The sequence below is a fragment of the Corythoichthys intestinalis genome, chromosome 5 (genome assembly GCF_030265065.1).
Source record: "Corythoichthys intestinalis isolate RoL2023-P3 chromosome 5, ASM3026506v1, whole genome shotgun sequence".
Lineage (NCBI taxonomy): Eukaryota > Metazoa > Chordata > Actinopteri > Syngnathiformes > Syngnathidae > Corythoichthys > Corythoichthys intestinalis.
Genome location: NC_080399.1, coordinates 37,539,629 through 37,600,576, shown reverse-complemented (window position 1 = coordinate 37,600,576; position 60,948 = coordinate 37,539,629). Strand labels below are relative to the sequence as shown.

Genomic DNA, 60,948 nt, shown 5'->3' with positions numbered 1-60,948 from the left:
GATTTTTATGACACTGTCAGTCAAAATGACAGACAGGGAAAAAGTCTAGCGCAACCTCTGTATGAAAGCTAAGACCCTCCCAAATGATGTTGATTGTTTATGTTGCCTTCCACCTTGCAGATCTCTCGCACACCCCCATACTGGATGTAACCCCAGACCATGATTTTGGTAATGATGTAACCACCAAACTTCACTGTTTTCTGAGTGAATCTCGGATCCATGCGGCCTCCAGTAGGTCTGCAATATTTGTGGCGACTGTGGTGTAATTCAATGGAAGATTCACCTGAAAAATCCACCGTTTGCCACTTTTCCAGCATCCATCCTTTTGACAGGCTGTGGGCCTTGGCAAATGCCACACGGTTTTTTAATTGTCTGCACCCTGAGAGATAGTCTGAAATATCAACAAATCTTAGCTGCCTCTTACATTCCTAACCATAAAAAGGGACACATTCTGCAGCAGGATAGTGCTCCATCCATCACATACTTCTATCTCTACCTCAACGTTCCTCAAGGCAAAGAAGATCAAGATCCTCCGGGACTGACCAGCCCAGTCACCAGACATGAACATCATTGAGCATGTCTGGGGTAGGACGAAAGAGGAAGCATGGAAGACGAACCCAAAGAATATTGATGAACTCTGGGAGGCATGCAAGACTGCTTTCTTTGATGTTCCTGATGACTTCAATAAAATGTATGAATCCTTGCCGAAGCCCATGAAGTCATACAAAATATTCCATTTGGATCTCACAGCACCACTACTTAATTCGCTTATGTTATGTAAGATATTTTTGTATTTGAAGTACATTTTTAGTTCAATTTTCACACTACTTTCTGTAGGCGACAAAACTTTTGTCTTGCCAAAATTTGACCTTTGTCTTCATTAAATGATAAATCTTTTTTCAGTGAAACAAATATGTTTTTACATTCAACATCATTTGGGAGGGTCTTAGCTTTCATATGAGCCATTTCTAAAACCAATTGAATGATTAAAAGTCAGGTTATTAGCAATTGTTTCTACAAAATCGATAAGCTACATGTCTTTTGTCAGGGACTGTAGATCGTCTTCCCATATGTTGTCAGAATAGAATGGACCCTGCTATTATTAAGTGAATTATTTTAATTATGTTCAAACTTACCCATTTTTACTTGAATGCGCCTGTCTATTTTTCAGCAGGGCTGACAACAAAAAGTGGTATTACCCATTTTTACTTGAATGAGCCTGTCTATTTTTCAGCAGGGCTGACAACAAAAAGTGGTATTTGGCATGTGGCAAAATTGATTTTGCCACGTGGTATTTTATGTTAGTATGTGGCAAAATGGATTTTGGCATGTGGCAAAATGTATTTTGTCATGTGGCATTTTATTTCGTGTGTGGCAAAATGGAGTTTGGTATATGGCATTTTTGCAGGCCATGCACGTCCATGCCATTGACGGGTATGTGCGGCCAAATTTTCCATTTATATTAAATGGCAGGAAAACACATCTGGCTGTGATTTTTGACCATACACTTACCATTACAGTGCATTGACATGCAACTGGCACCCAAGTCAGGCTATGCCATTGATGGCTACGAACGTCCAAATTTTCCATTCATTTTCAATAGAAGAAAAACGTGTGGTTCTGATTTTCGACCAAACACCATTACAGTGCATTGACATGCAACTGGCATCCAAGTCAGGCTGCCCTTGGTCAGTGATTCTGTTCATAATGTTTATGGACTGAATGTCTAGGCGCAGCCGAAGCGTTGAATCTCTGCTTTTTGCAGATAACGTGGTGCTGTTGGGTTCATCAAGCCATGACCTCCAACTTTCACTGGAGCAGTTCGCAGCTGAGTGTGAAGCGGTCAGGATGAAGATCAGCACCTCCAAATCAGAGACCATGGTCCTCAGTCGGTAAAGGGTGGCGTGCCCTCTCCGGGTCAGGGATGAGATCCAGCCCCCAAGTGGAGTTCAAGTATCTTGGTGTCTTGTTCACGAGTGAGGGTAGGAGGTAGCGGGAGATCGACAGGCGGATCGGTGCAGCGTCTGCAGTGACGCGGACTCTGCACCGGTCCATAGTGGTGAAGGAGCAGAGCCGAAAGGCGAAGCTCTCGATTTGCCAGCCAATCTAATCCTTCACCTATGGTCACAAGCTGTGTCGTGATCGAACGGACAAGATCCCAATAACAAGCGGCCAAAATTAGTTTCCTCCGCAGGGTGTCCAGGCTCTCCCTCAGAGATAGGGTGAGAAGCTCGGTTATCCGGGAGGGACCCAGTGTCGAGCCACTACTTATACGCGTTGAGAGGACCCAGTTGAGGTGGCTTGGGCAGCTGGTTTGGATGCCTTCTTGACGCCTCCTTGGAGAGGTGTTCCCGGCTTGTCCCACCGGCAAGAGGCCCCGGGGACAACCCAGGACATGCTGGAGAGACTCTCTTGGCTGGCCTGGGAATGCCTTGGGATCCTGCCGAAGGAGCTGGTTGAAGTGGCTGGGGAGAGGGAAGTCTGGGATTCCCTGCTAAAGCTGCTGCCTCCGTGACCTGACCCTGGACTAAGCGGTAGATGACGGATATAAGAAGATGGCCGCCACTGTCTGCTTTTTGTATCTAGTTCTTTATATGATACCTATGGAAGAAAGTGTCCACTCTACTAAATACGGCAATGATTTGAATTTGGCTGCTTATGTGGAAGCCTGCTCTCTCAGTATTAATCTAGTTTTTTGTATATTTTTTAGCTATATTTTTTTGTGAAAAAATTGTAATAACAATTGAATAACACTGTCGATTCAAAAAAGGGAAATTTAAACGCATTTTGAAAGAATGGAACACCTTATATGAAAAAGATAAATTTATTTAATGACATGTTAAAACAGAAAAAGTCTAAAGTGGGTCCATTTGAGGAAAAGCAGCAAGATGACGGCGACTCCACATAGAGAGACACATAAAAATTAACAAAAAAAAAAAAAAAAAAAAAACCAATGAGACTTACCACAAGAGGACAGACAGAGAGGAAGGGAGAAAACAATCCAATTGGGAAGAGAATATAACTTGCTGTCACCTACAAAACACTGTTTAGCAACAACTTTGACAACCGCCATTTGTTTTTGCAAATTCAACAAACAATAATAAACATCATCTCCGCATCAGAATGATGGCATCCTGCTCAATGAGGAGAAACAAGTCCTGCGTGGATGCTCGGAGGAAAGAGATGGAAGAGGTAAGCAGGTCAGTTTGTTCACCTTTCATTCTCCAACACACGCACTGACAGAAGAATCCCCCCCCCCCCCAAAAGAACATTTAACTCAACTGAAATTCAGCAATCCACACCCCTTTTTTTCTCAAAATGACCGAAGACCTTTTTGTCGGTTATGCGACGCCTTTTTTTTTTGGTGGAACTCCATGAGAGGCGATTGTGGCGTAACGGTGAGAATGATCCACAATCACATCGTGTGGTTAAACGCGTGTCCGGCGTGCAGTCAGACATTCACCATCTGGAGGACACCCAGGGTTCCGGGTTCCCAGTCGGAAGAGGGTGCTACGTAACCTCCGGAGAGAACGAGTCCATCTGCCTGCTTAGAGTGTCTTGGGCGGTGGGCAAAACGTGAACAACCGGGGGCCACAAAAAGGAGAAGGAGACGGGGACAGATAACGAACGCCCTACATCTAATGATGCGAAACTGCAAGAGTGGATCTCATAAGTCCAATGTTTTGTGTTTATAAGGCTACTACCGTCTCCGCACAGTTGTAATCTGGAGTCCATCCACCCTCTGGCTCGCGGCTGCTTGACAAGACAGTCCGCTTTCACATCCGTAGTGTCTTTAAGAGGTTCAGCAGCAACCACGAGCAGAAGCATCCCCTAATCGCCCCCCCCTCTCATTTATCTTGTAAAAGTTCTTAGCACATGGAGATAGTCACGTTAATGCCGAGGTTGCCGTTCTCGGCAAAAAGTTGCGCGATGGATGTATCGAAGACCAGACAGTCGCTGTTCATGATGGCGGTGGCGATGCCCTCGTGGATGGAGCGCGGTGTGGCCTCCCAGGTTAGGCGGCGCCGGTGGCCGTTGAGCTCCAGCCGGTACGCAAAGTTCTCCGCTTGCTTGCGGGTCCCGATGAGCTGCACGATGGCAAAGAACTGCTGGTGGCCATCGAACTTCTCCTGCTTCTCAAGCACCAGCATGAAGTGGAAGCCAAAGCATGACTGCATCATGACCCAGTCAACGGCGCCGGGCAGGTTGATGTCCGTCGCCAAAAACACAATGTCCTCCCCCTGGAAAAGACGCCTTCGTAAGCATCACAATATCACTCACATTAAGGGCACTGAAATGGCACTCATTAATGGCAAAAGAGCCATTATAACTGGGCCAGTTGGCATTGAATAATCATGTTTGAATGCTGAAATTCAAGGCTTCCCATCCCAGTTCAAATGGCTTTCATGTCTATTACTGTCAATGGCAAAAAAAATTAAATCCATATGATAAATATTGTGAAGCTGCCACTATTTTTATCAGGCTGGAAGTGTGACATTAAAACATTGACAAATGCGCCACCATGTGGCCACATTTCACATTGACTGACCTGCAGTGTAGTGATGGACTTGTGCTGGTGCATCAAGTGAGGCATGACGGCGTCCAGCGAGCCCTGCCACTTGCAAGAGGCGCCGGGGCAAGGGCAGGAATACGGCCGGAATTCACAGAGCTCCTCGTGCTCAGTCTTGTCCGTGTGCGGCAGCGTGACTTCACAGCCTGACGAGGCGTATTTGCATGGGAAGAGCACAGAGTTGGCCACCTTCTCCATGGCTAGATTCCTGATGGAGCCCAGCGGCCCTCGACAGGTGGGGCAGCAGGTGAGTTTGGGCCGGCAGTTGGAGCATACCTGAGGAAGACACACGTAGACAGAGACTCAAACTTAATTGGAGTAGGAACATTTTTAAAAAAAGTTTTAACACTCAGGCCAGCCATATTTGACAGCTGGCCGGGATTGAATCTCCGGGAGGTACCGTGTTTTTCGGACTTTTAGTGGCAGTTTTTTTTCCCTCCATAGTTTGGCTGGGGGTGCGACATATACTCTGGAGCGACTTATGTGTCAAATTATTAACACATTATTACTAGTATATCATTTCACATGTTATTACGGTGTTTTGGAGTGACACTGATGGTTTGGTAAACTTGTTAGCATGTTCTTTATGCTATACTAGTAGTTATCTGAATAACTTAATAGCTATGTTACGTTACCATACCGGCCACGTTTGCATTTCGTTGTTCATGCATCATGTAACATTACCATACTGTACACTTATTCAGCATTAGGGGTGTGACAAAATATCGAAATTGTGATATATCGTGATACTTTGTATCCCAAAAGGTTATCGATATGCTCCTGCCAAGAATCGAGATATCGTTTTAAAAAGGTGTCAATGTCTAAAAAAATAAAAAGGTTAACTCAGTTAACTCTAAGGCTGCATTGACGGTGCCCGACGCCCAATCCATTTAGACTGGGAACGTTCATTCATTCAAAACCAGCGCATTGACAGCCATTCTGTCTGATTTTTAGGGCATTTACAGGTCATTTGCTGTTCATTTTCGGGGCATTTACAGGTCATTTTCTGTTGAGTTTGAGTCACTGCCTATTCATTTCGTGATTCCCAGGTCATTTCCTGTTCTGTAACTCAAAATAAACAGGAAGAGACCCATAAAATACCTCAAAATCAACAGGAAGTAACTCAAAATGAACAGGTAAATGACCTTAAATGGCCCAAAATTACCTCATTGCCTGGTATTGGCTGCCACTACCAGCCATAGACGTTCAATCCGTTTGAAGTGGGGGGGGGGGGGTGGCACCGAATGAACATTCGTTCATTCGCTGCCACCCTCCCACTTCAAACGGATTGGACGTCTACTAATAATAAACTCATTCCAATTCACAGCAGAAGCTTGTTTTTCTATTTATTAGTTGTAGAATATCCTAGAATGACTTCCTGACCAATGTATTGATAATCGTTGTATCGTCAGATCATCGTTATTGTGAGCTTTGTATCGCAAATCTTATCGTATTGTGAGGTACCAAGAGGTTCCCACTCCTATTCAGCATGTTGTTTTCTATTATATTTTTATTTTAAATTGCCCTTCAAGATGACATATCTGTTTTATGTGTTGGATTTTATCAAGTAAATTTCCCCCCAAAATGCGACTTTGGGGCAGTTTACATGCCGACTCTGCGACAATAAGACGCAACGACTGAGTAGCGGAATGGCCTCGCGTGCATATGGTGTTGGCGAAGACGGAAGGCAAAGACGCAAATTTCCGAATCCTGCCTCCAAAGTGGAGCGATTCGATTCGGGGGGGTCGCAGCGCATTCATATGAATGGAAACCCCCTTCGCTTCGATGACGTAAGCACTCGCACACGTCACATGGGCGTGCGCAGCAGTGCTATTAAACATTAAAAACAGCAAATGGCTGAACGTTGGCTATAATTTACTGTTTTAATAATATTTTTAAATTTAAATATGTTGAATGTTTCCATTTTTTGTGCCTTTTGAAGCAAAAAAAAAAAAAAAAAGCCATTGCTTAGAGTGGGCGGGTATGTTTTTTTCCGGGCTAAGGAGCTTGGTGGGGTCAAAGTGCATCGTTCGCTGTTGCCTTGTAAATCTCCACTGCCCCCTTGGGCCTGACATGAATACTACATCCTTTTCATGCGGGATTGTGACATTGTTCGAATGGAGACGAAACCACATAAATGCAAAGTTGAATTTTATCGTATTCTCTGAGAGTCACCACGCAAACGGCCCCTTATACTCTGGTGCGACTTATATACAGTATGTTTTTTTTTTCCTCTTAGTTGGACATTTTATGGCTGGTGCGACTTATAGTCCGAAATATACGTTAACATTTGTGGGTCCAGTATTAAATAATGACTGACATTGGCCATCAGATGGTCCTTTGCGCTACTCCGTCTTGTTTCCTGGGTCATGAAGAGAAAGCCCAGCCAACAAAAAGTTCATTTAACAAAGCAGTCACAATAAAATATGTGTCTGCTTCACAGACCAAATGGAAACATTCTTGGAATTTCTAATTGTTCACTTATTTTTCCCCAAAACATTTCGAAGAATCTTCATGGAGTGTTGATTGGTGAATAATTGGACTTTGTTTTATTGCTCTTCTCACAAATAGAATTCCAGGCACTCCAGATGTTGTTTACCACAAGACTTTTCACCATTTAGCTGAATGACAAAGTCGCAAAACTTTTAACCAAGGTTGTACACGTTTTTTTTTGTTTGTTTGTTTGTTTTAATGAAAAGGCTTTTTTTCCCCATTTACGACAATTTTCTTTGTCAGTCAGGCCGCTTCTTTAATTAACAACATTCCCTTCAAGGTCACAGTTCACTGACCCTGGAGACGTTTTTTTTTTTTTTTTTTAATTCTATACACAACTGAGAACTGCTGGAAAAAATTCCCTCTGCTCTGTACAGTGATAATAGAAATCATTTACTGTAAATACTGTTAACTGTAGATGGTGTGACAACCACCTCCATACAAATTGTCACAACCAACCCTAACTCATGTTTATGGCTAAAGGCTAAACTAACAGCTGACAAGTAACTGTTTAGCTAGTGAATGTGAATCAAAACTGTAGCTTTGTCCTCATACCCGTTAATGGTACCACTTTCATAACTAAAAACCTACCGTCTGAAAGCTCATAAAAATAGTGAAGGCCTTAAAATTAATGGCCTCTTACCTCAAAGTCATTGACACGCTATAATAAAGACTATGTTGATGTACTATTGCGCGATTTTGGTCAACTGAATACAGATATTGTACAACATCGCCCTCTGGAGTTCGAGTTATAAAAAGTGTGAAAACCAACCCATGTGACATTAAACCTCTTTACCTCTAAAATGTTTTACATCCGGGGCAGTTTAACAAAAAAATCCAGAGGTCACGTACCAGGTGTCCCGACTGGCACTGAAGGATAGGTGGCAGGACATAGTCGAAGCACACTGGGCACTCGAACAGACTGGCCAGGTCACTGTTTGAGGCAGTGGTTCCTGAAAGGGTGGGCACGCGCTGAGAGGCAGGGCACTTGGAGGTTCCTGTGGGCAGCGCGGTGGCAGTCTGGCGACTCATTTCTGGTCAAGAAAAATGTGCCCACACATAGAGGGGAGGAGAATCAGGAATAAAAAACAACGCTGCCTTGATTATGAATACACCACCTAACTCCTAGCTCTGGAGAGGAAAAGTGGTATTATTTGAAAATGACTACTTTAGCAAAGAAAGCAGAGGAGCAAAGATTTGCAAGGGAGGGATACAGTTAAAGCTGTAATGTGAAGTAAGGTTGGCCAACCATGTTTTTGAATAATATCAATGGCTAAACATTTATAAGCATCTTTTCGTTATTTTTTTTTAACGCAACCCTTCCAGATTCTTTGTTTAACCCATAGCAACGCCCTTGACAACGAAAATGCTTTTCTTTGGCAATCTTCGGAAATTACGTCACACCGGGAAGTGCGAGGGAAGTCCGCCATAGAACAGTATTGTTTGTTGCATTGCTTCTCGGTAAGATGCCACGGCGGTGTGTAGCGATGTTTTGTTCTCACTCAAACGAAAAGTTGTATTAGTGGCCAAAGGATAGCAGAGCACGTAAATGGACATCTTTCATTCGCACGAAGCGAATGAATTTCACGCCATCATCGAGTAGTGTTCTCTGCTGCAAACACTTCGAAGACGCCTGCTTCCTTAACCGGTCTGCTTATGATCAAGGATTTGCCAAAAAGTAAGTGTGATAGATGACTGATGACTTTGTCAAAGCAGAGCTGCCAACTGTTGTGGAATGTATAGTAGAAGCTCGTGGCAATAGTCGTGGCATAGTTGTTGTTGTTGTGTTCGCTAGTGTTACGTCCCAAGGACGGCTCGCGAAGGGCGTAACATAAAACGAGCCACACAATTTCACAAGTGGCACAAAATTACACAACAATTAAACTTGCAATGAATATGTACAAAATGTAGATGAAGCGCGGCTTCAGGGTAAGCCCAGGCCAAAACAAACAAAAGGAATATACACTTGAACCCCACCCGCTAACTAAACCCTGATCATGAAAAAGAACGAAGAAAAGACAGCCACTAACCTAGCTTCTTACGCTAAAAAAACAGGAGAAAACGGGTTAAACAGAAATGGCGACTTACCCCTTCTTGCTTCAGTGCTCTTATTTACAATGGTGAACAAAAACGATCCAATAATGAATAAACACAAAAGACCTCACCGAAAAAGCGGGAGTGTATCAGATTAGCGATCAAATGCAAATGGCGAGCAAACAGCTGGCGAGGACCGCTGCAGAATGCTGTCAAATGTGAGCGTTGACAGCTCTAGTCCTGCAGTGAATCATGGGAAATGTAGTCTCGGGACAACACTGAAGTGGTGCTTTGTAATCTGTTCGCTTGTGTGAAAAAACTACATTTCCTCACGCCATTAGACGCCACTTCCTGCCGATAGCCCCAGCTAGGAAGTAGTACTAGCTGGTAGTAGGAGGCGAGGCAGAGATGAGTGAGAAGCAAAACTTCGTGGTCGAATGTGGTGGCAGTCCGCTATTATTTTGTTTTCGCATTGTTGCCACAATAAAGTGGAGAAAGCCATCAACGACTCATCTCCTTCTTTCCCCCCAACGTTTTTATATTAATATTTTATATGCACGAGAGCTGCAGGATCTGCCAAAATGAGCATGCAGTCTGATTTTTATTTTTTTTTTTAAACAATATCATCAGATAGACAAAAACAAAATTATGTGCAAATGCCTGCATCTTCAAATCATGAAAATAATAACAGGCTATATCTTACCAATCTTGTAATCTGGATGGGTCTTGTCTCCATTCCATGTCAGGGCACATTATTTGCATCCTGATTAGCGTCTGGCTAATACATGTTAGGTCCAACATAAAATTCCAAGCTCCTCTTCTTCCTCCAACTCTTCAAAAACTTGGATCTCCTCCCTTGCGCTCGATCTATTGCTTATATCGCTGTTTGAATCATTGTTTGAAGGGCTTTGTATGGCGGCCATATGTATGGAGCTGCCATCGCTGTTCCCGGTGTGACGTATCACTTCCGGGTTCGTCCCCTTTCAGGCTCAAACTTCGGAAACGCGATTATTTTGTCAAAAATACAACATATAAATTCTTTATTTCATGCTTTATTTGTTGGACAATGTTTAATTGTGACCCTATTTGGCATGTTATGAAATTACTTCACATTACTGCTTTAACGATGATTGATAGAAGTCTTCTGTTTGAATTTGCCAGATTCCTGGATGCCTCAGGATCAAAGCGTGGCACGCCTCAATCATCGTTTAACTTGTTAAGCAATTGCTGTGGCATCTTCAAATCATGAAAATAATAACAGCCTATATCTTACCAATCTTGTAATCTCGATGGGTCTTGTATCCATTCCATGTTAGATAGTCTAGGCACATTGTTTGCATCCTGATTAGTGTCTGGCTAATACATGTTAGGTCCAACATAAAATTCCAACCTCCTCCTCTTCCTCCAACTCTTCAAAAACTTGGCTCTCCTCCCTTGCGCTCGATCTATCGCTTATATAGCTGTTTGAATCATTGTTTGAAGGGCTTTGTATGGTGGCCGTATGGAGCGCTGCCATCGCTGTTCTCGGTGTGACGTATCACTTCCGGGTTCGTCCGCTTTCAGGCTCGAACTTCGGAAACGCGATTATTTTGTCAAATATACAACATATAAATCATTTTTTCATGCTTTATTTGTTGGACAATGTTTAATTACTTTAATTGTGACCCTATTTGGCAGGTTATGAAATTACTTCACATTACTGCTTTAAATAAATTGTCTAATCTACTGTGTTTATGGGTACATAACGGAATGGAAAAACGTCCATTTAAGAGATTTTTAGGAAGAGTGACACTACTGCGACCCTGCATAAGTCATCCTTTTATACCCCTGCCTACTTGCCTGGCACGGCCAGACTGTTCTCCCTGTATTTTTCAAACACTGAGAGAAAAGTCTGGGAACCAGCCCAGTAACGGCCTCTCGAGCAGGTACAAAATCAATCGACAAATCCGATTCGTTTATTTGCGTGACGTGTTCTTAACGAACAACGTCACTCTGGCGCGTCGGAAGTCGTCTCCACAACAACACAGATGGTGAACAGGAGAGCCGAGAATATGTTCCAATCCACGGTAAAATCAGTTTTAAATTACCAAAAACACATCGACACAAGTAATTGACAACAGTCTGTCTCGCACTAGCCATGTTGAATAAACTCCGCTCTCCTCGTATGTTTACCATGTTTACTTCCGCGCACAAGTCCCTCGTCCTGCCTTCATCGTTTTACTAACGTCACGTCTGCCCATCGCTGATTGGTCCACTCCGCTGTCTGTTTGCTGTGGCTTGCTCCGCCCTGGAAATTGTATCCGCTGAATGGTGGCCAGACTCAATTGCTGGAACAGCGGTGAGTCTGGTGTACCAGGCAACCTGCCTACACTTTGACAATCGCATATTTTGTTCACCCAAGTCAGTCACCTGATTTTGAGAATCTGCCGATACAGAGTCCCGATCCAATACCGATAAAAATGTTTAAAAAATTTTTTAAACATGTTACTGTACCACTCAATTATTTTTACACAAGAATATTTTTAAAAAGTGTTTGTCTTTATTAAATGCTTCATTGAGTGAGTTCACTCAAATCAACCCGCGCTGCTGAGAAAGCCTCACAGCACACTACCGCTAGTGTTTAACAAACCCAAAGAGCTCTTAATTCGGCGCCTTACCAGTTAGTGCTCCCAAGGTTCTCTTGCAAGATCAAAGCTTTCAAAGCTGTCGCTCATAGTTAACTTTTAACAAGCAGCTGCTTGGTGAGCAAGAAAAGCAGCAGGAGGGAGAGTTAGAGGGTGTGCGAACATGATGCAGAGAAACAAATGTTTTTTTTTTTTTTTTTTTCAATTAAAAACCCAAATCCGATCCTCTGAATAATGGCACAATCGGCCCGATTTCCGATCACGTCATTAGATCGGGACATCTCCATTTGACAACATAAGACAACCCAGAGCAGAGAGGATCAAATGTGGAAATTAGAAGAGGATAACATGTGGGAAGTGAGGAAAGAATTAAAGGATGGGATAATGGTAAAGCAACATGTAGATTTATGTACCATGAGTAGAGCAATGGATCTGTATTGAACTCACAGTACAAATGTTCTGCTGGTTAGCAGCATTTTAATGCATTAGATATGATTCTTTGAGAGCAAGTCAGACAAAGAAAATAGTGATGGTGCATTGGGAATTTCTGAAAAGTACCATTTGTAAATTTCAATTTTTGTAAAGTGCAAAACCTGCCATTTGAACAAGGGTGTGTACACTGCAGCTTTTGTTTTACATCCAAGATGGTGGTGGTTAACTCCTTGAGGGTGATTGTTTATACATAGTGCTTGTCAATTTGTACGAACATCTGCTGAAATGGGATAATGACTACTAATAGCGCGTTTTAGTTGGCAAGCATATACCGACAGAAGCCATAGCAGTGGGACTAAATTAGCGCAGGACATTGAGCCAAATCAAGGCCAGGGTCACAGCCACCTAACATAGCACAGCATGGCAGGTCCTCGCAAGCAGTGACTCAGTAAGCTAATCCATTTTAAGGATAACGACCGCTATGACCTCAAGAAGAATGACAATGACACTGAGGCATTTCCAAGAGTGCAGAACTGGAAAAGATTTGGTAGATTGCTACAGAAAAAAACTTTTTTTTTTGCATTAATTTCCCCACTTGAACATTTAACATTTGGTAAATTCCTGATAAATGAAAGACATTAGAAACTAATACACCAATAGACATGGTCCACTTTAAAGACGCTCAAACAAGCCAAAAATCTAAGCCAATGCATTTGAAAACAAATATTCACAGTTAAATTTAAAGATCAAGATAAGACCTTGATCAAGCGCAAGAGCAGAAAGAAAAACACAATCTCATTTTTTCGATGTGTAAAACGTAAATAGCCAATATTTCCCAGAAATAGCTGTTGTTAGACATTTTTAAAATGCGTGTACTATTTTGTCAATCAAATGTATCTCAGATTATTCTGCCTATTCCTCAAGCATTGGCTACCCACTGTAGTATGCGCGGTTATTGGCGAAACGAGCTTTAATGGACAGAGAAATTGAAGCAGGCTTCTCCCGTCTTAGACTGAGAAAGGAGAAAGATCGCATAGGTACAGAATCTATAAAAACTGTGTGCCTATTTTCTTAGCTACTTTTTACCCGTTTCAAGGTGCTCAGCGTTTATTTGTTGGCATGACTAACATCACATTTGTCACACAGTGAGTGTACTTGCAAATGGTGTCTGTGTTTGAACATTATTTTCTCCATTATAATTGTTCTATGAAATATGTGACTTGCAAATTTAGATTCTTACAGCAACTATCTTTCACATGAAAGTCACTCACCTTCGTCCATAAGATTTCCAAATAAGGCTTTCGTCTTCTCTTGAAATGTGGAGACCTCTGCAACGACAGACATATAAAAGAAAGAAGATACGACTACTACTCTAATGGCAATTTAGGAAAAACACTTTGTAAGAATTTGTTGTTTTTCCTGATATTCTTTATGATAAATAATAGATCCAAAACAAAAAAATAATAATTTAAAAAGAAAATATTTGATATTTTTGACAAAAATAATAAATACATTTTAATTTTAAAAATTACCGGAAATATATCGCGAGCCAGAAAAAAAAAAGACTTATGGTGCAGTCGAACGCTTGTGAGAATAAAAAAGTGGCTTCAACCACTTTGAGGCATTCGGGGAGGTAGTGCTGAGAACTAAAAGATTTTCCTGCAGAGAGGACAAACGAGATCGCCGTGTCAAGGCTGCCAGATTCTATCAGGTAGTGCTGCAACGATTAATCGATTAACTCGAGTAATTCAATTAGAAAAATATTCAAATTACATTTTGCTGCTTCGGGTATTCATTTAATTAAAGTGGTGTTATAATGGTTTGTTTAAAAGTGTTTCCATTTAGTTTAATTGATTTGGGTGGATACACTGCCCTCTAGTGGCAATAGTGAATATGGCATAACTCATTTCACATGGCTGAATCCACCTGCTCCCTATTAAGACCAACATAAGCTAAGTTTTTGTTCGAGGCATTTAAAAAAAAAATGCATTTGTAATTTAGTTTATAGGGATTTTTAGCATTTTTTTTTTTTTTTTTTTTAATATGTGTTCGAAACATTTGTTAAGACCATTGTAAAAAAGTTAGCATTTTATAGCATTTAAGCTAGCGGACTTTTGCTATGTAAGTTAATAGAGGTGGGAATCTTTGGGCACCTAACGATTCGATTACGATTCAGAGGCTCCGATTCGATTAAAAATCGATTACTGATGCACCCCCCACCTCCGCTTTTAATGTTTTGTACATTAGTTCCAAAATTGATCAGAAATTCTCACAGGCTAAACCAAACTACTATTTTAGTATCAAGTACTATGAGTTGTTCAAATCCAATACGAGCTTTTTTTTTTCTTCAAGTTAGCCCTTATTCTTTATTTTTACTGCAAATTTATTTTTGAAATACTTTTCAAAAACACCAAGTGGAATGAACACAAAAGTATGTATCATCTTTTATTAAAACAATTCTTGGTTGCGAAAAAAGGTCAACTTGAAACTGAATTTTTCAGGTCCAGACAACAGCCTGAGTAAGCAGATGATGCTGCTGACAAACCAGAAGCCAAAGGTATCCCCAAGGGTGATTTTGTAAAGCTCATCTGCACAATCCTCAAGCTGAAGACATACTATGCCATGCTAAGCTTTTGTATTTTATACTTTAATTTTTTTTTTTTTTCTTTTTTAAAAATCCTAAATTAACAGTGACATATATCTTACGTATATTACTACTAATAATAATACGTTATTTATATAGCGCTTTTACCGGTGCTCAACAAAGGCGCTTTACAGTTGAGGAAAAAAATAAATAAATAAAAAGCTCACACAACGTGGGCAGTACGAAACAATAGAGAAAAGAATTACAAATTAAAAGCCAGTGTAAAAAGGTGAGTTTTTAACAATTTTTTAAATGTGGGAAGATCAGAAAAGGTGCGGATGGTTTTAGGGAGTGCGTTACAAAGTGAGGGGGCAGCAACAGAGACTCTGTCCCCCCCAAGTATGGTGTGTTAGTTGTGGGGGCAGTGCGAGAATGTTTCCATTAGATGAGCGGAGGTGACGGGAGGGGATGTGGGGACAGAGAAGGTCCGTGAGGTAAGGAGGAGCCAAGTTATTGAGTGGTTTGTATGTGAGAAGGATGATTTTGAAATGTATCCTGTGTGAGATGGGAAGCCAGTGCAGTTTGTGCAGGACGAGGGTAATGTGATTGCTATACAGGGTACGGATGACAAGGCGTGCAGCGGAGTTCTGGATATATTGTAGTTTATTGAGGAGTTTGGCTGGAGTTCCGAAAAGAATGCTGTTACAATAATCGAGTCCGGAGGTGACGAATGCATGTATGAGGGCTTCTGCAGCAGAGTAGGTGAAGGAGGGGCGAAGGCGAGCTATGTTCTTGAGGTGGAAGAAGGCAGTTCTGGTGATGCGGTTGATGTGCTGGTCGAATCTTAGTTTATTGCCGAAAATGATACCTAGGTTGCGGGAGTATGTTGAGAGACGGAGGGTGCAGTTGTCGATGGTAACGGTGAATTGACCGTTTTTGATGTGAGCTGTATGGTCGATGATGATTATGCCCGATTTGTTGCTGTTGAGTTGAAGATAGTTAAGTTGCATCCAGGAATTAATTTTGCTGAGGCAGTTGTGAAGTGTAAATTTGGTGCTGTGTGAGATGGTTTTTTTGGAGATGTATATCCTATACACTAAGGGTGTAACGGCACATGTATTTGTATTGAACCGTTTCGGTACGTGGTGCTCGGTTCAGAACGGAGGCGTACCGAACGAGTTTCTGACGTAATGTAACCCTTACTTTTCGAGGCTGTGAGTTCATCGGGTTAGTTTCTTTGTGTAGATTATATTTACTCTGTCTTCTCAACTATAATGAGGACCAACACAGTAGGACAGTATAACCCAGAAACATCAGCGGCGCGACAACATGGCCGCCGCAAGAACGCAGTGAAACGCGGGCGTTAAAGTCAATCAGCCAATGCACACCAGTCGCAGTGCGGTCGCGTGTTAGACGCATCCCAGAAGCGGCTCAACAAGACGCACGCGAAAAGAACAGCAGAGTTTATTATTTTACGCGAGACGCGACCCTCCTGCGTCAATACTACTACCGGTAGCTAGGATGGGGCAGACAGGAAGTCACTCGTGTAAAAATACGGTGGATCCGGTCGATTTTCAAACTAATATGTAATCGTAACCCACTTTTTGAGTCCATCAGATCTCTTGAGTGGTAGATCGGGGCACAGTTGACTTGTCTTTGTTGATTTACTGCTGTCTTCTCTGCTATAATAATAACCAACACGGCCCCGTGTTCAAAACAAAACCCTCCTACCACAACAAAACAAGTAGGAACTAATATTCACATAGGAACTAAAGTTATACAACATAAAATATACAATATAAATGAATACTACATCAACATTTGTAAAATATAAACACATAATTAAATAAATAAAAGATAGTCCATTTAAATAAAATGAAATGAGCTAAAACACATGTAAATAAATAATACATAGATCCTGCTTACACAATGAAATGTATTAATTTCTGTGTGGCGCTTTAACTTGAGAAAATCCACCAATAAAGCTTTTGAAAACAGTTCATAAGAAAAAGAAAAAAAAAAGATTCATTGAGGCATTTCATTTGTAAAATACATGTTAAAATCTATGTCACTGGGATTGCTTTTCTCTTTAGCACAGGACGTTTTTTTCTTCTTTCAGAAAGAGAGATGACCACTACGCGGGGTCTGAAAGGCAAATTTTTGTTAGGTTGTCTTTAAGTACCCGCTACTTTTTGAGCAGAATTCTAGCTTTGTATAGGCTAATGTTCCTATTGTTGAAAGGTAATAAACTTCTAGCACATTTATATTTTGCATTTTGTTTTCTTACTGTACCGAAAATGAACCGAACCGTGACCTCAAATCCGAGGTACTGTACGTACCGAACTGAGATTTTTGTGTACCGTTACACCCCTACTATAGACCCTACCCACGTGACGTCACAACTCCGCCCTCCTGACTGGTGCCGCCCAATTGTCCGTCAACGTGTCATCGTCATCGTGTTTACCTGTTACGGCTACGTACATTCCTCCTATTTACGGCGTGTTTTTCTGCTCGTTAACATTAATAATCAAAATGGTGAAGGCGTGTGTGGCGGTCGGTTGCAATAACAGAGAAGATAGACAGAGAGACTTGAAGTTCTACCGGATTCCGAGAGACCCGGACGGAGAGCGAGATGGGCTGCTGCAATTCGACGAGAAAACTGGGCTCCAAACGATTACCACAGATTATGTAGTAGTCATTTTATATCTGGTAAGATGCATTTAATATATATTTAGAGGGTTTTGGGCTGACAACCACAGTTAAGATCATTGCTAGGCTAATCGCCGACAACATACACGTATGTATGTAGTGAGAGTGCTATCGCTAAATCATATAAACATTAAAACCCCTAGCTCTATTGACAAATGACATGAAATACATTAGACTTGACAGTGGATGTTAGCAAGAACAAAAGATTTTGAATTGAAAATTTTGTAACTCACCCTTCCAAGCACAAGATAGATTCCTGCCGAATTTTCGTGGATGAGGACCTGTCTCACCCAACAAGCAACGAAGTCTTTATAAGCCTCCAAGCTCTTAAAGTTTTTCAAACTTTCGTGAGAATAGGCTGATTTTGTGTGGACAAGATAGTTGTAAATATCAGGGTAGCTAGCAGATGTCAGGCAAAGACGGCGAAGACATTGGGTCGAAAAACATTGATTTAGGCATCAAATATGGAGCTGGCGAATGGATAAACTGAAGCTTTTCCACATAACGCCTTTTATGCAACGCATCCAGTGAGTTTACGGCATCCAAAAGCACCGGGTCTTCCATGAAATGCATTATAAATTGCTCGATCAATTGAGACCATTGATAATACAGACACAAAATGATGGACAATGGGGCGGAACAATACAGCGATCACGTGATTTTGTGACGTCGGTGGGTAGGGTCTATACACGCATGATGATGGCTTCTCTGTGCGTTACCTCAAGAAGGAGTGGGTGTACTACACACACGGCAGAGATGATGTTTGCATCATCTGAGAAGGTGCACCTGTTTACTACAGATAGGTAGTCTTTTCCCATGCTGAATAGGAAATTAAAAGAAGGGGGGACTTCCTCCGCAAGAGCTAGTTGTTTTTATGTGGTTACCTGAATTTGTCATTTTATTATTATTTTTTTTAACTATACCTGCTTCAAGTGACTGGTAGATGAGGATTTTTCGACACTATGCGCCGGTCCTCATGGGAAGCGCAGTCTTCCTTAAGGCAAAACACTAACGCTTTTGTCCACCGGCGTCGCTAAAATCGACCAAAACTGAAAAGTGAAAGTTAAACTGAAAACTTGTATTTATTACATACCAGTACAGCACCAGTATAAAATAGAGATTTTAAGCTTTCCAATGATGTATCGCCCATGCATATTTGACAGTTTTGATATTTGGCCCAAAATTTGTTTTCCACTAGATCTAGTCAAGCGGTGTTACAGAGGAAAGGAGTTGCTCTTAGTAAGAGGAGGGAAATTCCCACACTGTCTTGTCTGTCTTCCATGTTGTCCTACAGTATAGTGTGGAGTCTGTGGAGCTGAGACGGTGTCCAATGTCAACACTACAAGCGCATGCTCTCTCTCTCTCCCTCCCTCATTCGCCTGCCGCCTTCCCCATCCACAACATGCAAACCAAATGAATAACTTCATCTCCAATTGACTCTCTTATCTCTGTGCAGCTACTCCTGTCAAGAATCTCAGTTTCCAGCTGAACGACTTAATTTGGTTGCCACAGTGGACGTTCTCTCTCACTCTTTCCCTGTGCCACCCCCACCCTGTGCTCCGTCCACCCAACTGGATGTGCAAGAATCAGATTTCAGCATTTCTACCACCAGCTGCCCTAATGGACGCCATAAGTCTTTTTCCTATTGGTCATTGCAAACAGTCAAAACATATGGCCTCCCAGCTTTTAAAGACCGTGTCAACTGGTTCCCACCCAAATTTGTACAACAACCCTTTATAGCGCACTCATTTAACTCATTGGCTGCCATTGACGGTGCTATTCGACGTCAGCGCTGTCATGACATGAGCATTTACACCTCAGCCCTCCCTCCTTTTTTAAATGAATTGGATGTCTGTCGTTGTCAATGGCAGACAATGTTATTGGAGGCTATAGCCAGGGTGTATTTTAATCATTTTAACATTTAAATAACTAAAAATAATATTCATAAAAATATATTACAGTAACAATTAAATTTACGTTTACATATATATATTAGGGCTGTCAAAATTATCGGGTTAATGGGCGGTAATTAATTTTTTAAATTAATCACATTAAAATATTTGACGCAATTAACGCACATGCCCCGCTCAAACAGATTAAAATGACAGCACAGGGTTATGTGCACTTGTTACTTGTGTTTTGGGGAGTTTTGTCGCCCTCTGCTGGCGCTTGGGTGCGACTGATTTTATGACCATGAGAATTGTGTAATTATTGACATCAACAATGGTGACCTACTAGTTTATTTTTTGATTGAAAATTTTACAAATTTTATTAAAATGAAAACATTAAGAGGGGTTTTAATTAGGGCTGTCAAACGATTAAAATTTTTAATCGAGTTAATTACAGCTTAAAAATTAATTAATCGTAATTCAAACCATCTATAAAATATGCCATATTGTTCTGTAAATTATTGTTGGAATGAAAAGATAAGACAAGACGGATATATACATTCAACATACGGTACATAAGTACTGTATTTGTGCATTATAACCATAAATCAACAAGATGGCATTAACATTATTAACATTCTCTTAAAGCGATCCATGAATAGAAAGACTTGTAGTTCTTAAAGGATAAATGGTAGAACAAGTTATAGAATTTTTATATTAAAACCCCTCTTAATGTTTTCGTTTTATTAAAATTTGTAAAATTTTCAATCAAAAAATAAACTAGTGGCTCGCCATTGTTCATATCATTACACCATGCTCACTCCCCAAACCCATAAACTCATTTGGACCCAAGTGCCAGCAGAGCGCGCCAAATAACAAAAAACAAGTAACAAGCGGACGTTACACTTCTGTCATTTTATTCTGAGTGGGCCATGTGCGTTAATTGCGTCAAATATTTTAACGTGATTAATTTTAAAAATTACCGCCCGTTAACGCGATAATTTTGACAGCCCTAGTTTTAATATAAAATTTCTATAACGTGTACTAACATTTATTTAAGAACTACAAGTCTTTCCATCCATGGATCGCTTTAACAGAATGTTAATGTCATCTTGTTGATTTATTGTTATAATAAACAAATACAGTACTTATGTACAGTATGTTGAATGTATATATCTGTCTTGTGTCTTATCTTTCCATTCCAACAATAATTTACAGAAAAATATGGCATATTTTATAGATGGTTTGAATTGCAATTAATTATGATTAATTTTTAAGCTGTGATTAACTCGATTAAAAATTTTAATCGTTTGACAGCCTTAATATATATACATATATATATACCCACACCTAAAATTATCATTGAGATCGAGCATCCACAAATGTGGACATCACATTTTAGGTGATGTAGGCCACACGTGAATAGCAAATGTAAAAATTGTGGACTAACATGACCCAAAATGTGATGTTCATGGATGTGGACACAGGTTATTTACCAAAAATCATCATTTGCGCCATCAAGCTGATAAAGCTATAAAGATATTATAATTGTTAAAATTTGACATGTTCCGGCCATGCAGGGGCGGCCGGGCCAGGGTGTGTGACCGTGGGTGACAGGGAGGAAGAGGGGGAAATCGCAACGGCAAGCGTTGTCACCCACAAAATGCAAGACGCCTCCTTATTAAAATGTGTGTCATTATCATTATTATATATATATTATATATATTATGTCATTATTTGACATAATATAAAACACCTATCTTACTCCAATGGTCCCTCGATTGTCGGACTGGTTTTGCCCATTCTTTGCGGTGAACAGGATCTTTTGGAAACCCAAAGAGGCTCACACCACTCTCCCTGGTGTACTAACTCAAGGTGTGACAAAATATCAAAATGGTGATATATCGTGATAACGTGTTAACTCTAAGGCTGCATTGACTGTGCATGACGCCGAATCCATTTAGACTGGGAACGTTCGTTCATTCGAAACCAGAACATTCACAGTCATTCTGTCGATTTTCAGGGCATTTACAGGTCATTTCCTGTTGAGTTTGAGTCACTGCCTATTCATTTGGGTGATTCCCAGGTCACTTCCTGTTCTGTAACTCAAATTAAACAGGAAGTGACCTGTAAAATCCCACAAAATCAACAGGGAGTAACTGAAAATCAACAGGTAAATGACCTTAAATAGCCCAAAATTACCTCATTGCCTTGCATTGGTGCCACTGACGACCATAGACGTTCAATCCGTTTGAAGTGGGAGGGATGGCAGCAAATGAACTAATGTTCATTAATAAATAATTTTAAAAAATAATAAAAAAATAACAAATATTTAAAATAAAATTAAAATCAATAGAACTTGTAGACCACCTTCAGCCACAGCTCAGGTTGTTCAAGATTAGAGCAAGAACAAAAATAATTGCTATAAAAAAGTAAAAACACTTTTCAATGGAATTAAAATATATCTACTGTACGACTTTTTTTTTTTTTTTTTTTTTGGAGGGGGCAAAAAGCTCAAGTGAAGCTTCGCCATTTTCAGCCACTGTGTCAACTAGGGGTGTAACGGTACGCAAAAATCTCGGTTCGGTACGTACCTCGGTTTTGAGGTCAGGGTTCGGTTCATTTTCGGTACAGTAAAAAAAACAAAATGCAAAATATAAATGTGCAAGTTGTTTATTACACGCTTTAGTGCTTTCAACAATAGGAACCGTAGCCTATACAAAGCGAGAATTCTGCTCAAAAAGTAGCGGGTATTTAAAGATAATAATCCAGCAACAATTTGCCTTTCAGACCCCACGTATTGGTCAGCTTTCTTTCTGAAAGAAAGAAAAAAAAAAAAGAAGTCCTGTGCTAAAGAGAAAAGCAATCCCAATGACAAAGATTTTAACATGTATTTTACAAATGAAATGCCTCAATGATTTTTTTTTCCCCTTATGAACGGTTTTCAAAAGCTTTATTGGTGGATTAAAGCGCCACACAGAAATTAATAAATATAACTGTAAGCAGGATCTGTGTATTATTTTTATTATTTAATTACAGGTGCTTTAGCTCATTTCAATGTATTTTATTTAAATGGGCTATTATTTATTTTATTATGTGTTTGTATTTTACAAATGTGATGTAGTATTCATTTATATTGTATATTTTATGTTGTATAACTTTTGTTCCTATGTGAATACGAGTTCCTACTTGTTTTGTTGTGGTAGGAGGATTTTGTATTGAACACGGGGCCGTGTTGGTTATTATTACAGCAGAGAAGACAACTGTAAATCAACAAAGACAAGTCAACTGTGCCCCGATCTACCACTCAAGAGATCTGATGGACTCAAAAAGTGGGTTACGATTGCATATTAATTTGAAAATCAACCGGATCCACCGTATTTTTACACGAGTGACTTCCGGTCTGCTAGCTAGTAGCATTGACGCAGGAGGGCCGCGTCTCTCGTCAAATAATAAACTCTGCCGTTCTTTTGCCGCTTCTGGGACGCGTCTAACACGCGGCTGCACTGCGACTGGTGTGCATTGGCTGATTGACTTTAACGGCCACATTTCACTGCGTTCTCGCAGTGGCAGCGTTGTCGCGCAGTTTACGTTTTGTCCTACCGTGTTGGTCCTCATTATAGCAGAGAAGACGGAGTAAATATAATTTACACAAAGAAACTGTAACCCGCCCGACTCACAGCCTCAAAAAGTAAGGGTTACCTTACGTCAGAAACTCGTTCGGTACGCGTCCGTTCCGAACCGAACACCAAGTACCGAAACGGTTCAATACAAATACATGTACCGTTACACCCTTAGTGTCAACTCTTGTCTACATGTCATGCCTTTGTGTTAAAAAGACAAAAGGTTATTAAGGTAAAAATGTATAAATTAGTTAAATGTAAATATTGTGTAAAGGTTTCATCTAAAAAACATTGGGAGTGAGACCTCCCCTTGTCCAGCGAACGTGCATTTGTGCTTAGAGCAAGATCATTTGTCGCAATTAGCGATCTTTGATGTTATCCCTTCCTTCATTCAAGCTTGTTTCTCAGTGGCCATGAGATTTATAACCTTGACGAAGTTGCTATTGCAGCTAACACTAGACTAACATTCGTCTTTGTAAGTTTTTAGTTTAGTTGTATTTTGAATTTCAAAGGAAAATGAGTGTTTTTGGTTTTTCATGGTGTTCATGGATATGACTTCCTCACACTCTGCTTTGTTTGTACTAATGAAGCTACTCACATGTGTAAAAATACTATTGTACAACATTTTAAATGTATTCGTTTAGGTTTATTTCTGTTACCATGATTTGAAACGTCCATAATTTCAGGAAAAGTACGCCTTGTGTTTGCAGTGTTTCTTTTTTGGTTCGCTGGCTGTATAGCAGAATAGCTTCACTGACACATACAGCAACAACCGAAGAAGGAGGGGGCGAGCGCTGCCGCTCCAAGACACTTCTGGCTGCATTTTTGGGAAATTTCTAATAGCGAATACCGTACTACGGTATGACAGAAAATTTTAGTGGTTTTGCAACCGTGAAACCGGCACATACCTACTGTATAGTGAAGATAATCAAATTTGCTGACATCATATCCTTTCATGGCACGGGATTAAAAAAAATTGAATATATCGATCGCCTCCACACACATCCATGCGGTCCATTTCATTCAGGAGCATAAAATACCACATGTAATATGAAATATGCTTTCTAGTGTCATATGCACTTTAAAGTGCCTGTGGCACGAAAAAGCATGTTTATTTCATAACACACGCGGTATTTTATGCTCCTGAATGAAATGGACCGCTTGGATGTGTGTGGAAGCGATCGCTATATTTATTTAGTTTTTTTAATCCCGCGACATGAAAATGAGTGACTTCCGGCATCAGTCTCGAGTTGTGAAAGAGGGCGCGGTGACGTGTACGGAGGAAGGAGTCCTTTTCACTATACAGCCGTACTGTTGTATGAGAAGGACTAAGGATTCAGCTGATTTTGCGGATCTATACGTTTATTTTACGCATCACGCCAGCCAAACGGCTGCAGAAAAATCTTGCTGTACGAGGGAGAGGCGTGTGCGCCTTTTTGGGGTTTCAAAAGGTTCCCATTCATCGGTGGATATTGGCCAAAACATGCCCTACTACTGTGGGACCATGGGACTTACGAGGAAGTGAGTAAACATCGTGTTTGGTATTATGTCAAATACTGGGGTCATTTTTAATATGTAGGTGGCTTGCATTTATTTTGTTGCTGACATGCTACTTGTCCCCTCGGCCAACGACCGGCGGCTTGTCGCACATTACCCCGCCGGGAGAGCACTAAACTCTGCTTATTGCCCTCTTCATGTGCTCGGTGTTCTGTCAAATTTTCCGACCGATCAGAAATTGCAACTTTGTGTTAAAAATAGCCGCGAATACAGCGATTACAAAGTAAACACCACAAACTTTCTTTAAATAAAGGACTACTTACGTTTGATCATGGATGGGCATGTAAAAAGCTCTCCTCATACACATTAGCTACACATGTTAGCTGCACAACAACTGCAGCCACCCTCCTACACGGAGTCTCTCGCTGTTTAAGACTTCGCCGTGTAGTAAAGCATTATTTTGCCATATTCATGTTGACAATTTGGTAGCTACACGCTCCTCTGACGTCAGCCGGTTTGTCCAGCGGTCATTGTCCAGCTGCTTCCCCGGCGAGCTCTCTTGTCCGTAGTAGCAGGGGAACGAGCTGTAAATTGCTCTCCGCCGGGCGGTTTGCCGATCGGCAAAGACAATCGACAACCCAGTCGTCATGTCAAATAAGCCGGGCTAGTTATGTGTGATTTTCCGCTTCGAAGACTTTGAAACATTACTCTGTTCGGGTTAGCATGTCGGCTAGCTGTCACTCCTCTTGGTTGTTTACATTCTCCAAAGCCGGGGAAGGGAAATGACATAAGCCCAATTTAGGTGGCATAAAATATCGTTCGGGAGGTGCGACAGTAAAGGTGAAGTCGACAGTTTTGACCATTATGGAGTAATTTTGCCATGTCGTCTTGAATAAATGCATTTTTATTATTTCAGATTCCATTTAGCACAAGACTGTTATTTATCATGACCATGCCATTTATTTAGCTATTGGGGAAAAATACTTGGATAAAAAGAATATCCTGTAAAAATATTGGAGTAGAGAGACTGAAATAATGACATTTTGGCCTCTCTTCGTCGCGTTTTCCTAATTGTGAATAATTCCCCCTCAATGGGCTGCATACTAAATCAGATGAAATGGTGACTCCGCTGACGTCATTCACCGGTTGGAGACGCTAGAGCCCTATAATGGTAGGCATGGCTAACTGGCAGATTAAAAGACTAATTTTGTCGTCATCTGTGCTTTGCTAAATGGTTGTATAAAGGGATGGGAATTGATAGGATTTTTACGATTCCGATTCCATTATCGATATTGCTTAACGATTCGATTCTTTATCGATTCTCTTATCGATTCTAATTTGGGGAAAAAGAAGAACGTTTTGATTGGCATTGAATTTGTTTAATCAGAAGTCACAACCTTACAAACTCACAACAAGGTCAAAAGAGACCCAAAGCCTCAATATTAACTGTGGCAAGAAGTGGCAAATGCACAAGAATGTGTAACATTTTACTGAAACATTTTTCTAATAGAAATAAAAAATATTGGTATATATTGGCATATAGGTCGTTGGTCTGCCGTTGGCAATATGTGTTAAACTTGCAGTTTAACACATATTAAACTTTTTCCAGTGAGGGCCACATAACTTTTCCCTTCTCTGATGAGGGGCCGGGGTCAGTTTGTAACAGAAAAAGTGTGACGATTGCAGGAGTGCCTAAATGTAAAAAATCACACAAGCCACAATCAAATAACCCTTTCTGAATATTTCACGGAACAAAAGTAAATAAAATAAAAATAATAATATAATAATTAATAATAACAACACTATTAATGAAATAGATAATAACCAAATAACCCTCTCTGAGTTCTTCACAGAAAAAGGCCAGAAAATAAATAACACTATTGAGAAAAAAAAAATTTTCAAAATGCTCTCTGGTATTGTTCAGGGGGCCGGACCAAATGTCGGGGCGGGCCGTATCAGGCCGTAGTTTGGGGACCCTTGTTAAAGTGTATTATTTACAAGTATATTGAAAACGCATGCCTTTTAATTTTCATGGTACTTTCACGCTCAAGTGGGGGCGCCCTTGCGCTTCCTCACGCGAAGAACGCACTCACGTGAAGAAGAGCGCGCTTACACGCGAAGAGGAAGAAATGCCGCATCCCAGCGAGTGAGCGAGTTAGTGAGAGAGGGAAGCACTGCTACGACCCTACGTTCTTTGTTAATGTTTATAAAATATCTACAGAGGCAACGCCTGTATGTATCATCTTTTGTGTTGTTGTTGTGTTTCTCCACTCGCGATCGGACACTTAAATCCAGTTGTGTAGTGGTTTGAAGCTAATGCTAATGTAGTGGCTAATGCTAGCGAACGCATGCTAACCGTTTTGTTATTACTGAATTAGCAGCTAATCATCGCTGATTTACGTTGATGCAAACCTGTTTGTTATTGCGGACGAAATTGTTTTGTTTCATTTCTATTTTCTATTTCTATTTCACTCTTCAAGTGATGGTTGAATAAAGTCAGCAAATTATACCAACGTCTTCTGTATCGTCATTTCGGAGTTTAGCTAGCTGTATAGCAGTCTCGGTGAGGACAGTGCAGTCTATTCCCTCCCGATGCAGTCATCTCCACCTTCCCTCCCGATGCAGTTATCTCCACTTGCAATGACTGCAAGTTGTTTTGTTGTAATTTGTCCTCGTGAAGTGAAGACACACTTTCGAGCGTTTGAACCTGCGTGGTGTCATTGTTATGTTTACGGCTGCAATGCTCGTGCTAAACCATCGTAACCTTTCATTTTCGCCCTCTTTCCTGGTGAAGTGTAGCCAAACTTTGGAGCGGGTGGTTCTTGGCGCCATGCTAGTTTGATGCGTCTGGACAACAAGACAGTCACGACGCAATATGCGTCTTTAGGACTCGTTAAAGGGATCGTTACGGCTTTTTCATTGTGATGCCGAGGCCTCGAAACACTAAGAACCGGTTCGGAATTGGAATCGGATTTCGATTCCCAGCCCTAGTTGTATATAGTCGAATCGTCTCAAAATAGGATTCTAATTCACATAATAATCCTATTAAAGACTTTTTCTTCTGTCATATGCACTTTAAAAAGTGTAAACTATAAGCTCAAGTTGCAGCTGACTATCACATGTTTGTCAAGCACAAACAATCACTTTTAATCAACACACTTTCAGCCAACGGACTGATCCAATTTACAGAGAAAAGATATATGGATGAAGGTAGAAGAATGAGAACAAAGGCCCACCATCAATAGGGCACAAGGGGTCACTAAATAGGCTCTGTTAGAACATCTGAGTACCTAGCATACTCACAGGCACCAGCTGCACTTGCACATCATTCATTTACTCAGATACACGCACATTAACACAATCTCAGTCGCCAAATGGTTGTAGGGTTGCTTCCAATGGGCTTGTGTTTGAAACGTAAACCATTTCACATATTGTAATCATGACGGACCACCTAGCAGGTCAGCATATTTGGTTTCACAAATTAGTTGTGAAACAAGTCATGCACGACACTTTTCCTTGCTGACTATAGTATGTGATGGCCTACTGACATTTCTGGTGAGGTTTAAAACAAAAGGTTTAATTTGGTGTTGGGCTTTAAGACACACTGATTTTTAAAAGGAATATATGGGGGGGTGGGGCTCCCCCACCAGTTGTTGCTCAGTGTCAGTAAGTCAGCTGTGCTACATACACGATGGCTGGAGGAGGTGAAAGTCCTAAACCCCTCTCCAGAAGAAAATGAAATCGCTGGTATGGGAATACTTTGGCTACAGAAAAGTTACAGAAGGCCGCGGCTTAGAGGAGGAGGGTCAACCGACATGTAAAACATGTTTGCAAAGGGGGGCTGCTGAGTAGACAATACAGTGGTACCTCTACATACGAAGTTAATTCGTTGCAGGGCCTTGGTTGTAAGACGAGATGGTCGTGTGTCGACCAGGATTTTACCATACGAATACATTATAATTCCATTCATTCTTTCCACAGCCTGAAAACCTACACTAAATCTTTAATAAATACTGCTGGTACTATTACAGATGGCAATTAAACATAGCAGAACAAATTATAAAGAAAAATCGGAATAATATAATAATTACAATAATTCCTGTATAAATGCAACGAATCGGGTTCTAATGTGGCGGACATTTTTTGCTGTACCTGAATGCACCGCGTGGCTGACGTGACTGTGAGATAGAAAGTAAAACAGAATCGCACTCTCTATATTAATGTTTTGTTGCTGCAGTGGACAGTAGGCGTGTTGTGTTGCACAAGTTGATGGAATAAATGAAGAGATACCTGACGAAGCTGGCGATTTCTTTGGCGATGTTATCACAATAATAATTGTCACCTTAACTTATAAAGACGAGATACCACTGTACCTTCAATATGATTTTGCATTTATACAAAATTAAAGGCTAGCAAACACTGTCATGAACGTTTCCCACCAGCTACGAGAGTTAAGGCCAGCTTGTTTGGTGTGTCTAGCATTGGTAAAACGTAGTGTTATTTTGTCTGGCAACTGTCTGTATTAATAAAGAGAGTGTCTGTATAATGTAAACATGATACAAGTCATACACACGTGCTTTTTATGGAAAATCGATTATTTTTGTACTGATAGTAAATAATGTTGAGCTGTGGCTGTGGGTTTAGGCTCACCTAAAGGACTGCATTTATTTTAATTTTGTTTAGAGTAGTTCAATTTTTTTTTTGTTTAACATTATACTTATATTCCAATTTGCTAATATGTTTTGAAAAATAAAAATCCTGTTCAATTGCTTTTTTTTAAAAGCCAGATATGTAAAAGTAACACATTTTAAAAGTTGTAATTGCAATACCATGAAACCGTGAGTAGGTTGTTATTAAAGGCGTGTGAAAATTGAGCATGATATCTGTGCTTACTTCAGGGAGGCTAAATACCTCTTTTCTCGCAAAAAATCGCGACAAAAATGAGACGAAAATTTTTTGGGACATTCCGTCAAGCATTTTCAGGCAAATAAAATACGACCAAGACGAATAAGAAGACGAATAAGTAATTTTGTTCAAAAGACGACGACGAAAAATTAAAAGGATTGCCAAAAACCACACCGGACACGACAGTCAATGATTGTCCATGACATTTCTGTCAGACTAGAATCTGGCTGAAATCGAAGTCAGAGTCGAGCATTAGTAGAAATTTCTTCAGAAATGGCATTTTCTGCGGACTTCATACAAGTCCCATGTACAATCCCCCTTTGCAGGGCAATTACTAGGCTATTGCTTTAGTCTTAGGGTATACGTTGTATTTTTGGGTAAATTGATTAACCCTTTACACTCCACGCTGTAGAAGCTTAAAATCAGTGGGCCATATCGTCTGTTGTACTTGTTTTGTATATAGACAAATAGTAGCACTTTTATTCAACACCAGATGGCAGCATTGTCGCATCGTAACTAAATGAGTTTTCCCCAGGTGACTGAAAAAATCCAGTCGAAGTTTGCGTCAGTGGGCGACGTCTTGCATCTGCTAAATTTTATATTCTCTCTCTGCTGGAATAATTTTGATCACAATTATATTGGAAATATGGCATCACAACTACAAGGCTGGGGTAGAAGAAGGTGTGGAACACCAGGAGAAGACCATCCAGTCCGTAGGAGGCTAGTACAAACAGTAAATTATGCCAAGTCAGATTAGGAGTCTCGAAAAAAAGAGGGGACATGGATACGAAGAGGAAGGGAGAAAGGCTGATAAACAATGGAATCGATCCCTTCAAAGAATATAATAAATGGCGATATTTTTTCATTTTATCATGAAAATATCAAAGATCCAGTTAAATTGGATAAGATTTGAGCCCTCCGTACCACCCTTGAACAGTGACCCTCACTGCTGAATCAATAACATCTTGTATTAACTGCTAAATTCTATTAGAAACCTAAAAAAAATCATTGATAAATTATAAGATTACACTATTATATTCAGGGGTGCACATAAGTGGTCCGCATGCGCGCATGCGTACCGGACGTAAACAAACGCGCTGGCCCTCAACGACTTCCATACGCTTTTGCGTACCGATGGCTGACCACCGTATTTGCGGCGGACACGAGAAAATAACTTCTCAAAATGTCAAAGAGGCAGGCCACACTGAGTAATTACTTCCGTGTTCCCCCACCCCAGTCAAAAGACAGACAGACGACAGAGACGTCACCGGAGCTACCTAAAAAAAGAACTTTTGCTGAAAAGTAGGAGGTACCATGGCTAGAAGCAAATGATGCTCTGACAGAAATGCGGTACAAAATGTGCTGTGAGAATCCCAATGTCGCCGATAAGAGCAGCGCATTTTATGTAGGGTCAAAGAATTTCAGCCATCCAAACTTTGAAAAGCACGAAAAAAACAGAGCATGTGGCAATTAAGCAAACTATCGATGTCAAACAGGACCCCGCTCGCCCTATGGACAAGTGGCGGAATAAAGGTAATGAACAGCGACATGCACTGACAAACGTGTTTTTGCTCGCATTTTACAAAGCTAAACATGCACGTTCAATAAGGTCTTATGAAGAGGACATCCCACTTTTAAAAAGGCTTGGAGTTAATGTGGGAGCCGCTAATGCCCTTTATTTTGAATTGGTGCTTTTTATTTCTTTACATTTCAAAGTAATGGCAATTTTGTTGTGCCAGTTGATGTTAATCAAGCATTAATTGTTAATATAATTAATTAAAGTTAATTGGCTCTAAGTAAAGCTTGTCATAAATTTATCGCATCAGGCGGGTTGGCTCTCAAGCTCAATGAGGACCAAGTCACATCTCCAGGTCCTCCTCTGAGAACCTGGGCAAAAAAATGATGTGCACCCCTGATTATATTTTACTTGTATACTGTGTATATATATATGTGTATTACACTCATGTGTGAATTTGAAAATACAATGTGACAATGGCTATTCGTAAACAATAGAATATATAATATTATTTTCCACTTCAGATCGACCCACTGCCAGAGCTGCAAAGGCTGAGAGGACGAGAGGCAGAGCCAGGCGCATGAACAGACCCCTCACAGATGTAAAGGATGACGTTTCCTGTCTATTGTTTACAAACTATTGTCAAAAAGTGCCATTTTTGGAATGTAAATTACTCCGTGCTCATTTGCTCAACCACGATGTCATTAGCAATATGTCAAATTAAAGCTGTAAAATTTTTATGATCAGTTGTCAAAACCTGACTGACATTTATAGTTTATCAGCAATCAAGCAATGTGTGTGATTTTCCATATTTGGCCTTTGAAATTCTTCAACTTTAGCTGTTAAAGCTGTCTGATGACACTATCAGAAATGTACAAATTTTGGAATAAAGATCATGACATTATCCTTTAATGATTTAGGAATAAAAGATATGCAACAAGGCAACTTTGAACTGTTTTTTGTTTGTTTGTAAATACTCATAGAAATGTTAACCCTAATTTTACAAAAATACTCAGTGTAAAGGGTTAAATCAAAGATTGAAGTATACTACACTGTCACAATACTAAAATTTTCAACTCGATAGATAACTCAAAAAAGAAAACACCCGATACCATTTTCAATATTTATCTAAAAATCACCAAAATATTTGTTCTTTTGTAATAACAACAAAAATGCATTAATATCTATTACGATCAAGAGAAGTGAAAAATCGAATTTTCCCTGAGGCAAATTTCTTGTGACCTGTGGTAGTGCGAAAACACACTTAACTGTTATCAACCTAGCCTATGTACGTGGTCTGAGGATGCTACTAACCCGCTGATGCTGTCTCATGTATAGAAATAGTTTTCATGATGAGGGGCGGGGCACAGAGGCAACCAGATGGACTGGGTTGTGTATTGATATTTTGCAATCAAACAGCTTACCTGGAGACAAGATTTCAGAATTGATACTTTTGAAAATTCTACTAAATAGGAAGGATGTCTGCAATGGTTTTTCAATTGTTTGCACGACAACCTGTTTTCCAGAAGTGTGGCAGGAAAACTGAGGATTTTTCTGTGTGTCACTGTTTGTGTTGTGTGTCACTGTTTGTGTATTTTTTCCTTACCAAAGATCTCAGACTTTTTTCAGTGTGAGTGTGGATCAGGCATGATTCCAGAACATTATTTTAGCCTTTGACAGCAATTTAAGTCTCACATTTTAGAGGAGTTTATTCATATGACACCCATACCAAGCGGGCAATAAAAAAATCTTTAAATAAAAACAATTGTGCTGGATTCACTCTGTTTACATTGTTTTTTTTTCCTGCTGCACAAAGGTTTTCAAGCAGTCTCTGACCAAGTGGTGATATCAGTTATTTTACATCCATTAGTATGCGGTAATTTAGCAAAATAAACACTTTTTTTTTAAATTTGCATATTTTAAAAAAAACGTAGAATACGTACACTATTAAAATCGCACGTAACAGTCAAATCGGGAGCAAAACAATGGTATCATGAGTAAATATTAGGGGTGTAACAGTACACAAAAATCTCGGTTCAGTACGTACCTCGGTTTTGAGGTCACGGTTCGGTTCATTTTCGGTACAGTAAGAAAACAAAATGCTAAATATAAATGTGCTAGTTGTGTATTACACACTTGTGTGCTTTCAACAATAGGATCATTATATACAAAGCTACATTTCTGCTCAAAAATAGAAATACAATATTCTGAAATGTAGATATTTTGAAAAACAAAATAAAAATAAATAACATTGGCTCAGACTTTTTCTTTTAAAAAATATCTGATGTGCAAAATTGAACAGTTGCAACACTGAACAGTTTCGAGTTTCTCATATTAACTTTATGACTACATCCTCTAGCCAGTCGCTGAGGCAAACCAACATATTTACATTTTGTGAGAGTTGTTCCATCTATATTCTTTTTTAATTTGAATTACCCAACCAGAGGGCCAACCTGATTTTCTTCCATGTTTACATTTAACCGTTACCCACGCTACTCAATGCATTCCTGAGTGGTGCGACAGCCCTGGCCGTTTAATTGTTATCTTTTTTGAGACTGTCAGTCAGCTGATCGTCGTGTCCGCCAGCTGGCTGCTCCCCTCCCAACGTGACGTACTCTGATTGACGCCGGACGGGAAGGCGACGTCGCCGCCGCTGATGGGCCACCCGAGGAAGGGTTCCAACTTCAAAAACTAGCCGCTGTCAACTCTGACAGTTCGCATTTGCAGTATACATGCCGCCTACCTCCTCTCCTCGCCAGCTGTTTGCTCGCCATTCATTCACCTGTGCATTTGATCGCTACTTTGTTACACTCCCGCTTTTTCGGTGAGGTCTTTTATGTTCATTCGTTATTGGATCGTTTTTGTTCACCACTGTAAATAAGAGCACCGCAGCATTCGGCATAAACTGCCGTTTTCGTTCAACTCGTTTTCTCCTGTTTTGTTTAGTGTATGAAGCTGTCTTTTTTGTTATTTCGTTTTTACGATCAGGGTTTACTTAGCGGGTGGGGTTTAAGTGTAGTTTCATTTTTTTGTGGTTGTGGCCTGGGCTTACGCAGAAGCCAGCTTCTTCCGCATTTTGTTCATTGCGACTACGACTTGTGTGAATAAATTTGTGTCCACTTGCAACTTGTGTGTGTGGCTCGTTTTATGTTACGCCCTTAGCGAGCCATCCGTGGGACGTAACAGCGGGATTATGGGATGCGTGAGCGGGCATTCCGCGCTTGCGTTAAATGCGTCACATATTTTAACGTGATTAATCAAAAAAAGAAATTACCGCCTGTTAATTTGACAGCACTTTACATTATGTCAGAAACTCGTTCGGTACGCCTCCGTTCCGAACCGAGCACCCTGGACCGAAACGGTTTAATACAAATCCATGTACTGTTACACCCCTAGTAAATATCGCTAATTGTTATCGCAAACTTATTACATTTGACTCTCTTCGAAGGATTAGAAAGTAAGGGTTGCGAGAAAATGAAATCACAGCAATTTGCTGTGGACTCCATCTCAACTAGTTTGAACATGAATCAGCAAAAAATTAAAGAGTTTTTCGAGAATAAGCCATTTCTTGAACAGCTGCACTAAGTCAGGACATCCACATAAAATTTTTCTTTCACCACAAACGTATTTGGACGACCCCTCCTTGCAGAATTATTTAAACTGGGGATGTCCCGATCCGATCGTGCCATTTTTCTGGTGGTCGGAATCGGGTGAAAAGGATCCAGTGCCCACCCACGGACACACTCTGCCCACCCAAGAAAACTGGATGTAGTCCTAACGGCAGTCTGGGCAACGCGTATGGTATCCCATTCATATAGTACTGATGTGTGCTCAGTTTTAACCTTTGCGTTGTTACCTCCTCTTTCTCCTTATATAAAAATAAATAAAAAAATAAAAAATAAATGTTGGTTTTGTTCTTAGGGGGCGCTACACACATTTACGCATATTTTGATTTTTTTTTTTTAAATGTATGTATTTTTTTTTTATTACGTCTTATCAAAGTTTTCACCAGAGTTCACCTGGCTGTTGAGTTTGGCGAGTTTTGAAGCGTTCTGAGGGGGTCAAAGTAGGGCTCAAAGTGTCGGTGGGACAAAGAATGACTGCTAGGGGGCGCTACATAGTCTATTTGGAATTTGTCTTTACACTGTATCAAAGATCGCACCTGTCTTGACATGCCGCCTGCCGATTTTGGTGCATTTTGAAGCATTCTAAGGGGTTCAAATTGAGCTCAAAGGGGCTGCGGAACAAAGAATAACTATAACAATAATAATAATAAAACCGAGGAACCACAATAGGTTACCTAAAAAAAACATTGTCACCTGCATGTCCATACTGTTTCGTTATGGATGTGTCCCAAGTCAAAATCAAATCAACGTTTATTTTAGACCAAATCACAACAACAGTTAAGACTAATGTATGGTAAGACTAATGCCCACCCACACCTCGCATTCTGGTAACACCACTGATGGTGAGGCAAGTAGCACCGACCACAAATTAACAAATGTTAATGTTGTATTAATAATAATTACTGTTATTATTTTAGGTCTATATAGAGTAATTTTTTTCTGTCATAAGCAGTCACTTGCCCTGGAAAAGGTAACAGCTCTAGCTGGTACACAAATATTTGTTGAAGCAATCCGTTTTGTAACATGCAGTGGTTCGACTTACAAATAAGAGCCCTACACTTCGACTAGCGATAGAACACCTCTGTATATGCTTGACTCAGTGGTTGTTGTTATGGCAACAAGCTACTCAGCTGATCACTAGCAGTTATTCGAGGGCCAATGAAGAAAAGGCGATGAGTCCAGTTTGGTTTCGTGCTTTATAAAGCACTCATTTTGGGTTAATTGAATACTAGCGTTATAATGGAGCACAACGATGTCTATAAACCTTACCCTAATGACAGCGAATTTCTCATCACGTTGCCGTTACATGTAATAAAGATTCTAAACGTGAGCATTAATCCCCGCAAGCACAAACAAAATGCAATATATATTGCACCGCCTATGCTCGGTCAGTACACGTAACCAGGTGTATGTGTTGAGACCAGTTCTACTAAAAGTTGTCGAACCTAAAGATCTGATCATGTTCGTTTCAATGACATATTCAATGCTGACATTCAAGCCTCTACTTTGGAGCCAGCAGGTCACTCACGGCAACCACAAGCAAGTCGCTGTGGATCGTATTGCTCTCGAGCTCGCAGAACTAAACCGTACTTTGTACAGAATTTATTTACGTCGCGCCAAATGCAAATGAATTGCGCTTTACGACGAAAACGAGGGTATATTCCCAGTTAGTTTGTGTTCCAGACACACAAGGCCTCATCGTGACGGAGAGTAGCTTTAGCAGCATTAGCATGTTAGCTCGCTGAATCGATGATTTGATAGCTTTACGAAGCCAATACCCACCAAAACAAACGAAAACGATGCCATTTCCTACAAGTAACAGCTGTTGTCCATTTGAATGGCACAATTAGAAGTGAACTGGACGAGTGAAGCACGCAAACAAGTTTGCAAACCGGCCAGCTAATGTTAGCCCACCGCGCTAATGGAAGGGAAGCGAACGCTGTTGTTTTGACCACAGCACACTCGTTCCCCGCAAAAAACACTATTTCCGTCTTTTCACCATTAATGGCACAGCTCGGCTCACCTCGGATGGAATATCCTTGAAGAGTTCGCGGAGAGGGAGTAGACAGCGGCTCACTGTGGTGCGTGTTTGCTTGGTTTGCTGCAGGGAAACACATTCGCAAAGCTGGTAGAGCAGAGGCGACTCAGGCGAGACGCCAGGCGCTAAGTAGTAGTAGCCGCCTCGTACGCGCGCGCACACAGTTGTTGAAGTTTGCCTCGGGAGCGCGCTCCTCACGAGTTGGTCGGCGGCTCACCAAGTATTCGCACCATTGAAGTCGTCCTGCAGCCATGCTACTATTGCATTTATGTATCACCATGTACTCAACAAAGTATAAGTAATAATGCCTGACCCTTTCAGTAAGTCTTCTGATTCTCTTGCCTCCAGCCGCGCTGGCTTCTATATTCACTTCAACTGCCTTTGCAGGGCTTGCGTCAATGGTTCATTGTGTACAGACGCCTCTTCATTTCCAAGTGTAAAATTTGGGTCTTGGATTTCAGTTGCAGTGTCTTTGTCAGCCATTTTTAGTATATTGATTTAAATGAAACTTCAAAATGTAAGTATATAATTCAATTGAAACTTCAGAATTAAGAAATCAGAGTAACTATAAATTCCATTAATTAGCTTGATTTGTTTGCGAACTTAAGTGAATTTCCCCTTGGATAAATTGTTTTGAAACAATTCAACTTGTTATCTTATATGTTCAAAGGCTACCCAGTAGGAATAAATGTAATCATATCAATCATACAATGCTATTAAAGGCCAAATGTGAAGTAAGGTTGGCCAACCATGTTTTTGAATAACATCAATGGCTAAACAATTATAAGCATATTTTCGTTATTTTTTTTAACGCAACCCCTTCCAGATTCTTTGTTTAACCCATAGCAACGCCCTTGACAACGAAAATGCTTTTCTTCGACAATCGTCGGAAATCTTAGGAATTGACGTCACACCGAGAACTGCGAGGGAAGTCCGCCATACACACAGTATTGTTCCATTGCTTCTCGGTAAGATGCCACGGCAGTGTGTGGCGATGTATTGTTCTCAATCTAAAGAAAAGTTGTACGAGTGGCTGAAGGATAGCAGGGCACGTAAATGCACATCTTTTGTTCGCACTAAGCGAATGAATTTCACGCCATCATCGAGTCGTGTTCTCTGCTACAAGGACTTCGAAGATGCCTGCTTCCTCAACCGGTGTGCTTATGATCAAGGATTTGCAAAAAAGTAAGTGTGATTTTTGGATAGATGACTGATAACTTTGTCAAAGCAGAGCTGCCGACTGTTGTGGAACAGTGCTTAATTTGTAAATCATAAGGTGTTGGAACGCAAAGTACATATGACAGCGCAGGGATGACAGCATGTGGACAGGTCCCGGAACATATAGTAATAGCCTGAATAGGGAAATAGAAAGGAGAGGCGTGAATGATGACTTCCTTCACTTTATTGTGGCAACAGTTAAATAACAAATACCAAAAATAACAGCGGACTGCTGCAGCATGCGACCGCCAACTTCGCTCTCACGCCGCACTCTTCTCCTCACATCCCGCTACGTCACCACTCTGCTGTCCGATGGCCCCTTCACGGGCCCGCAAACAGTTACAAACATTACATTATACAGAAAATGGTGCTGAAAACAAAACGTAAATGCCCACTTGCCATGCTGTGGGACTTTCCTTTTTTTCTTTCTTTTCTATGTGCTTTTTTGACTCGTTTTGAACCATCTTCCTTCTTTTTGAAAAAGACAGTAAATGCAACAGTCTTTTTGGCATGTTGAAATACCATTTGATCCTGGCTGCTTGCTCCCAAGATGCCCCAAATTTCAAGTTTTTTTTTTTTTTTTTAATGTCAGGAGTGTGATTTGTTGGTCCAGCTTCTCAGTGCACCATTGTTATTTTATTTTACACTGTAACGTCGACTTGTAACTGCGTTTAATATTCTGATAATAATGTTTTTCGAGGTACCCTGAAGTGCACGCAACGTTACTCTTGTTTTGGTCACGTGACGCGGGAGTGTGATAGAGAAGCACAGGCTCTATCTATCGCTCCGCACAGCCTGCCGAGAGCCCCAAGCTGTGTTCGTACTGTTAGCTCCATGTGTTAATAAAGAAACAAAGTTGTCAGCACGTCATGTGTTCGATACCTTCGTCAACAAAAAACTATGCAAAGCTATGCACGATCCGTTTAAGAGACGCTGGGACTGGAGAGCTGTGAGTAGTAGGAGGCGAGGAGGAGATGATGAGAAGCAAAACTTTGCGGTCGAATGTGGCAGCAGTCCGCTATTATTTTGTTTTCTTATTGTTGCCACAATAAAGTGGAGAAAGCCATCAACGACTCATCTCCTTCTTTCCTCCCAACATTCTTATATTATTATTTCATATGCACGAGAGCTGCCGGATCTGCCAAAATGAACATGAAGTCTGATTATTATTTTTTTTAAACAATGTCATCAGATAGACAGAAACATAACATTATGTGCAAATGCCTTCATTTTCAAATCATGAAAATAATAACAGCCTATATCTTACCAATCTTGTAATCTTGATGGGTCTTGTCTCCATTCCATGTCAGGTAGTCCAGGCACATTGTTTACATCCTGATTAGCGTCTGGCTAATACATGTTAGGTCCAACATAAAATTCCAACCTCCTCTTCTTCCTCCAACTCTTCAAAAACTTGGATCTCCTCCCTTGCGCCCGATCTATCGCTTCTATCGCTGTTTGAATCATTGTTTGAAGGGCTTTGTATGGCGGCCGTATGGAGCGCTGCCATCGCTGTTCTCGGTGTGATGTGTCACTTCCGGGTTTGTCCCCTTTCAGGCTCGAACTTCGGAAACGCAATTATTTTGTCAAATATACAACATATAAATTATTTTTTTCATGCTTTATTTGTTGGAAAATGTTTAATTACTTTAATTGTGACCCTATTTGGCATGTTATGAAATTACTTCACATTTGGTCTTTGATCAAGCTCCTTCCTACTGACAAGTACATTGCTGGCCAAATGTAGTGGCACCCCTGCAATTCTGTCAGATAATGCTCAATTTCTCCAAGAAAATGATTGCAATTACAAATGCTTTGGTAGTAATATCTTCATTTATTTTGCTTGCAATGAAAAAAACAAGGGAATGGGAAAAAAATTAAGTACTATCATTTTACACAAAACTCCAAAAATGGGGTGGAAAAAAGTATTGGCCCCATTTGAAAAATCATGTGATGCTTCTCCAATTTGTGTAATTAACAGCACCTGTTACTTACTTGTGGCACATAACAGGTGGTGACATAGCTAAATCACACTTGCAGCCAGTTAAAATGGATTAAAGTTTACTCAACCTCTCTCCTGCGTCCTTGTGTGTACCACATTGAGCATGGAGAAAAGAAAGAAGACCAAAGAACTGTCTGAGGACTTGAGAAGCAAAATTGTGAGAAGCATGAGCAATCTCAAGGCTACAAGTCCATCTCCAAAGACCTGAATATTCCTGTGTCTACCGTGCGCAGTGTCCTGAATAAGTGTAAAGCCCATGGCACTGTGGCAAACCTCCCTAGATGTGGACAGAAAAGAAAAATTGACGAGATATTTCAACGAAAGATTGTGTTCTGTGCATCTGAATGAAAAGGGACTCTGTGTTAGGATACCCAGGAAGACTCCACTTCTGACCCAGAGATATAAAAAAGCCAGGCTGGAGTTTGCCAAAACTTACTTGAGAAAGCCAAAAACGTTTGGAAGAATGTTCTCCGGTAAGATTAGACAAAAGTAGAGCTTTTTGGGAAAAGGCATCAACTTAGAGTTTACAAGGAAAAAACAAGGCCTTCAAAGAAGAGAATATGGTCCACACAGTCAAACATATCGGAGGTTCCCTGATGTTTTGGTGTTGCTTTTCTGCCTCTGGCACTGGGCTGGTTGGCCGTGTGCATGGTAATATGAAGTCTGAAGAATATCAACAAATTTTTCAGCATAATGAAGGGGCCAGTGTGAGAAAGCTAGGTCTCCCTCAGAGGTCATGGGACAATGACCCAAGACACACTTCAAAAAGCATTGGAAAATGGTTTGAGAGAAAGCACTGGAGACTTCTAAAGTGGCCAGCAATGAATCCAGACCTGAATCCCATAAAACACCTGTGGAGGGATCTGAAAATGGCAGTTTGGAGAAGGCACCTACAAATCTAAGAGACCTAGAGCAGTTGGCCAGAGAAGAATGGTCTAAAATTCCAGCAGAGCATTGTAAAAAAAACTCATTGATGGATACCGAAAGCGGTTGTTCGCAGTTATTTTGTCCTAAGGTTCTGCTACCAAGTATTAGGCTTAGGGTACCAATGCTTTTGTCCGGCCCATTTTTGGAGTTTTGTGTAAAATGATAATGATTTTTTTGTCATTCTCTTTTGTGTTTTTTCATTGCAAGCAAAATAAATGAAGATTTTATAACTAAAGCATTTGTAATTGCAATCATTTTCTGGGAGAAATTGAGCATTATTTGACAGAATTGCAAGGGTGCCAATACTTTTGGCCAACAGTGTTTCGGAAAGAATGAACATGTGAACATCAAGGTAAAACACCTTAAAACAGTATAAATGTAAAGGGTAGAGCAGAGGAAAATGGGGTTTGTTGTCCCATGAGTTGGTTGTCACACTTGCTGCGATTTGACCATCCAAGGGTTGTGGTTTTAAATATACAGTATATATTAAAAATGTTTACAATTGTACCCATAAAAAAAATGTGTTGTTTTTACTGAAAAGTCACGTATCTCTTTGAAGTGAGAAACTAGTTAGATTTTGTTTGGGGGTTTTTAGGGTCCTGAACACATATTTTTGCACCTGGTCCGAGTCACCTGATTTTGAGGATCTGCTGATGCTGAGTACTGATCCAATACCTCGGTAATGCACCATTCAGAAAATAAATATTAAATAAATAATAAAAACCTAAACCAAATTGAAAATATGCATTTTTAATTTGAACAAAACTATCCCAACATGATAGCCATATAAAATGGTTAGTATACACAGTGGGGCAAATAAGTATTTAGTCAACCACCAATTGTGCAAGTTCTTCTACTTGAAAAGATTAGAGAGGCCTGTAATTGTCAACATGGGTAAACCTCAACCATGAGAGACAGAATGTGGAAAAACAAAACAGAAAATCACATTGTTTGATTTTTAAAGAATTTATTTCCAAATTAGAGTGGAAAATAAGTATTTGGTCACCTACAAACAAGCAAGATTTCTGGCTGTCATAGAGGTCTAACTTCTTCTAACGAGGTCTAACGAGGCTCCACTCGTTGCCTGTATTAATGGCACCTGTTTTAACTCATTATCGGTTTAAAAGACACCTGTCCACAACTCAGTCAGTCACACTCCAAACTCCACTATGGCCAAGACCAAAGAGCTGTCGAAGGACACCAGAGACAAAATTGAAGACCTGCATCAGGCTGGGAAGACTAAATCTGCAATAGGCAAAATGCTTGGTGTAAAGAAATCATCTGTGGGAGCAATTATTAGAAAATGGAAGACATACAAGACCACTGATAATCTCCCTCCATCTGGGGCTCCATGCAAGATCTCACCCCGTGGCGTCAAAATGATAACAAGAACGGTGAGCAAATATCCCAGTACCACACGGGGGGACCTAGTGAATGACCTACAGAGAGCTGGGACCACAGGAACAAAGGCTACTATCAGTAACAAATTGCGCCGCCAGGGACTCAAATCCTGCACTCCCAGACGTGTCCCCCCGCTGATGAAAGTACACGCCCAGGCCCGTCTGCGGTTCGCTAGAGAGCATTTGGATGATCCAGAAGAGGACTGGGAGAATGTGTTATGGTCAGATGAAACCAAAATAGAACTTTTTGGTAGAAACACGGGTTCTCGTGTTTGGAAGAGAAAGAATACTGAATTGCAGCCGAAGAACACCATACCCACTGTGAAGCATGAGGGTGGAAACATCATTCTTTGGGGCTGTTTTTCTGCAAAGGGACCAGGACGACTGATCTGTGTATAGGAAAGAATGAATGGGACCCTCTATCGAGAGATTTTGAGTGAAAATTTCCTTCCATCAGCAAGGGCATTGAAGATGAGACGTGGCTGGGTCTTTCAGCATGACAATGATCCCAAACACACAGCCAGGGCAACAAAGGAGTGGCTTCGTAAGAAGCATTTCAAGGTCCTGGAGTGGCCTTGCCAGTCTCTAGATCTTAACCACATAGAAAATCTGTGGAGGGAGTTGAAAGTCCGTGTTGCCCAACGACAAACCCAAAACATCACTGCTCTAGAGGAGATCTGCATGGAGGAATGGGCCAAAATACCAGCAACAGTGTGTGAAAAGCTTGTAAAGAGTTACAGAAAACATTTGGCCTCCGTTTTTGCCAACAAAGGGTACATAACAAAGTACTGAGATGAACTTTTGCTATTGACCAAATACTTATTTTCCACCATGATTTGCAAATAAATTCTTTAAAAATCAAACAATGTGATTTTCTGTTTTTTTCCCACATTCTGTCTCACATGGTTGAGGTTTACCCATGTTGACAATTACAGGCCTCTATAATATTTTCAAGTGGGAGAAATTGCACAATTAGTGGTTGACTAAATACGTATTTGCCCCACTGTATGTGGTTTGAACCAAGAAAAAAATGTTAGAATACAATAATATATACAGTTTTGATATATATATATTTTTTTACAAAAATAAAAACAGATACGAAATAAAATACTGGAATTCTGACTTAATGTAGTAACAAACACCTGTTTCCAATCCTTTAAAAATGATGCGATCGAGCCCTTGATGATGTGATCGGATTGGGGACACTTTTACCTTTTTTAGGGTCAATTTAAAAATTTTAATGTCTTCATAATATTTTTTATTGGGTTTTCCACAACGTGTTTTTAGTCGTGCTCTCAGTTAACGCTTTAATAACGGCGCTTTTTTTTTTAATGGGCGATTAATTTTGACGTTTATGTTTTTGGGCACAAGGACACGGAGGATCGGGGTGAAATCCACGTTCTCATGCAAAATGTAACTTTGGTGTTTTAACCCAAAATGTGGTTTTCTGAAATGGGTTGACTACCACATATCCCCCTAAAATGAACGGGTGAAGTATATGAATGCTTTGGAAGACAAGCATTTTGGTGAGTTTATTTTATCTAATTTAAACTTTTTGGGAAATTATATCTCATAAATAATATTAAATCATAATGTTATATTTTACTAAGGTATACATTTATATAAAAATGTAAAGTATGTAAATATAAAGATATATAAAATAAAAGTGTTATAAATTGTATAAAAAAATATATAATGGGAACTCAATGCAGGACCTGTGCTTTTAACCTTTGAGCTCAGAACTGTCAGTGGACATGCTTTTATTTGAATTTATTTTCGGGGGAAATGGATTCATCTTTACAAATGTAAAGTTGCCCATCTCTTGTTTCGAATGAGGCCTAAATCTAAATTATTTAAGGTCAGTGCATCGGTCTACTCCTGTGCTAATAGGTGTACATTTAAAACTTCAAATATATAATCATTTTTGCATTTAAAAATTTTAAAACAGACTGACAACTATGGACTGCATTCGATGGATCTTTTAATCGCTTAATGGTACTAATACTACACATTTAATAAAACAATGGGACAGAAATCCGGGATTTTATTAATTTTTTTACAAATATAGGTGAGTTAACTACTTAAAAATGCGATTAACTGCAATTAAAAATGTTAATCCCTTGGCAGCACTAGTTTTAGTTATTAAAGTGTTACCATTAAGAGGTAGGCGAACAAAGCTACAGTTTTTATTCATATTCTCTTGCTACTCAATTTAATGTTATCTGTTAACTTAGCTTTTAGCTTCGCTGTTTTCACTTTCAAGAAATATGGAGTTTTTTTCTCTCACGGGAATTTTGACATATTTCGGCCCAGGTGTAAACATTCTTACGCCCTTCCTCTTGGACCTTCTGGTGTTGTCGTTTTTCACATGTGGGCAAATGGAAAGTTCCTAAAAAATACACCAATTACTAGCCGTAAATCGAGACATGATATTATGTTAGCTTTCGAGCTGCCACATTTAGATGACCGGCCATATAATTACCTGATAAACATTAGGAGTACTAACACCCGCCAAACTTTAAAAGCCTACAAATGCTTTGAGGGCTAGAAATACTTTTTAGCAGGATTTGTCAAGCTTTTACTGGCGAAAAACACGTCAGATGATTACATTGTCGTCAGCAAGGTGAGTGATTTTTTTAATGTACACTGCCCACATGTAGATTAATTTCAAGCAGACCTGTCGCCAGACGGGAAATAAGAAATGCATACAGACTTGTCGCCAGACAGGGAATATGAAATGCATGGAATGACGAATATTCCACTCTGTCTCATCTATACAGTATTTGGAATTGGTCCAATTTACACCACTGGAAACCATCATAAAAATACTGTACTGTATTACCATTCAATTACTTTTTAATCTGCATATACGCGGGGTCGGCAACCCGTGTTTTGAGAGCCGCATGCGGCTCTTTAGTGCTGCTCTAGTGGCTCTCTGGTGCATTTTCAAAAATGTTTGAAAATGGAAAAAAATGGTTGAGGGAAATTTTTTTTTTTTTGTTTTTATATGGTTTCTGTAGTAGGACAAAAATGACACAAACATACTTAGTGTTTTCCAATGCTGTATAAATGTGTAGAATAAATATTAAATTTCAACATTTCTGTCAACGAAGATTTGCATCAGAGCCTGCAACACACGCTTCTATCAGCAGGGCGGGATGCCAGGCAGGTGGCTATTGTAAACAAACCGGCAGCCGAGTACCCTGTTGGGAGTGAGAGAAAAAGTGCGATTCCATTACCCCTGAAGAACTTGGAGGAGCGCAAAAATAGATTTAAGAAGTGGATTGCATCGCCAAACTCCACTACTGTTGCATGTTTTATTGCAACCGGGGAGATAATAAAGTGTGGAAAACCGTTTAAAGATGGTGAGTACCTGAAGGAGACATTCATCAACATATCAGACCACCTATTTGGAGACTTCAAAAACAAAATCAAGATAATAAAGAAAATCAAAGACATGCCCAGATAAGGGGCATGTTATGCACGTTCCATTTTGTTGTTTATCGAAACCTCAACATAAAAATGACATAAAAAAATCGGATTTCTTTATTGCAGTTCTTTAATTTCATAAAAGCAATAAAACAATTAATTAATTGTAATTAAGTTAAACTTGAGGTGGCATCTTAAAACAGAGTAGTAACATGGTGCGTTTGATGCACTGCAGGGAAATTAAACAATAAATTATGAAGGCTCATTATGTATTTTAGCCAACTTAGTCATTTTGATAGAAGGCTAATATAGCAAATACAGATACATACAGCATGTGTTGCCTTCATTATTAGGCTTATCTAAGGCTTTTAATTTTTTGGGGCTCCAGACATTTTTGTTTTTTTGGTCAAATATGGCTCTTTCAACATTTTTGGTTGCCGACCTCTGGTATATTCTATTATTTATTTCATACATTGTTATTTATTACAATGGCAATTATTTTAATTTTTTACGAGGGAGCAACACAATCATAGCATCAGGAACGGCCGCCATCTGCTGCTTGCGTTTCATCATTTGCTGGTGTCGGTTGAAGGTCTGCAGTACACCCGTCTTTTGTTTCTCAGGAGTCTTCGCATAACTAAAGATGGATGGCACGTAATCAGGTGGCAGAGGATTGTTGCTTTTCTCTCTGGCAATGAATGAATAAAATTCAGAAATAAAAACAGGATAAATGCACATAAATTAGTGAATTACATTACTACATCGAGTGCACGGAGATTACACACCACATTAGATGAATGTCATTCTTAGTCAGATTTTATTTCACTCTCTGCACGTGGAAGTGAGAAGCTTTCCTCTTGAAGCATCCTCCGTGGCTGAGTGGTAGCTTGGCCTGGTGGTCAAACACACTCAAACATTAGCATAATTTAAAATGATAATAAATTTGCATAACTATAAAATGGGCGCTACAAAGCCTCGAACTGTCAGTTGAGAAGAAGTTTACCCGTTTCATGGCAGCCAGCCACTTTTCACGTCGCTCCTCTTTTGGGATCCGGTAAATGCACAGATTCTTTGAATTCTCCTGCACATTTCATATTTTGTCACGGCTTATCTTATTTGAAAGGAGATAGCCGCTTAAGAGTTTAAACGTAGCCTAGCTTGCAAACTATGTGGACAAGCGTCAAGCATGGCTGTCAGGTCCAAGTTGCCATTTTTGCGGAATTTCACTGACATCACATGAAAAACCTCTATACAAAGTGAAATATAAATGTAAATACTCACAAGACAGACAGGAATATTTAAGTGAAAACTTAGATTTGATAAAAGGTGCATGGGAAAAAAAAACTTTGGGTAAACCACTGATGATTGTTGATATTGTTCAGTGCTGTCAATCAAACATATTATTATAGTAATCGGCGAGAAATAACGGCTGCGTTGACATGAGTTCATACCATGCAGTGGAGAAAAGAACAAAAGTTTCCAGACATGGTCTTCAGCAACACAACTACATTTATAAAACATCACAGAGATAGTGCAACAAACAAATACCAGAGATAGTTGAGGTAACTAACGTGTCAAAGGTTGTATGCATTTAACAATAGAGAATGCCAACTGAAAAATAACATCTGTTAGAAGGTAAATAAGACTGGTCATATTTTATTGCACTGCAGGTAAAGAATAAAACAAATCCCAACAAGTCATTTTACGCACAGGAAATGGATGTAATGGGAGCAGAAAGGAGAATGTGTGGGACTCAGGGGAGAGGAAGTGGGGCGATCCAAACCTCAGAGAGTGTTAAGCTGCTCTGGCACGCTGGAATTTGACTTTCTACTTGGACAGAACAACACATGTATTGTTTAAGTGCTTCTAATCTGCGGGAAAATAAAGAAAAGAGTGGAGGAAAGCCACAGACAGAGGTTTTCAACAGGATTTGTGTACGGAAGAGAAGACGAGGGTGGAGAGACTGAGGTTTCAAGAAAAAAAAGGGGCGTAACTGTAGGTGATGGAGAGGTAGCTCTAGTCCCACTGCCATCAGCAAATTCCACACATAACTCGTCTTGGCAGCAGCAGACCCTCATCCAAGATGTCATGCAAATTCCTTACTTTGCCTCTTTGCAGATGTTTGATGAATTTCTTACGGAGATTACAGTCCAAACTACAGTTGAGGCACAACACTTCGAAAACTTAAACAACTACTTCTACACAAGTGATTTATCATAAAGACACATTTCCATAGTACTATGTTGTATGTTTCAGTTCCCATCTTTACCAATGAGTATTATTCCAAACAATGAAGTGAGTTGTGTACCTGCACATTCCTTGGGGGATGGCGTGGCTCAGTGGTGGAGTAGTTGTCCCCCAACCCAGAGGTTGTGGGTACGATTCTCCACCCTGATGAGCTCGCCTAAGTATCCTTGAGCAAGATACTGAACCCCGCATTGCTCCTGGTGCTGTGTCACCAGTAGGTAGATGGCAATGTAGTGTAAAGCGCTTCGAGTACCTTGACAGGTAGAAAAGTGCTATACAAGTATAACACCATTTTGTTCTGGAGTTACTATTTTATCAAGTTTATTAGAATAGGGATCTTTGGCACATTTTTTGCTTGGATGACTTGAGCTGAATGAAATTACTGCTTGCATAACCACACATGTTGCTCACATAACATAATTACCTATATATTTTTAATAAAAGCAGTGAGCACCCCTGGTGTATAACATGCACATGAGACCACATAGCAAAAATTACCAGCAGAATATGGATGGATAATGTGTTAACCAGTTTGTTCAATACAATGTAATTTGTTGACACTGAGTGTCATGCTGCACTGATTTTCATTGTGTATGAAACCTTGACTACATATGGCTAAATGGTGCGTGTTTATATCTGTTAACACTGAGCATTATACTGAAAACGAACAGCTTGATTATGCACAAATGTGATGCAAGTTTTTTTTTTCAGACGTGAAAGAAAAACCATACAAACAACAACATCAGCTGTCTGGAGTGGACAATGTTAATTTAAATTCAGTGTTGATACATTCATTCACTCATTCATTTTCCATGCCGCTTATTCCTCACGAGGGTCGCGGAGGTGCTGGAGCCTATCCCAGCTAACAACGGGCAGTAGGCAGGGGACACCCTGAACTGGTTGCCAGCCAATCGCAGGGCACAAGGAGACACACAACCATACACGCACACACTCATACCTACGGACAATTTAGAGTGTTCAATCAGCCTACCATGCATGTTTTTGGGATGTGGGAGGAAACCGGAGTTCCCGGAGGAAACCCACGCAGGCACGGGGAGAACATGCAAACTCCACACAGGAAGGCCGAAGCCCGGGATTGAACCCTTGATCTCAGAACTGTGAGGCAGATGTGCTAACCACTCAGCCACCGTGCCGCCAGTGTTGATACAGTTACTTTTAAATATTAATTTGATTATGGATTACTCATTTGGAAAGTAGTTTAGTTCAATTACTCATTATTTGATTTTAAAAGTAACTAACCTAGATTACAAATGTAATGCTTTACATAACGCTCAATGTATTAATGATCACCATATTATTCTTTCCAACACCCTCTTACAATTCCCACTACCTGGCGGAATTTGCTCTGTTAGTTAGGGTGAGGTTAGTTAGGACTTTGCCATGCTGTGATTCAGCGTCTTCCCTTGACACAGAACATCGAATGCTTGTTGACGAAGTAGGGTCTATGCCGTCGCTACTCCGTCACCGCAACGCAGAACCATAAATTAGGCATAAATTGTGTCTTTGTGTTTGAAATTGTGTTCCTCAAGCAGAGAAGTGACGCATGTTTCGCGCATGCAGTCACAATCAGGTTACCCATTTCAATTTATTAGTGACAGCTGCATAGAAGCTATTCTATGCTTATTCAAAAAGATCGAGAAAACCACGGTGGAATTTTGATGTTACAGTATTGTTATCTTTGGTTGGCACTCAAAATAGTGGCTGCATTCACTTGTTGCAGGTCACTGTCAGTGGACCAAACCATTTTAAGAGGGGATGCCAGAATGTCCAAAATTTTGAAGAACTGTTGCAAGCAGTGCCACCACCAGGGGGTGGCCATGGGTGGCCACGGCCACCCCTATAAATTTGTTGGCCACTCCACTGGCCACCCTGCTTGCCAGTATATCGTTAGATTGTTGTAGCATCAGTTATGCATTTCATCCCAAATGAATGCATTTATTTTGTTTTGTCAAATGTAGGGCTGTCAAATTTATCACATTAACGGGCGGGAATTATTTTTTTTTAACTAATCACTTGAAAATATTTATCGCAATTAACGCACGCATTCGCAGTACGACTCATTCACGCATTGCCGCAAACAGCCTACAATGGCGTCGTTTTACCTCTATACAGAGATAAGAGGCAGTGTCAAGTGAGTGGAGTAAATTAAAGCATTCATTGGGGACGTGCTTTTAGTTGGCAAAAGCTTTGTCATCTCTCCCACAGCAACTATAAATATTGTAGGATGCGATGTGGGGACGAATGACAGGAGTTGATCTTTTTCTTAACACCCTGTAATGTACCCAACGCAGAGAAGATATAGCATTAGCAGCCACCACACACAGTCATGGTTGCACCACTTCCCATCATGCATTTGGGCAGAACAGTTAAGTTGCTACAGTATCATATACTGAAAGCTCAACAAATACACTAGATGGCAATATTTAGTCACAATATACAAACTCACATTTATCCTTTAAGAATTACAAGTCTTTCTATCCGTGGATCCCTTTCACAGAAAGAATGTTAATAATGTTAATGCCATCTTGTGGATTTATTGTTATAATAAACAAATACAGTACTTATGTACAGTATGTTGAATGTATACAGTGGGGAGAACAAGTATTTGATACACTGCCAATGGGTTTTCCCATTGGCAATGTATCAAATACTTGTTCTCCCCACTGTATATCCGTCTTGTCTTATCTTTCCATTCCAACAATAATATACAGAAAAATATTGCACATTTTAGAGATGGTTTGAATTGCGATTAATTACGATTAATTAATTTTCAAGCTGTGATTGACTCGATTAAAATTTTTAATCGTTTGACAGCCCTAGTTAAATGTACACCTTATGCCTAATATATACATAACACATTAAAACAGCATTGTTGTGGAACTCATAATTTTGACTGGACAGTTACGGACTATGCACATTAAATCATTAGTAACATCAAATATTACACAATACACCAAAGTATATCAGTAGCCGTGTGCTTAAGTCTTTCTGATAGTTTTCCCCTGACCTTTTTACTGAAATAATATAATGAAAACCTGAAATTATGGCTTTTAGTTTTGGCCACCCCAAGATTTTAAGTGGCCCCAACTGGCCACCCCTATGAAAAATTTCTGGAGGCGCCACTGGTTGCAAGGGGCCCCCTCCCTCCAGGGTTGTCAGGTCCACTTTCCCCTCACTTCCACGCACATTGGAGAGGCGGTGGCTAGGTGCACTAATTGATAATCTATTCCCATATTTTGAATAGGGTGGTGGACACAGCCTCCTATGGCCTTACCATGGTGATGGGTATGCGTAACCAGAGTGTATTTCTGTTTTTTTTTTTTAAATTTATTTTTATAATTAACATTCTCATAGTGTAAAATATTATGTTTTTGTAGATTTTTTTTTTCAACCACTTCTAATAGAAAACATAGGTCCAAATGAAATCACCCGCATTTGTATGCCAATGTTATTTTTTCTGTCTGGCTAAGTTTAAAATCGAAGCCCTTTGATTATTTAATTACTATAATTGCCAAGCATTATAATGATTAAAAAAAAAAAAAAATCACGATTAAAATTTGGTTAGTTATGGAGCCCTAGATAGTCCCACCCGGAATCCACGAATTCCGCGATAGGAGAATTTACCGCCGATTTCAACATATTGGAAACATGAACAGTCCGTGGAATACAGGGCAAGGTGCAGAATATTACATGACCACTAGCTGTCGCTGTTATACAGCACCCAACGCACACAGAAAAAAAAAGTGCATTTGACTGCCAGATTGAATGCTAACATTTTTTTCCAGGCAGTTAGTAGTAGTAATGTTTACAAAATATGTGGATAATCTATTCTTGGTTGTAATTCTTTCATTTAATATAATGTTCTACACGTTTATGTTATAGACATATTATATGCCTGTATGTATGTATGTATGTCGGTATGTACATGCAAGCTTATGTTTACAATATTCAGGTCAAGTGGTTACTTGCACTTTGTTTAAAACTTTCCTTCAATATCCCTTCTGCCACAAATCATTTGCTTGATTAATTGTTTTGCACTTTATAAAAAAGTGCAAATAAATCAACCCAAAATTGAAAAACAATATTGTTAGTTATTATTATTATTATTAAAACCATGTTTTGCAGGTTTTTCGTTTTACAAATAATTTCATTTGAGAACTTTTGAATCATTGTTCAATTCATGACTGGTCATTTTATGTTTTTTTTTTTTTTTTTGCCTGCGTAAAAACAACTTTCAAGCTGTGGAATGAAGAATTGCCCTTTGCAGAATCACGATTTTTCTCAGATGAATCAACACTTTGCTGCTCATTTCTGGGGGACTACATAGTACACACCTTTTAAAGTCGCAGCAATTCCAGAAAGCAACACTGCAGTATCCCTAAAAAACTTTGAAACATTGACGAAATTATGTTGTGTTATGCTGCTTCTTCAGAGTTTATTAAGTTAAAAAGTCATTTCTGTGTCCACTGAGGGGTAGCAACACTCTTTGGCACATGCTTCCCGTAATTTTCGGACTATAAGGCGCACCTGACTATAAGCCGCCACCCACCAAATTTGACACAGAAACGGCATTTGTTCATGGATTAGCCGCACTGGACTATAAGCTGCAGCTGTCCTCACTGTATAATGGGATATTTACACCAAAAGATATTAACTGGTAAGACTTTATTTGAAAGCGCCATCATAAGACTCTTAGCACCGTAGGCACGTCTAACTGTTTGCATTACGTTAACACACTTAATATAATCAATCAGGGAGTAGTATTGTTTCTCGTATTTACTGTTTGACTCTTTGCATTACGCTAACACACCCAATATAAAATGAATAGCACTTATACCATAGTTTAAGGAAAACAAGCAGAATATAGGGCATATGAGATAACGCCTTCTTATCACGGAAGCCCAGCGCGTGCGTCATTCAACTGAGCAAGATTGACGCACCAACTCCGGCAATCAGTCCCTCCGGACACTCCAAAACAAATGGCGGGACGCCCTGTCCCAACAAAAGGAAAACCAATATCCAACTGATAACACGACTGACAAGACTCTAAGAGCCCCTTTGACGCTGAGGTGGCAAAATCCACAACCCTCATTGCCTGACAACAGCAACTCCCGAATCCTCCTATCCAATCCACAAACAGACAATAATCTTAAACAATGCCAAAACACACCCTTCTTCCTGCCCACAGCCCGCCCAGCGAGAGCCTTAAAAAGACTGAATGTTTAACTAATCATGGACATTTTTTTTTTGGGAACCTTTTGTTGACTTCTGATATGGTGACCTTGGAACGAGTTTGCCTCCTCGCTTGAGTCTGTTTCTTTTTCGCCTTTCTGTTTGATCGCTATCGACCCGAATAAATTGTCAACCAGTTCTTGCTGAGCCTTCTTTAAACCTTTCAAAATGGAATCAGTACAAAGGGTTAAGACTAAGGTGAACACACGGAGTTTGGCGTTTTGGCCGGGGTCCTGCCAGCCTAGCTGGTTGGCTTTGCGCCAGCGCGGGTCCGGCGGTTCGGCTGGCGCGATTCCGGTGGTCTGGCTAGGTCAGATTCCTTCACTGTCATAATTATGACATGACACTGTCATGAGCATTAATGAATGCTTAAAAGATCCGAGCTGGACATAAATTGAGTTAGTGACAAAATTGACAATATATCTATATATTATAATTATTATGACGCCGCTGTCATGTTACTCTCTTTTAACAAATAATCTGCGCTAGACTATATCCCGGAGGATTCAAAATGAGGGGAAAAAGTAGCGGCTTATAGTCAGAATATACACAATGCATGTTACCTGGAATTCAAGACTAAAATTTGCGTGCATAAAGTACTATAGTGTTTTCCTTATGTACTGAGATGTGATATTAATCTTCATTTTGCATAATCAGATTAATATTTATGATGGCATCACATTTGCAATAGTCACACAAATGGTGACAACACTCGTTGATTCCATGAGGAGTGGATTATTTACATTCTTCTGTTGGCATTCTCTACACTCAATCCAATTAATCTTACACCTCTGTTTAACCTTTTAATTTGGTGATCCATGCAGAATTAAAAAAAATAAAAAAATTAAAAAATGTGGGGGTAGCTCAAAGGCCTACAGTGAACTGTGGCATTTATTGTTTTGTCAAATACGCAAACCACACCCCCCCTCCCCGAAAAAAAAAAAATTACAGAAAAAGATACAACAAAAGCCTGAACAGCAATACTTAACCACAGCATGGTGAATGAAACATTCGTTTTTATACATGTGTGTTGATACACTATTTTACACAACTGATGCACATCACATATGCATGCAGGGGAACTTCATGTTCATATTCTGCTTGGAGGGTGAAAGAAGCACAAGGAGCATCTAACACCAGCAACTTAGAATTTTAACATGAATCAACAGAACCTATGTACACCTTTCAATGCTACAAAAGTACAGTGAATAAATGTATGTGGTCTGCTTTCCCAACAATTTGTTTTTCAAATAAACAAATGGAAATTCCAGAAGTTTGCCTTCTAGTGTTTTTAAATAGGATAGGATGCAGAGACCAAAACAGTTGAGTGGTTGAGGAAAAAAAGTTAACCTCTCAATCATGAGTGACAGTAGGAACATATCCCAGCCGCCCACCACAACAAATCTCAGCCAACATCATTGGAGCAACCACTTGAATTTGTAATTCTAAAATCCAAAGTAACGTTGACTGCCACATCCTAACAATGCAGCAGCACCCCCCCCCCCAAAAAAAAAAACAAAAAACAAAACTAGAATGTCAGTGGCTATTTCCACAAATTGTGTAAAGCATCAACTTCAAGTATGCATTTTTCTTTTTTTAAAAAAAGTTCTGTATTTGGCAAAGATACAAATATTTTGGGTCTTGAGAGCCCACCTTGCTTGAAAACTATTTTTAATGTATTGTACGTCAATGAAAATGCAGACCATGAAAAAGACAAAAACGCCACTGTGCTGCTTTATTTGGCTAACGGCAGTCATTATGAATTTAGGTATTACAGTTGCATTTGTGATAAGAAGCCAATCAAGTTATAGGACAAGTCATGTAATCCTGATTCATGCTGGTCACAGATTTGTAGAAAAAAAAAAAAAAAAACTATTTGGCTTTGTTGTTGATAGTTTTGACCGAATTGTTTCAAACTGAAAAAGCAAGAAAATTGGTAGTCATATCAGGTAGAAAAAAAAAACAATAAATAAGACTTGAAGTTTAAAGAGTGGGGAAAATAAATAGTTATACTGTGTTCTGCAACACGCTGTTTTTCTGTGAAAGAAGTGTGGCTGTTAAGCCAGCGAATTATCCCAGCAGCAGTCCTGACAGGGCATTCAAGTCTCTCATGTAAGGGTTATCTTTGAGGATGCGGTCAATCTGTTGGTTCTGCTCAGGGAAAATCAAGCACAGCTGCCTCTTCAGCTCGGATGTCTCCCCTGGCGAACGCTGTGGAGGGGGCGACCGAGAAGGAGAGGCGGCACGGTGGCGGCCTGGGTGGGAATGGGGAGGCTGGGGTGCGACGTCTGGGGTCCAAGGAGCTGAGTGAAGAGCCTGCACGTAGACTGGATTTTGCTGGTGAATGGACGGATGCAGGTCCGGAGGTCTGCGAGGGGGAGGAGTGATGGGAAGATGCCTGGATGAGCAAGGAGAAGGAAAGAGGGAGAGACTAAATATTCATAGAGTATATTAAGAATGCACAATTTAACTTTAAGGTGCCATAGGGGTGGGAAATATGGCAAAAAGATCATACTACAATTAAAAAAACAAAAACAAATCACAATTGAGATTTTAATCACAATTTAAAAAAATAAAAAATAAATTTTTAGACGAAGGCTAGTTCATACCGCAGGTCTCAATACACAAATCTGATTTTTTTATCAAATCAGTTTTTTTGGCGTGCCCGTTCAGACTGCCTTTATCCATTGAGCCCGTGCAAGTATCACACATGCGCACTAATTAGCAGTCCAAAATGCGTTGAGGAAATCGACCCGCATGCGCAGGAGCATCAAAACAAATGACCACACATACTGGCTCAACGTCAAAGGTAATCATATTTTGATTTCCAAAAAGACACAAATAACAGACATAAAAAAAAAATCGCCGTTTAGTCTTATATTAAAAGTTTTTATGGATCGATAGCATGCACGCACTCTCCGTGCATGACACACACATATACGGACAGTTTGCCCCGACTCTCGGCCGTGTAAGCAATCTTGAAACATTGCTCATATGAAGCAGAGAGAAAACAGAGCATTCTCAGGCTTATCCTCAACCTATTTTATTTTTTTATGACTGTTGTCAAGCCGACACTTCCCCAAAAGCCGTGTTCAAGGCAAGCTAGGCGCTAACCCACATCTGCACCGCAACCGTAGCGCTGTTTCTCTCGCTCTTTGATGACGTAATTGCTGCATGAATTCAGATTTGGGAGACTTGACAGTTCAGACTGCCACGACATTCTGGAAAAATGTGGCCCAGATCGGATTTAAACCACATAAACAAGTGACCCAGATCAGATTTAAAATAGTCCACTTCTATACGACTTGTCCCATTCGGACCATCAAGTTAATGCCTCACTCGAGTCGGGAAAAACACGAAAAATTCGGATTCGTGCATTAGGACCTGCAGTATGAACCTAGCCTAATTTTCATGTTACTATTTTCCTCATATAACACACATTTAAAAGGTATGTGAAACCCTAAAAGAAAAAACACATTTTAGCCAAATAAGCTTTCTAAATATGTTTTAGTTAGATTAAAACCTTTTTATCAATACATGCAATGAACGTAAAAAGCAATGAACTTTAACACATTTAACACTTTTGTTACATAAACCATAGATGTTTGTAACATAACAAAACACGAAATAAGTTATTTTAAAAGGGCCAAATAAAAATGCAAACTTAAGTTGTTGGGTGAGATTTTCTTGCTTTAGTACAATTTGTTTTTTGCTTGGTATCGCTTTTTTCACAACTCTAGCTATATGATCTTTTGAAGACAAAAATAAGCAAATTGGAATTGAAAAAATAAGCTATTTATGACAATAAAAACTTCAAACATGTTCAACGGAGGGTGCAAAAAAAAAAAAAAAAAGGTAAAAAAAAGCTTTGCATTCTCACCTTTGCAAATGTAGCATTGAGAGAATTGAGATGTAAATTAATTATAAAAATTATATAAAAATTTCAAACTAAATACAATGGCCCATAGATTTTTTTCCCCTTGTGATTTCAGACTAGTCTTCTGTCTGTGTCTCTCGCTCTCTCCGAGTTGGGAGGGGCCAGCCCCTTTGCTGGCAGAGCAGACATCGGGAGTTAAAGGGGAAGTTCTGAATTTTTCCCATTAGGCTTAATTTTTCTAGTTAGCTGGGGTTTAACTAGTCGGTGGAGTTGGTTTCAACAAATTCCGTGCAGTTTGTTAGTTATTTGTTAATTGCAGGGCTCTGGAGTGGCGAAGCTAGCACAAGTCAATGGTGCTTGCTTTCCAATAAAAACGATATTAACAGATTTAACAGTCAAATTCAAAATGCAGATCACTGTTCGAAATAACAATGCGGCCAAAACAATGTCACACCAAACTGTCATAATTCATTTTACTTTCTAAACCGATGTGATATCACTACTCCCAGCTTTCCTAGACAGCCAGTTCTCTGCAGAGCTGCTGGATTACAAATGTTGCTTTTTATAATACAACTGTTGACTTGAAATGGTAACTTTTGATAACTTTATCCAGACAACATAGTATTGATTGCATTGGTCATCAGCAATTCTCATGCGCACATATATTGTTTTTTATTGGCCTGCAAGCAAGCACAATTAAGTCGCGCTATCTTAACCACTCCGGAGCCCTACAACTAACAAATAACTAACAAACTGCACGGAATTTGTTGAAACCAAATCCACCGACTAATTAACCCCCCACTACCTCGGAAATTAAGCCTAACGCCAAAATTTCTGAACGTCGCCTTTAATGAGCATTCTCTCCTAACAGCTCAGAGGCTCTAAAGCCAGTCTGCGTCACGTTTCATGTGTCCAAGATCAGAGTATCAATTAACGGTCAGACGGGGCAGTGGTTCCACACATGCGCTCATCAAATAGAGCAAGAGCAATAGGTTCCCGCCCCCTATAGATGATTTAACAATATTTCAGCTTAATGAGATCATCAACATGTTAATAATCTAATATCGTCCTATCGCACACTCCTAGGCTGCCATGATTAAGGCTCCGTCTACACTAGGAAGGATAATGGCCTCAAACGTGTAATTAGCTGGACTATACAGCATGCAACTACACTAGTATGCCTGTTATCCGGAGTAGTTGTTATACGGAAAAAGTAGGCGGGTAATGTTACCCGCAGCCTACGCGTCGCCTAATATGGATTGTTGTCATTGTACAACATTCGGATACTTGGGAAGGGACGTCATACCGTCACCGTTTTTAGTGCGGCATGACAGCATCGTAAACAATGGAGGCGGACGATCATGACGCGGGATTCCTGCTCTTTTCCACAAATTTTTCTTGAACCTTCAAACTACGTCTCAATAAATAATATGCTTAAATTCGGCGCCCATTTGGGGTCCTCCCATCAGGGATGAGGTGGAGATGAGCATTTTTTTACAGAGCTCGTCTCCCGAGTTGTCTCCGATCAGCTACCTGCCGGGCTGGCCCCTCCCAACTCAATGCCGACCGAACATGAGCACCGTATATAAAAATGCGTAGAGGAAAATTAAACCTCAAAAAGTGACCTGCGTGGTACCCCCAGTCAAAGAGGTGCGCGTCAGTTTTTTTCCGCCAGTCATTTCTGCCTGTCAAAACTGTTGCCACTTCTGGGCTCGCCACTTTATGCACAAGCAGTCTTGGTTGCTGCTTCCAGGAAATACAGTCAGCACCACTCCATATGCTTCTATTTGTTATTTTCCAAGTGGTGAGAGTGCAACTGAGCATCGATTGTAACATCCCAAGTAATGATGTCAGGCTTCCGTTGTTTTCAATCACAACACGGCTCCTGCTCGTAAAAGTAGAGCGTGCTCTCCCTTCCACTTTCGCTCCTGTGTGATGCTTTTGATTGCGATCACGAAAAAAACAGTGATCACAAAATAATGACAATCTACAAGGTGTAGTAATATTTTGAAATTTGCCACGGGTTAGGAATGAGTTTCCGTTTCAGAGGTACACCGCGCAGGAGATGACGTAACACATGAGGCTTCTCCTTTTTACACATGCGTAGTTTGCGCAAATGCAGGCGTACCTTGCAGAAGCGGGGAGGCCCTTAAACGCACCTTAAACGAAGTGTGGACAGGTATAAAAATAGTCGGTAAAATACCCTGGAGAAAATTATCTGTCCTAGTGTAGACGTAGCCTAAATGTCTCCGATACCATCATATGAACAAACCTCAAAAACAGTGTGTGGAGTTTGTCATATTTTAGCAATCCGTTAAAGTTTTTCAATTGAGGAAGAACACACCTGTTGATTTTTCGAAGGAACAAGTCCAGGTGAGGTCCCTTTTTCCCCAAAGGGTCATCAGGGATCATGAAGTGGTCTTCAACAAAGGTAAACTGCAGTAACCTGTCATTACATTTATTTTTAATTTCAGAGTCAAATTAAAGTTGAATATTTTTATCTTTTTTTTTGAAATCGTATCAAATGACCAATTACCTCTCTTGAATGATCCTGCGCCACATGTCTGAAGTGTTGACAAAGTCTCTCAGGTTGTCGTTTGTCACAATGATGCCATCAGTTTTTTCAGCTAAGTGGAGCAGGAATCTATTGGAACATATTAGGCATTCATGATGTCCTTTGTCATTGGAGACAATTTTCTGATCCCACCCATCTTTCGCTAGCCATAATTATGGTTGGCTACAGAGACCCGGTACTAATTTTCAAAGCAACCTGTGGTAACCAGACCGAATAAAAACAAACATTTCGGTGCCTGAGTTTTCTTTTAACTATTGTATTGTCCATTGACAGCTTGCTTGTAATCGTAGTGCTTTGTCGGCCCCTATTGGCGCTTTTCTCAAGCTAAATTGTTAAACTGTAGCTTGTTCTGTAGATATAATCTTGAGTTCCTAGTGTCTGCCGCCTTTATTAATAGACGACCTAACTTTGAAAGCTATTGTATAACTGCAGTTCCTACCATTGCCTCTTGCTCTCTGTGCCTCAGACAAGCATCGCTTGAGGGTTATATTCTGCCTATGTACCATGTAACCAGATTGTGGAATTTAAATTTTGCTTTGATAAGATTTACAGTAAAGTTACAGTAACGTTGCCTTTAAGTTTTGCTCTGATCTTCAAATAAACACTTTGCGGATAGTTTAAATTTGTGTGACATGGAAAATGAATGAATGAATTTCATGTCGTTTTAGTTTTAAAAATGAAGTGCTCTTATCAAGAGAACAAAGACAATAAATAGCAAAGCCTACCTAATAGTTTTCATAATTTTGTAAGATTCACTCTAAATTGTAATCAATTTGGCACTGTAAATTAAAGTGTAGTTTGTGGTACTCTAACACTAACAGTTAGCTCATAATGATAATCACTAGAAAAGCATAAATTTGAAGCACAAATAAAACATATTTCTATATTTATATATCCGACCAACTAACTAATTATACAAATTTCACACACATAACACAGCATTTACACATGTGTAGTCTGTGTTTGGCTCATGACATGGGAGCGGCAGCCATACTTGAGCTGTTTCCCTTTCGTGTAAACGACATCCAGTTTGCCTTTCACAATTGAACGTAACTTTACGCTTATAAATAAATTAGGTCTGTAAACAGACGTACAAAAATACATCTTAAATGACTCATCGGGAACCATATCAATAATTAAATTTTTTTTTTTTTTTAAAGTTGTCAAGTTGGGACCGTCAATCAAAGTGTAATGTTTGTTGACAAAGCTTGTGTGTGTGTGGGTTTTTTTAAAGCATCGATTCAATAACATTTTAGGCAAGGGAACCGTTTTAACAAGTACTGATGATTCGTAACCGGTGTCGGATAAAAACCCAACCTATAATATATATATATATATAATGTATCAAGACTCCAACTGCGTAAGTATCATTTCCTGCTCAATGTGTGAAGTGTTCCAGTATGAAATGTTAGATCAAAATTGTGTGCTTTTAGTCTGCACCTGTCATCATGTGAGGCTATCCTTTGCCCACAGACTTCTC

General features: G+C 40.0%; 2 protein-coding genes across 4 annotated transcripts in view; both read right to left on the bottom strand.

Annotated features, from left to right (window-relative positions):
* Positions 1–2,805: 2,805 nt before the first annotated feature.
* On the bottom strand, positions 2,806–36,695 carry siah1 (siah E3 ubiquitin protein ligase 1). The gene is made up of 5 exons (XM_057836720.1): positions 36,526–36,695; positions 13,425–13,481; positions 7,916–8,097; positions 4,550–4,846; positions 2,806–4,241 (listed from the first exon to the last, which is right to left on the bottom strand). Exons 1-5 carry the CDS (start codon positions 36,617–36,619, stop codon positions 3,870–3,872), a joined length of 1,002 nt encoding a protein of 333 aa, XP_057692703.1. The 5' UTR covers positions 36,620–36,695; the 3' UTR covers positions 2,806–3,869.
* An 18,028-nt stretch (positions 36,696–54,723) lies between these two features.
* n4bp1 (nedd4 binding protein 1) overlaps positions 54,724–60,948 on the bottom strand; it is a 21,546-nt gene continuing 15,321 nt past the window's right edge. For all 3 annotated transcript variants that reach the window (XM_057836575.1, XM_057836577.1, XM_057836576.1), the window contains 4 exons: positions 60,909–60,948; positions 59,430–59,537; positions 59,238–59,339; positions 54,724–55,414 (listed from right to left, as the gene is read on the bottom strand). The exon at positions 60,909–60,948 is cut by the window's right edge and continues 57 nt beyond it. In XM_057836575.1, the coding sequence (XP_057692558.1) occupies positions 55,087–55,414; positions 59,238–59,339; positions 59,430–59,537; positions 60,909–60,948 (578 nt within the window). In that variant the 3' untranslated portion in view covers positions 54,724–55,086. The remainder of the gene's footprint in view (positions 55,415–59,237; positions 59,340–59,429; positions 59,538–60,908) is intronic.

Bases quoted from the DNA above. Each gene is read 5' to 3' on its own strand.
- siah1 (XM_057836720.1), bottom strand. From the start codon at position 36,619: ATGTGTTTCCCTGCAGCAAACCAAGCAAACACGCACCACAGTGAGCCG. The intron at 4,847-7,915 runs GTACGTGACCTC...TGTCTTCCTCAG, and splicing joins AGTGCCAGTCGGGACACCTG to GTATGCTCCAACTGCCGGCC. The intron at 4,242-4,549 runs GTCAGTCAATGT...CGTCTTTTCCAG, and splicing joins AGTCCATCACTACACTGCAG to GGGGAGGACATTGTGTTTTT.